The sequence below is a fragment of the Syzygium oleosum genome, unplaced genomic scaffold, assembly GCF_021117445.2.
Source record: "Syzygium oleosum isolate NSW1041296 unplaced genomic scaffold, Sole_v2.1 Sole_v2.02, whole genome shotgun sequence".
Lineage (NCBI taxonomy): Eukaryota > Viridiplantae > Streptophyta > Magnoliopsida > Myrtales > Myrtaceae > Syzygium > Syzygium oleosum.
Window position 1 is genome coordinate 13,801,909 of NW_026607486.1, and position 69,682 is coordinate 13,871,590.

The 69,682-nt window shown below is 41.1% G+C and overlaps 7 protein-coding genes and 1 long non-coding RNA gene across 11 annotated transcripts; 3 read left to right on the forward strand and 5 right to left on the reverse strand.

Annotated features, from left to right (window-relative positions):
- Nucleotides 1–358: 358 nt before the first annotated feature.
- LOC115681837 (potassium transporter 5-like) lies at nt 359–7,002 on the forward strand. Its single transcript, XM_030605919.2, has 9 exons — nt 359–737; nt 3,229–3,451; nt 3,657–3,905; nt 4,141–4,179; nt 4,315–4,575; nt 4,666–4,718; nt 5,070–5,184; nt 5,425–5,679; nt 5,860–7,002. Exons 1-9 carry the CDS (start codon nt 543–545, stop codon nt 6,750–6,752), a joined length of 2,283 nt encoding a protein of 760 aa, XP_030461779.1. The 5' UTR covers nt 359–542; the 3' UTR covers nt 6,753–7,002.
- A 45-nt stretch (nt 7,003–7,047) lies between these two features.
- LOC115681847 (gibberellin 2-beta-dioxygenase 6-like) lies at nt 7,048–8,594 on the reverse strand. Its single transcript, XM_030605934.2, has 3 exons — nt 8,311–8,594; nt 7,528–8,211; nt 7,048–7,364 (listed from the first exon to the last, which is right to left on the reverse strand). Exons 1-3 carry the CDS (start codon nt 8,578–8,580, stop codon nt 7,122–7,124), a joined length of 1,197 nt encoding a protein of 398 aa, XP_030461794.2. The 5' UTR covers nt 8,581–8,594; the 3' UTR covers nt 7,048–7,121.
- Nucleotides 8,595–12,993: 4,399 nt separating this feature from the next.
- On the reverse strand, nt 12,994–22,193 carry LOC115681838 (uncharacterized). Of its 2 annotated transcripts, XM_030605920.2 has the most exons (8): nt 21,787–22,192; nt 20,925–21,024; nt 16,942–16,998; nt 16,337–16,448; nt 15,322–15,404; nt 14,325–14,386; nt 14,127–14,223; nt 12,994–13,476 (listed from the first exon to the last, which is right to left on the reverse strand). In XM_030605920.2, exons 1-8 carry the CDS (start codon nt 22,104–22,106, stop codon nt 13,420–13,422), a joined length of 888 nt encoding a protein of 295 aa, XP_030461780.1. In that variant the 5' UTR covers nt 22,107–22,192; the 3' UTR covers nt 12,994–13,419. The 2 variants fall into 2 exon arrangements, with proteins under 2 accessions (XP_030461780.1, XP_056164837.1); XM_056308862.1 differs by lacking the exon at nt 14,325–14,386 and having other exon boundaries at nt 21,787–22,193.
- Nucleotides 22,194–24,833: 2,640 nt separating this feature from the next.
- Nucleotides 24,834–26,909, reverse strand: LOC115681822 (inactive leucine-rich repeat receptor-like serine/threonine-protein kinase At1g60630). Its single transcript, XM_030605896.2, has 2 exons — nt 25,523–26,909; nt 24,834–25,408 (listed from the first exon to the last, which is right to left on the reverse strand). Exons 1-2 carry the CDS (start codon nt 26,865–26,867, stop codon nt 24,834–24,836), a joined length of 1,920 nt encoding a protein of 639 aa, XP_030461756.1. The 5' UTR covers nt 26,868–26,909.
- A 2,867-nt stretch (nt 26,910–29,776) lies between these two features.
- On the forward strand, nt 29,777–35,255 carry LOC115681840 (uncharacterized). 2 transcript variants are annotated; one of them, XM_030605924.2, is made up of 6 exons: nt 29,777–29,882; nt 31,364–31,653; nt 32,484–32,618; nt 33,153–33,209; nt 33,371–33,505; nt 33,686–35,255. In XM_030605924.2, the coding sequence occupies exons 1-6, from the start codon at nt 29,858–29,860 to the stop codon at nt 33,749–33,751; spliced, it is 708 nt and encodes a 235-aa protein (XP_030461784.1). In that variant the 5' UTR covers nt 29,777–29,857; the 3' UTR covers nt 33,752–35,255. The 2 variants fall into 2 exon arrangements, with proteins under 2 accessions (XP_030461784.1, XP_056164838.1); XM_056308863.1 differs by lacking the exon at nt 29,777–29,882 and adding an exon at nt 29,933–30,574.
- Nucleotides 34,920–42,598, reverse strand: LOC115681839 (uncharacterized). 2 transcript variants are annotated; one of them, XM_030605923.2, is made up of 9 exons: nt 42,367–42,598; nt 41,216–41,427; nt 40,087–40,186; nt 38,975–39,040; nt 37,810–37,924; nt 36,901–36,983; nt 35,998–36,059; nt 35,422–35,473; nt 34,920–35,340 (listed from the first exon to the last, which is right to left on the reverse strand). In XM_030605923.2, the coding sequence occupies exons 2-9, from the start codon at nt 41,413–41,415 to the stop codon at nt 35,293–35,295; spliced, it is 726 nt and encodes a 241-aa protein (XP_030461783.1). In that variant the 5' UTR covers nt 41,416–41,427; nt 42,367–42,598; the 3' UTR covers nt 34,920–35,292. The 2 variants fall into 2 exon arrangements, with proteins under 2 accessions (XP_030461783.1, XP_030461781.1); XM_030605921.2 differs by having other exon boundaries at nt 34,920–35,473.
- Nucleotides 42,599–56,959: 14,361 nt separating this feature from the next.
- Nucleotides 56,960–58,877, forward strand: LOC130137406 (uncharacterized). The gene is made up of 2 exons (XR_008815850.1): nt 56,960–58,315; nt 58,459–58,877. It is a non-coding gene; the product is annotated as an uncharacterized LOC130137406 (long non-coding RNA).
- Nucleotides 58,878–66,136: 7,259 nt separating this feature from the next.
- LOC130137405 (uncharacterized) lies at nt 66,137–67,899 on the reverse strand. The gene has a single exon (XM_056308599.1). The coding sequence runs from the start codon at nt 67,866–67,868 to the stop codon at nt 66,657–66,659; it is 1,212 nt and encodes a 403-aa protein (XP_056164574.1). The 5' UTR covers nt 67,869–67,899; the 3' UTR covers nt 66,137–66,656.
- Nucleotides 67,900–69,682: the final 1,783 nt, after the last annotated feature.

Genomic DNA, 69,682 nt, shown 5'->3' on the forward strand with positions numbered 1-69,682 from the left:
AGGATTGTATTTTAAAATTTAATGACATGTTGTTCACTTGACATCGCCTCTCGACTAATTGAACTTTTTTCTCTAATGAAACCACAAATGAACAAGAAGATATTACAATGTGTGTGTGCAGGTGTGTGTATAGACCCTAAACCCTATATATGTGTGTGTGTGTGTGTGTGTGTGTGTGTGATTCAACCACTAAAAAAAATTGACAAAGAAAAGGAGGAAAGAAAAAAGAAATAGTTTGTTCAGGACACACCACGATTATTGGGGCCAGCACATAATTAATTAGTTAAGACAGGTGCTACACAGATAAAACTTGTAGAAAAGCGACAAAAGCGCGCGACTCACCAAACCGACCGATGAAGCTTAGTCCCGCGAACCAAACACGTCTTTCTAACATTGTGTGAAATCATCGAACATATGGCACGGTTTGTTCTGGCGGAATATTCAGTTTGAAACGTCTGGACTCTCTCGAGGCCCTGTAAAGAGCGGAGTCATCGCTTGACATTGAAGAAAGACACAGAAAGAAAGTTCAGCAAAGAGCATCAATGACGGAGGAGAAGTTGGCGGTGATGCATGAGGAAGAAGAAGAATCGGAGATCGCAGCGGAAGCGAAGGAGGCGGAGAACGATGCGAAGCGGAACATGAAGGAGCGAAATGTCTCATGGGCGAAACTGGGTCACTCCGACTCCCTCAACGTGGAGGCCGGTCGAGTCTCCATGTCCCACGCCCACTCATCCAAGGTGCGTATTGCATATTTTGCATGTAGCCGTATTTTTCGTCAGCTAAGTAATTCCTTTTCTTTGTTTGATATTCCTGGATTTCAAGAAAACATCGCGTTGCGTTCTTCCGTCCGTCTTTCTTGAAATATGAATGCCTGTGATTTCCTAGGATGCACCTTTGAATGGTCATTGAATCACGTTGATCGAAAATAGTAAAAAGACTGAGAGGACTCCCATAACATATGCGAGTCCCACATGTTTCTTGAGACTGCAACGAGTTCGATCACCTTTATATGTCCGTCATAGGTTGTGAAATAAGATAGAAGGTAACGAATATTGTAATTCAAGTCCAATGCAAGAAGAAAAATTATTGGAGAAATCAACAAGGAACGACGCAATGTAGTTAGGCTTAAGTGTTAGTACCTACTTCACGAGGGAAGCCAACCGCCAAGAAATTCATTATGAATCCGGCGAGTTGCAGAGCTTACACAATCCCTCGAGTGTTTCTTAGTGCTAGATTACACCAAACCAAAACACACTAATAAAATCTCTCAATCCAGCTCCAATGCGGAAACTATTTCAATAAGTCCTTACTTGTTCAAACAAAAAACCACAAGTCCTTTTTGGATTTGGAACTTCTACCTAGATGAGTTTCCTTCACGGACTTAAACTTGAGATATAATCTTAACACCCGTATCGACTCTCTCAATGTCTGGACGGGCTCTCAACCATTGCAGACATCTATCAAGCCCAAGCTGAGCTCGGACTTATTTAGAGGAATGAACTTAGTCCACACATCCTCAGAATTCTCCGTTACAAGAAGTTTCTTCAGTGTCATATCCTCTCCTGACATGTGATTTCTTATGCTGAAATATCGATCACCAATTAACTCAATTCTCCATTGATATCTCTAGCTTCCATAGACCACCACATCAATCCGATGTCCCACGCCAACATCGATAACTAAGTCATTTGACCGCACCACCTCTTCAGCTACTTTTATTATCACTGTGTTTTCAACCTCAATCGTCCCAAAATCGTCATTTCTCTCAATGACGTCTTCCAACTAACAACTTAACTATTAGAAGTAAAGGCATAATTGCTTGAAAATCGACCATCTTTCAAATTCCCTACATGACCCTGGAGTTCGCAAATTTAATTACTGCCACCCTACTTAAACTGCATCCTCTGAAACATACCCAACACTTGTTGTCTCCAACAAAATTAGTAGGATCCACTTTACAGCATCACAATATTCACCTAGACTAACTGTAAATATTCTCTTAATAGCACGTGAAAGATCAAGCCCATTACTATCCGTGACATGACTTACATAACTGATGGTAATAGCAGGTGAAGCATGGGATAAGTGGTCCACCTCCATCCAAGTACACAGTGACAATCTAAACAATTTATGATAGGTAGCACGTGTGGTACTTACATAATTTTCAATCGCATGTTGAAGCATATCAATGCTTTTTTGAAATAACTTTTACAAGTCGCTCGCAACATTTCAGCGCTCTTCACTCTCTACGTCTCCAAACTCGAAACTATATCTAGTGCACCCAAGTTTCTAAATCAGTATTTGTTTGCAACTAGCCCTCTATCTCATCCAACTTCGCTAACCACCTTGAAGCTTCATTAAGTGGGACCTCTAACTTTCGAAAGCAGCAACTTTGCAAACAATGTCACATCTACCGTACTCTAAACACCTCTAGGCTCTCTTTGAAGCTCCTCTTGTTTTTTAATATCATCCAAATCTTTCTCTACAATTAATCTCTCACTCCTCTTATGAAAATGAGCAAATTTGTCAAAGGTAACGTCTCTGTGAATATAAGCTCGGGTGATTCTTCCTCAATAAACCACAACCTATCTTCCTTCACCCTATGCAAATAACCAGGGAACATCAATCTCCTTACCATCGGATTCACCATCACTCACACAACATAAGCAGGGCAATCGAACACTCTGAGTTCAGTGTAATTAGCAAGCTTACCTGACCAAGTTTCCTCAAGAAATTTCCAATCAATTGATGATGATGGTGATTTATTCACTAACCAGCAAGAAGAATTCACTACTTCGGCCTAGAAATTTTTACCTAATCTAGCATTGAAGAGTAAAGAGTGAGCTCTCTTTCTTTTATCAAAATTTGGGTTGTTAACAGGGCACGCATCTTAATTCTTCACCACTCAAAGTTGTTCCTCCCGTTAAACTTCTCAATTTCAACTCTTGCTCTAGATATAATTGCAAACACAAGGTTTCCAAATAGAGACCAGATGTGCTAAACCTCTAAATCAACTCTGGAAACCCTAACTTTAAATCTGATTGCAATTGTTGAGAAATAACGCGTATACTAACAGATTTTGCAATTCAAGTCTTACGTGACGTGATCATCATATGCTACCCTTGATAAATTGAATCTACTTTTTACCGTTGACTTCAGGGATAATCCTTTTTCCCCCCGGAATAACCGAGCATTTTTCATTAAACCGATGAAATAATTGATTTACAGGTGAATTGGCAAAGGACATTGAGTTTGGCATTTCAGAGCATTGGAGTGGTGTATGGTGACATAGGGACGTCTCCACTCTACGTGTACTCGAGTACATTCACGGAGGGAATTAAGGACACTCACGACATTATCGGGGTTCTGTCGCTAATCATCTACACGATTGCCCTTGTCCCCTTGCTTAAGTACGTCTTCATCGTCCTCTTTGCCAATGACAATGGCGACGGTACGCATGTATACCTCTATTGTTCTTATTTTTTGTCGAACCTCTATTGTGCTTCACATAGTAGGATTATCAGGATACTGTAGGTGACTATTTTTTTGCAGGTTCACGTGCCAATCTCTTGCTATTAGCTTTTTCTTTTTTTATGGTGGCGACCAATGACATGATTTTCACAATTCTAACTCGGGTGCACCGTGCTTGCTTTCAGGAGGGACGTTCGCATTGTACACGCTGATATGTAGGTATGCAAAGGTGAGTCTGATACCGAATCACCAGCCCGAGGATCGAGAAGTTTCGAACTACGAGCTCGACACTCCATCAAAGCAGTTGCGACGAACTCAGAAGATCAAGCATATGCTGGAGAACAGCAAGACCGCCCAGATCGTGCTCTTTCTTGTCACCATCATGGGCACTTCCATGGTCATCGGCGACGGTGTTCTCACTCCATCCATTTCAGGTTAAAATCGCCCATCCTTTCTCGCTATTAATCTACTAGCCAGGAAACACCTCTATTATTCTTGAATTCCAAACCTGGGTGGACCTACAATGTCGCATCTCACTTAAGATGGTCTATCCTTCAATGCTTCATGCGACATCAAGATATCATCGAGTTAGAAATAGAAATACTTTTTGCATCTTGGAAGCTAAGAAGACCTCTCTGGTTCTTTTTTTTTCATGTTGGCTTCTGGCAGTTCTTTCAGCAGTGAGCGGGATCAAGTCACTGGGCAAAGGTAAGAATTCAATGCGTAATTATTAGCAAATTGATTAGACAAATATGCTTCAAAGATCCATTTATAACTCTTCTTTATTTCACACGTAAGTGCTAATTCTTTATTTCACGCGTATGTTTATGTATGGACATGCAGATGCGGTGGTGGTGATATCGGTGGTGATCCTGATACTCCTTTTCTTCGTCCAGAGGTTCGGGACGGACCGGGTTGGGTTCTCATTTGCGCCCATCATTTTTGTCTGGTTCACATTCATTATCGGGATCGGGGTCTTCAACCTGTTCAAGTACGACATCAGTGTGTTGCGTGCCTTCAACCCTAAGTACATCGTCGACTATTTCAACCGCAACGGCAAGCAAGCCTGGGTCTCGCTCGGCGGCATCTTCCTTTGCATTACAGGTCCGTGTGATCATGCTTGTGTGTGCTTTTTTGGTATACAAGTAGGTAAAAGTCTCAAGCACAATGATATGAACGTTTCAATTGAATCAGGAACTGAGGCCATGTTTGCTGATCTGGGTCATTTCAATGTTCGAGCAATCCAAGTAAGTAGATATATATCACCTAGTTTTTGTAATGAACAAAAGCGTGCGTGTTTCTAAATCTTGCGCACCGATTTCATGGTTCTGATCCAAACGCACAATATCTGTAAATCTCTCCTTACAAACCCGGCATATTTTCGAACTCTAAATATGCGTGGTGTGAACTACAGCTCCGTCCATAATTTTGCTGAGTTTTCTCTCTTTCATGGACCACATAACTCAAAGTTTCAACTGAACCTTTTCTTATATAGACGATTGTCGGGCGAAGTATTTACGTCCTATGGACTACTTACACGGCTAGTAACGTGTGTTCCCACTGTTGGGTTTATTTAATGGCGAGTACAATTGATGCAGATCAGCTTCTCTTGCCTCATATTTCCTGCACTTCTGATCGCATATAGTGGACAAGCAGCTTATCTCATGAAGCACCCTGGCAATGTTGCCAACACTTTCTATGACTCAATCCCTGGTATGTAAAATTAAAATAAAACACCTCATTTGAATTTCATAAAAGATAATCTAGCAAAGAAAATTAATTAGTATGATTGCCATAATCAAGACTTAGAAAATTAACCCGAATTAGGCTCCCAAAGGTAAATCGTCTGCGATGTATTGGATGAGCTCACGAAAGATTATGAGGCCTTAGGCCTGCAGTACAAATGAGGCTATGTTTGATAATGTTTCATGACTCCTATTGATCGATGAGCAGGACCATTGTACTGGCCGATGTTTGTGGTGGCTGTCGCCGCGGCGATCATTGCCAGCCAGGCAATGATCTCAGGGACGTTCGCCATCATCTCGCAGTCTCTGACCTTGGGCTGTTTCCCGAGGGTCAAGGTGGTTCACACGTCGGCCAAGTACGAGGGCCAGGTTTACATACCGGAGGTGAACTACATGCTCATGTTCGCCTGCGTAATGGTCACCGCCTGCTTCCAGACACCCACCAACATTGGCAACGCATACGGTAAGTCGAAATCATTAGACCTCATTGATGAATCAATTTGATTGCCTTCCCTTTCAAAACTTCGGATAACTTTATATCAATTTGGACCGGTCTAAAAATTTTGCGCCCTACAAAATTTCCAATTGGACCTAATTTGGTGGCTTTTATAATTTGATTTGTTTCCTGAAAGTTGGGTTACAGGAATTGCTGTGGTGAGCGTCATGGTGATCACAACTTGCATGGTCACTCTCATCATGGTTGTGATATGGAAGACGAGCATATGGTGGATAGTGCTCTTCTTCACCATCTTCGGCTCGATTGAATTGTTCTATCTCTCGTCAGTCTTCTACAAGTTCAGAGAGGGCGGTTTCCTGTCACTCGTGTTTGCAGCCGTCCTTATGACAGTCATGATAATATGGCAATACGTCCACAAGCAACGGTACATGTACGAGCTCAAGAACAAGGTCTCAACGGAGTTCATCAGAGATCTTGCCGCAAACCCAAGCATCAACCGGGTCCCCGGGATCGCCCTCCTCTACTCTGAGCTCGTGCAGGGCATTCCTCCTATACTGTCGCATTTTGTGGCTAATATATCGTCAATCCACTCTGTTCTAGTCGTTGTCTCAATCAAGAACCTCCCAATCAGCAAGGTTGAGCTGGAGGAGCGATTCTTGTTCAGGCAGGTCGAACCGAGGAGTATCAGGATGTTCCGCTGCGTCGTGCGGTACGGATACAAGGACAAGAGAGAGGAGCCACATGAGTTTGAGCGCCAATTGGTGGACAACTTGAAGGAATTCATCCGGCATGAGTATTTCTTCCTCGAGGCCAAGAGCCATGATGACAACCGCAAGGATGAGACAGCAATCCTAGAGGCAGAAGAGGAGATGCAAATCGTGCAGCAAGCAATGGAGATGGGCACAGTGTACCTCCTCGGGGAAGCCGAGGTGGTCGCCGAGCCGAACTCATCCTTGTGCAAGAAGATCATCATCGACTACGCCTACAGTTTTCTCAGGAAAAATTTCAGGCAAGGCGAGAAAATCATGGCGATCCCAAGGAATAAGCTTCTGAGGGTTGGCATGACATATGAGATATGAATGACAAGAGAACACTACTTGCGGTCAAATGAGAGAGAGAGAGAGAGTCAAAAAGGCTTGACATCAGTTAAGTACTAATGTTGTATGTCAAAAAGATCTTGTACAAAGGCCATATTGACTCATACATGATGTGTCTCTCCTTCTTCTTTCGCTGGTTTGAAGGCTGCAGAGTATGGATGGTATGCTATAGATTTACAGATACATCATAAGACACCTAAAAAGAATCTCCTCGTCTCTTTTCTTCTCTTCATTCTTCTCCTTCTTTTCTTTTTCAATAAACTAATATAATTTCTCAGAACTGTATTAGTATATAAACCATGGAGGTCCCCACAGGATGGCTTTCGTATATTTCAATTGAATGAACTGTGTTTATATACTCGTTTGTAGCCTGAAACGTGGGAGACCAGCTTTGTGGCCTGTTTTCTTGACGTCCTCTTGGACTTGCTTCCGGTATTCTCCAAAAGTGAACTTTCTGTAGACGGAGGGCTCTCTGCAACTCCCGATCAGAGAGTCGTACGAAGGGCAAAGGAAGTAGGCAACGGAGTATCTCTCCACCTTGTCGTTCGTTATCACCTTGTGCTCCACACTCTTGTACACGTCGTTGCTCCACGCCTGCCCAGAAAGATGACCGATTCATACTCGCGTTAATCATTGTCCTCGTTCAAGGCACGAAAGTCAGAGCATTTGAAGAATTGGACGAGGATTGATAGGATGAGCCCGGGACGCTATTGACTTGGGCAATTTGTTTTGACTTTGTGCTTTCTTTTTTTATTACCTGAAGAAGGTCTCCGATGTTGACGATGAGAGCGTCTCGGTTGGGCTTGACGGCGACCCACCGGGAGTCCTTGAGGAGCTGGAGGCCTCCCACCTGGTCCTGGTACAGAATGGTCAGGAAGTCGCTGTCCGTGTGGGGCACCAGCCCGAACATCTCCGGCGACAGCGGGCACACCGGGTAGCGGTTCAGCCGGAGGAAGCACGTGCTCTCGTGGCACATCTCGTCGAACGCGCCGCGGCCGCCCCGATGCCCGAGGTTCTCCGCCAGGACCCCCGCCAGCGTCCTGGCCAGCCTAGACATGGCGGTGGCAAACTCCATCATCACTCCCCTGAGAGAGATGAACTGGCCATAGCAAGAGGGGTCAGAGATCTTGGTGAGGGGTACATGGAAGGCCTCAGACCAGGAGAACTGGGCAGGGGAGGTGGCAGTGGGAGTGCCCCAGCGGTAGGAGTTGTTGAGGAGGGCGGAGTGGGCCTTGGTCTCGAAGGGCGTCTCGAACAACTTCACCTGCTCCCTCCTCATCTCCCCAAGCAGCTCGCTGCTGATCCCATGGTTCACCACCTGGAAGAATCCCCACTCCGCAGAGGCCCGGCATATGGCCTCCACGCACGACCTTCTCTCCGCCTCACATCCACTGCTCAGCCCGCTCAGGTCGATGACCGGGAGCTCACACTCCTGGGGCATCTATTGAAGTAACAAATCAAAAAAAACAAATAATCAGAATGGTTGCATTGCAGAATCTTCTACAAATCAGCATGAAGATAAACATATTAAGCAGAGTACCATGTTGACATTCTTGATTGGAGAGGAGGAGGGGTTGGTGTGGCATCTCCGGAGGAGTTGGGTGAAGTTGGTCAGAAGGGGCGGGTCTGAGATCGAGCCCATCGCTGCAACTGAGTGTGAGGAGAGAGTGTGGTTTGAGCGGTGGTCAGGCGTATTTATAAGGCGGAGGGAGGCGGACGGGGAGCGGAAGAGCACAAATAGAAGGGGACAAAAGCGGGGGGGACGGAGGGAATAAAGGGAGGAGCTCCGAGTAGCGACAGGTGGCAGCATGAGAGCAGTTCCCTCTCACCGTTGTCTCCAATCAGAGAGAGAAAGAAAGAGAGACTCGGTCTCCCCAAAAAACCAAGGTTGGGAAGTCAAGCCTCCTATGAAAAGTGAGGAGAAATCTTATTGCTTTTTCGCAGCCAAATTCTTGTCTGGACTCGGGTACCAATCCTTGGTGCGATGAATGAAATCAATCGCGCCCGAGAAGGTGCAGGTGAAGTTGGTGTCATGCTGTCACGTTGGACCAACTCGATCCATAAATCAACTTTCTCTTTTTGCATATGCACCAACTTTCACTCGGTGCGTTCTTTTTCTTTTTTCTCTTCCTCCATTTGAGTTTCATGGGTGAATCTAGCTGGTACTCTCAAAGACTTTAGGAGAGTGGCGGAGCTAGGTGGTAAAAGGAATGGATCCAAAAAACCCACATCAGATCTTTTTAACTCTTTACCAAAGGACATGAATTCGATGGTCTTCAGGGACCCGTTTCGTGCGTGGACGAATGGCAATTAAGTGCCAAAAGAGCTTTTCCCCCAATGGACTTTTTGCTTTGGACTTGGAACTCAACTGCACTCTGATTTGTTCTGTCCCTGTCGATCCCCTTTGTCCTCCACGAATATGTCTTTGATCTCCTTTTTGGCTTTTGGTACTTTCTAAGAAGCTAGGCAACACAACATGCACAGTGTTTTTTGGGCGCTTGGGAATTGACAGTAGATTTCATATTCGGAAAACTTCATAACGTCGGTTGAATTTATCAACTTAAACAAGTACACAGTCGTGTGATTAGGCACGGAAGCCAAGAAGGACCGACCGGATTCGGCCCGACTAAGATAGGATGAAATTATAAAAACTTGTCATATAGTTTCGTGATTACAGCGCCCATGACGCCACAAAGTGCGGTCGAAAAGGACTTTCAGGTCGTGCATTGTTACTCTCTAGTATCTGGCAGCACATGAATCACCCAACTATTAGCGATCCATTCGCGACGAATGTTTTCTTAATCGTTCGTCATTTTCTTAAGGGAGAAAAAAGGACATAGAACAAAGAGACAGTAGGCGTTTATTGTGACTTTTCTTTTTCCTGTTAAAAAGTCGCACACTTCCGAACCCACAAAGCAAAAAGGGTGTTTGGCTATGCCTTTTTTTTTTTTGCGTTAATGCAATGCGATTGTCTTCCTTCGCGAGAACAAAGAAACATTGAACATATGGCATCTCCTTTTCAAGGTTCCTATGTCTCCCCTCCACACATTTCTTATCAAATCAAATGTGGCACAAGGCAAAGTGTAACCCTATGTGGAAACTTACTAGAAAAGGCAATATGACCAAAAAAATCATATATATTTGCTAAACCCAGAAAAAAAAAAAAAGAAGGGGGAATTGCTTTTGGGCTAGAGCCCAGAAAATTATATATATAATATAGCAGCACAGTACAGTGTATACATCACATGCACATGTTTATACAGTGGAAAAAGGCATTGTGCTCCTCTTGGGGCACATGACATGACCCGAAATCATTGAAGACTCGATTCCACGACACGGTGCCGCGCAGCAGACTCTTCTGGTCTGTTTCTCATTTTTCCACGTTCTTCCTTCTTTTCAAAACATCCTTTAATTTTTTTTAAAAAAAATTTCAGACATTCACACCAGAATTTCTGGAAAGGTCCGTGGCCGCCCAAGCATTAGAATAAGACTGCAAAGCTCCGATTTGATTTTGCAAAACCCTGTTTCGGGAATCACGTGCCTTTGTTTGGAAACCTCCCTTTTTGTACTCCTTTTGGGTGTTTGACCGGCCGATCCCATATGATCGGCCTAACTTTGCTATTCCGTTCTTTACGGGGTGGAAACTTTAGCTTTGCTTTGTTCCTTTGGCCGAAGGACGAATTTAGGCCGGGCTTCATTTGTGCTTCATAGCACTATGAACTTCGTCCTCTAATTTAAACCCCGATCACAAGTTCATGGTCTTGAGCAACGCTTTTTGAAAAAAAACTGTTCATATGTGTATGTATAAGAACCAGAGAACTTTCTTGATCGATCTCCTTGTCCCTTACTCTTTGAAAATTCGAAAGATCCTTTTCAAGTTTGAATTTGTTCATGGAAAATCTAGGTTTCTCTGCTTCATTTTCTCATTGCTATTCTTGTTTTATTTATGTTTTTCATTCTCTTCCATCATTCCTTGAGCCCCATAAGTTTCAATCCGTCTACTCTAGACCCATTTTCTCATTGAGCGGAGGGTACCAAAGATTGATTTTTCGATATAATAAATGTTCCATTTCTTTTTTGTTTAGTTGGCCTTCCTCTATGAAGCCATTAAACCACGAATATTCGCTTCGTTAAGCACCAAAGAGACAAAATAAACTGTTAAATAATTAAGCTCAAACTGCTTCATCTATGAAACCGCATTGGAAGGATGCTAGATTGATAATATATTTGCAATCGCAACAAAAAAGCGACAAACTCAATCACAAAAGTCAAAGAATCCAAATTGACAACAAAACGCAAGACCTATTTGAAAATGTGATGCCGTCCGAGGACAGGGACAAAGTCCTCATCATCGATCGATCAGAAGAGTTCGTGCACCCGAGCGGACTAAACCATTTGTTTTTCAGTAACTTATGATATCGCGTTTGTTTTATTCCGACGCGAAGCTTTAAAATTAATCGAGATCGATTAGGCGGCTAATTAGACATAGATCGGATCCTCTTTGATTAAAATAAGCGCCGTGATCGAGCTGGAGATTTGACCGGAATGGATCGATTATTAAAGACATTCCGCATAATCTTCCAAATTCGATTAAGTTATAACATACAAGTATGTGCAATTTCTTTATATTATAAGTGGGTAGCTATGGCCATTTTCCGTTTGGAAGAGAGTGCCATTTCGATGGCCCCTTTTGAAGGGCAATTTGAGATGCCAAACCGAAGGTCCAATTCATCAGTAACAACCAAGGAGGCTAATTAACTACTCAACTGATTAATTTATTAATTAATTTAATAAACTAGCACATTCGGAATTAACGAAAAGACAAGGTATACGTTTTTTTTTTTTTGAGTTGGTTAGGGATGTTCTTTGTCTTTATCTTGAATCGAGAAAGGCAGCGAATTTTGGATTTTAGGCAGCCCCTTTCGTCAAATTTGATTTCAATTAGTTGAATGTGTCTTGCTCCAATTGGAAGCTTATGTCTACTAACAACTACCATAGAAAGCTTTATGTTTTTTTTTTTTCCTGTTTTATATTAGACGGGCTAACATCATTTTATCTAGGATCAATATCACGAAAAGCCCCAAATTAGTACAGATATGACAAATTTACCACAAACTTATTGTTTGACCATTAAAAAACTCCAAACTGGTACACTTGTGACAAATTTACCCTCCGTTAAATTTTACCATTAAATTGCTAAGTTGAATGACACGTGGCAATTGACAGGTATACCGGTTTGAAATTTTACCCTTTCTTTTGTCACAAGCTTACTAGTTTATGGTTTTTGGTGATACTAATGCAATTTAATGAAGAGTAAATTTGTCTTAAATATACCAATTTATGATTTTTTGTGGTCAAAAAATTAATTTTGATAAATTTGTCACAGGTGTACCAGTTTAGAGCTTTTCGATGTATTAACCCTTATCTATTGTTGTAGGAAGAGGGATTGCTTGTATGGATTGATTAGATAGAAATTTAGGGGGGAAACAGAGAATTAATATTTAAAGGCATGAAAAACCAATTTCTTCTGAAATTAGGAAATTAATGAAGTTAGTCTCTCCAAACAGGAATCTCATCCTACATTGTTGTCGAATTTTGCCACCTATGTCACAGACAACGGTGAGGAAGCCACGCGGGATGCAGATGGCGAAATCGCGTTCGACATGATGTACCTAGAGTTCAAGAGCGACTTGAAACGTCCGATATTTCGAAGGAAACAACTTGACTAATTGAACAAATCAGCCTCGATTAAACCGGTATTCTGGCCGGAAAAATTCATAATCTAACCAACACGATGATTTAGAACGTTTGGCATTTAGCTTCCTCTGGTATCTATGACCTTACCCAGATACTGAATATCAGAAAGTAACCAAGAAAGAAGGTTGGTCAGAGCACAGATGCTGATATCTTGCCCTTTACTCAGCTAAAAGGTTCTCATCAGCTGCCTTTTATCAAAGAAATGGATCGAAATTATGATAACTAAAGAAACCAACATCGAATGTTAATGTCACTGCAGAATGTTGTGGAAAACAGTTGGGGAATCATACAGAAGAATTTAGTTACAGAAGACATTAAAACAAGGACTCGCATCGCTGTCCCTCCGAAAGAATTTATTTTCCCGGAGCTCGGAGATTGTCAAAATGACTTTCGGTACATCATTACAAAGTGGAACGAGCTCTGACCGACCCAAACGAGAGTGATAAAAACACAAATGCTCCAAAAGTACATCGAAGAATCATAACATGGATGCTGACAATGTATAAGATCGGTGGCATAACCTGAGTATTGACTTAGATATAAGTTACAATCAGGCACTGAGACAGTAATACAAAGTAGATGTCTATGATTTATACACAATGCACTTAAACTAGAGCTTCACCGAGGAAAGGGAGTTTTGTCAAGAAACCTCCTTTTTCAAGATAAGTAGATAACGCATGTTCTGCGCTTCTATCGTCATGCTTATGATTTCACTATTTTGAGAGGTGGAGGTTCTAATTCCAAAAATGCGATCTCTGAACTTTTTGGCAATTGCTAGACGCTCAGCTCTACAGAAGGAAGAATGTTCAGCAACAGCATCTTGTGTTATACGGCAGAATTGTTCTGTACTTCACAAATCTTGTATATGCAATTGAATTTCAATCAGCCCCCCTTAGCACCTTGGCTCCTGCTTCAATGGGATCCTTCCATGCGAGCCAAACATGATTGACTGGAAGAAGAGCAAACAGGCAGGACAATATTAGGTAGTAATAACACAATTTTAGGCAGCATGGAGCTGATGCCAGGACCTATTAAAAAATATGCCAATTGCATGATAAAAGTGAAGCACCCGCCCGACATGGAACCAGTTCAGACTAACCTGACAGCACAATCAGTTCACTGACTGCCTAGACTCATTACTAATATATAGAGAAGCGGCTGAGCACTGCTACCCTTTTATCTCACAAATTCACAAAAGTCTTAGACTTGAATATGTCAAAAAACAAATTAAATTAGTCCCGAGAATCCACTACTCAGCAAGAGATTATACCAAAGATCTCCAATTTGTCAGTTTTGAAACCAAATCAAGTTTTTGACACTTCTGAGGAGAATACCCAAAGTATTTGCAAAGATGAATAGTTGACCTAGTTGACCTGATAAGTTAATTAAGTGCATATCTATAAAATGAAGCAGATGCAAGAAAATCTGGGATAGAGGAACTGGAATATACTGAACAGAGAAGAACACGAGACTTCAATTCAAACTGCATTCCAATAGATAAGTAATCATTTCCCCAAAAATAAAGTAGAGAGGAATCTATTCATAGGGTTAACATTTCAAATATGTATAAACTGCATAGAGAAATTGATTCTGTATTACCTGACTAATATTGGGCAATATAGTATTTGCAAGATCCTCATCAATGGATACAGGTAGTGGTGGCATCTGGCTCATTATACCAGGCGTATCTCTCATGCTGCACAATGCAATGGAAGTCACTGGAAGAAACCATTTACCCAATGTCGCCACTACCATCAATAAACTATTTAGAAGGAGAAACAATGAAGCTCAACATACTTTTCCAGGATAGAAGATATATTGTTCCTCGTACGATAGAAGAGGTCAAGGTTCTCCTGTAACTGTTACTCATAATCATTAGATGGAAAGTAAGCCAGTAGAATTCCTCCGCATACAATTTACCAAATTGCGCGATGAGGAAAGTTGAAATAAATTGTAATTCTTATGCCCAGTAAAGGGACCTGACCTATACATTGTGGATGAATATAAATATGTCTATGACTGATAGAACAGAAGAAATTATAGTAGAAACCATACAAAAGGACATCGAGTAGGCCCATCCATAGCAGTTCTCTCAGTTTTTATTCAAGATACAATGGATAGTCCTCTCTTCATAAGAAAAAATTAGCTCCATAGCGATGGAATCATTGGGTATGAATAATACCTCAAAAGGTGACTGCTTAACAGCCCTCGTTCATATACATAAGTTCACAATGTAGGGTATAAGTTATTAACCAGACAAGAATCACTAAACAACTGATGGAACAATACGCACTGCATTGTTGCCATTTAGAGAACTTATAGTTCGATATTATGAAGATCAACATAGAGACATCATGTGAACGGACAAACCCCCCGTGTTATCACAAAACAAATAAAGATGCTAAATGTTAGTTTTCCATTGATAAGATTCCCCATGCAATTTTCTCTTAACAATCGTCGTTCACACAAACTCGCGCATATGTGAGCATGTATCTGTGGATAGATCTGATTTCACACCACACATTAAGAGAGAGAGAGAGAGAGAGAGAGAGAGATACCAGAAAACTGATGGTTGAAGATAAATCAAACATATTGAAGAAAAGTAAGAGCATGAATGAAGATGTATTCTCCAACCTTACCAGCGAAATACCAACAAGTACAATAAAGAAAGCTGACTAAACCAAATATACAAACTTTATGTTCATAAAAGAAAAAACAGATAGTTTTGCAGCCACTTTCCTTCAGGTAGAATATGCAAAAATATTAAGCACAAAAAAGGCCTCTTGCACTGTACCTTGAGCATATGAAGATTCGTAGAGATTTGGTTGAATGCTTGTGCATTTTGCTTTAAGAGCTGCCTAGAAGTGCCATCAATCCCTGAGCAAGCAACTAAAGATAATTGGTATCTCATAAATTTCAAGACAAACGCATCCAAAGGATAATTGACTCATGGCCTCTTGTGAATTCTAATATAACCAGTCCATCTTGTCAAAGACGGGAAAAACAGTCTACTACAAGGTCAGGGAATAAGAAGCGTCTTTTTCGTATCACCATGACCACGAGCCACAAGACATTGAGGGATAATGTCATGGATGTTAAATGGAGTGCTCCATTTAATCTCCTATAGAATATGAGGGCACAAAAAAGATACACGTTGTGTACCCCTTTAGTTAGAAAGGGCTAAAAGGAAGTTGAGTGGAAAATGTAATGATGCAAAAGAGATTTAACAGAAACATTTATCTCCTTCTACACTAATAAAAAGAAATTCTGTCGATACACCAAAGATATAATTCACATGTTCAAACAAATTAGACATAGCAGAATTCGATGATTTATCCAATATCAGTCTTCTTTATGACCGTTGCAGCAGGCATGGCATAAAAAATAGACTGGTAAAGCTAAATAAACCGTTCAAAGTGTCATTGCAACGAGCAATGGCTTTCCCCAACTAATGAAATATTCATGCAGCTACAGAAAAATATGTGCAACAAACTTAACTTTCACCTACAACTGATGATATGCACTTTAAGACATTCATCTGCAAAATAAGTAGGAGACAAACTCATGTCATTTCATGCTTCCTACAACTAAAAAAAGGAAAAGGGTAAAGATGAAAGGACAAACGAAGAAATTTGATTTCAGTGGTATGATATGCTAAACAATAAAAAGTGCATCAGCAATTTATGAAAATTTGATATGACCTTTGATTTGCCATCATAGAAACAAAACAGGTGAATTTAACGTACAAAGTTGTGACGGAAAAAGGATTATCTGATTTTGTTCATGAAAATCAAACAAGAACTACTGACCCTCACAAGATAGAAGCTCATTCTGGTCCATATGCCGATTCATAGGAGTATAGGCAGCCATATTTTGTGGTAGACATGAAGAATTAGTTGCAGACAATTCCACCAGCTTATCCTGAAGAGGCATGGTCATGAAATTATCACATCCAAAATAACTTGGTTTCCAAAGGTGGTTAGTAAGGCAATCAACTTATATGCAAAAAATGTTTTGAATAATCAAACTTACACCAGTAGAACATGATATACACTCGTAAGAAAAAAGCACATGATACAAACTTCACAAAGTATGACTTTCATTTCTAGAATACCAGGACTGGTTTTAACTACAAAATTGTTTGCCGCAATTTTTATTGTAGTAGAAAGAAGAGGTTAACACCAAAAGGTTCCAAAGGTACAAACATACAGGGACACAAGGAAACCTACAGTTATCATGTAGTATCATATAAGGACACGGGGACCCCAAACAAGAAAAGAATAGCTGGCTATCGGTTGCCATCACCAGTAGGATTATCAGTTCTAGATAATGTTTCTTAGTTTAAATTTTAAAGAACTTAGAAGAATAGAAAAAAGACACTTTTCGGTAAACAAAAATGTAAAGGGGGACACACCTTTCGGCTGTTCACCTTTTTGCCTAGATTGTGTTCTTCAGGTTTCCTTCGCTTCCTCTGCAGCAATTCCACAGCATAAGTCAGATCAATGAATCATCTTATTAATCCTCATGAAAGGATATAAATATACAGTATCATAATTAGTATGATATAATCAAGGATGTTTCTGCATGTCAAAGGTCGTATTAACCACACATTCCATCAAATCAGTGTGTTCAAGGTGCAAAGCAAGTCACAAAGCCCAAAAGAACCAAGGTCTTGTAGCCCAAGCTTAACACGAGGAAGTATTTTCAAAAAAAATATTCCAAGTTGCAATTTTCCTTAGATCTAAGGACCATTACCTCCTCCAACAATCCCACGTTGTGGCCACCATTTCATTTATTATCAGCCAACTTTGTTTGGAAAAAGTTCAATGATGAAATAACATGTATAAAGTCTTGATTGGAAAAATCCCCAACCTTCCATTGATTTATCTCCTAAACTTTGATCGACTATGGAGAAAAATATATAAGTAATAAATAGACCTAGTTCTCAGCCCATATGTGCAACCTTCCCACCTACTCCAATACAATCAACTTACTTTCTAACAAGTGCACTTTCGAGCACAAGACCTCATAACATAAGAGGACATAGGAGGGAGTGTCAGTCAATTCAAACAATCAGAATAGTATAATACCACCAGCATAAGATGAAGTATAACAGTCTGTCTACTGCCCTAGTACTAACTGGAATCTCTCAAACTGTGTCATCAATTCGCTTTTTAACCTGTTAGGGGCTGTAAGAAACATCTCAGCTTGTGCCCATTGGAAAATTTGACATAGGGCCCCCCACCCCCACCCCCACCCCCACCCCTCTTTCTTTCCATGTTGGTCAATAAAAACAAAAGTAAATTTAAGTGGTACCCAGGGGGTGCACATCTTTATCCTCGTGTTGGTCAGTAACGTCAGTTCCAAACAAGATAGATATGAAAGTTTGGGATTATATAGACTTAAGAGTCTTTCGTAGATTCCTCTGGCAATTGATTCTTCTGTGCATGATTGACAACTGCTTAGGGCCCTCTGATTTATTATGTTGCCCGGAAAATACCTCTTTTTTAGGTGTACAGCACCAGTTTCCTATTTTTTTTTAGGATAGCTCACAACTGATTACTCTTTCAATTATAAACTTCGCCGATCATTGAAAGAAGTATCGATGTTTTTTAAATAAATTGATGCAACATATGACCGGAATAATTGTGGTACCAAACATTCAGAGCAAAAAAGTAAATTTAAGCAACTAATGATGTTACTCCCACAATCTTGAGAGAAGAAGATTTATACATCGACCAAACAAAAATTCCATAGGCTAATAATTGCCATATATATATAATAGTCATACACTGGGTAAATATATATACATGTTTAGAACTATTAAGAAAAGTCTATAGAAGCTTTAACTAGGAATATGCCATCTTAGATATGACAAAGTGAATACTCAAAATGTCAAAACGATTTGTAGGTTAATCAGTCAATAGAATCAATGCGAAAAAGAAGTCCATAACACTTAATTCTTTGCTTTGGCTGAAGTACGGAGAATAACGAAGCCTTCGAACATACTAACTTGGCCAAAAGAGGCTTGACATCTACCGACTGATACTCCAACAATGTGATAGAGCACCTGTAATTTGCAAAATATATCCTTCTAACACAACCTAGTCAGTTGTAGCTAGACGACAATGCCTAAAATTCTATTATTTGTTATGACATTGCATGCGAGCAGAGGTGGCAACAAGTTCATGAACATGTGGGACACAAACGTGGTTGTAAAGATGATTAAGTAGGAAAACTTTCACATTCTCTTAAATGAAAAGAGTTACTTTTCCTTCCTCATTTCCTTTTCTGGGTTCAACTTAAGCAGGAGAGAAGAAATAGAAGCTCCTGCAATAACCTTGAAAGAGTGACCATCCACCCTTATGCTTCAGTGGAGCATAAGCCATGTCACGGATTGCAGTTTCTATGGTTCTTCTATTATCTTGTAGCTAGTTAATTGATTTCATACACATGTTGCCTTGGTACCCTTTCTTAGTGTAACTTTCCTTCTGATAGAATGTTAAAAATGGCATGGACATATTTCAGGGAGCAAAACTGGTTTAGTAGCAAAAAAATGTACAACTGATGCTTTTTCTCGTAAAAACCCAACAATAAAATGCTGGAGCGACTATTCGAGTTTACATCTATTGCTCCAAAAATTGCAAATTTGCCCACAAGATGCTGCGGCTTCAAGATATCGAGAATGCCCAGTAAAGAAAAATAATTCTTAAGAAAGGAAAGGAGACAAAGTGAAGCTCATGTACTGAAAGCACCAGCATAATGAGGCAAAGCAATTTCCACCTGTTATGTTATCAAGATGAAGTTAGTCATGTTACACCAGAACAGTATGAGATTCCAGATGGCCTTAATTTTCAGAAACATTTTCTCCTAAACTACGGTGAGCTCTTCTATTGATTTGCATGTAACCAGAAGGTCGAGGAAAGAGATCATATTATTAAAGTAATGAGCAGAAAAAAAACCAATCAAACAGGAGGCTGCTCAAGTACCTTTTGGTATGAGAAGCGACCATGTTTACAATGCCCAATGAGCTATCAAGTCATCTCGACCTTTAACGATAGTTTTTAATGATTTCCTTTTTTCCATTTTAATAGATAAATCCAATAAATTTTAACAACGCCATACTACTTTCATTCATTCAGTATGAGAATAGGGACATATAAAGTTTGTCATCACAATCAATTTTAAACAAGGAATGACCATCAAGATAACAAGTAAGATGACCACAACTAGTTTCCAAATTTATCCCAACAAACATACACAAAGTTCATTATTATTGTAATGGACTCTTCTTGCATGTCACGTAGGATGAGATTACATCAGAAGCTAAGCCGCATTTGAATTAGCAGAAATATTTTATTGACTTCCCAGGGAAAGTTATCAAAGTTAGATAGAGGAGCACAAGTGGATTTACTCCTCAACCTAAGCAACTGACCTCGACTTCAGCCCAAGTTTTAATTGTCTTACTCCTTAATTGACTAACAACAACACCCATTAAATTGGACTTAACGAAGGCGAGATCATCACGTGACAGAAGTAACATATATATCTCGGTTACAATGACATGAGTACGAACTGAAAAGGGATTGTGGACTCCAAGGAGGCAATTCAAGAAACATTAATCTGCTGAGACAATCCAAGCCTCCAAGTGCATGCACAAGAACATCAAAACCAGCTGAATTCTGATCACTTGATTATGAAAGTCTGACTTGTTCTTAGGGAAAATTTTGGAAATGAGTGTGGTTTAGTTTCCAAACCTATCCCAATAAGCACGCACAAAGTTTATCATTATGGACTGTCCTCGCATATCGTGCAGGAGGAGATTAGATCAGAAGCTACGCCACGTATCAATTTGCAGAATATTTTATTGACTTCATATTATTGAAAGTCATCGCAGTTCGATAAAGAAGCATGATTGGATTCACTCCTCAACCCGACCAACTGATCTCAACATCGGGCCAAGTTTTATATGTCTAACTCCTTAGTTGACTAAAACAACACTCAATTGATTGGACATAAAGAAGGAGAGATCATCCCACGACAGAAGTTGCATGTATGTCCCAGTGACAGTAACAAAAGTAGGAAAAACAATTGTGGACTCTAAGGAGGTATTTGAAGAAACATTATGCGCTGAGACAATCCAAGCCTCCGAGTGCATGCACAAGAAGAACATAAAATCAGCTGAGTGGGGTTTAGGTGCACGACATAGGTTTGATTCCCCTCACATGAAATGCAAATAATCTAACATTTCAATTTGACAAGTATACAACTCCGTCAACAAGATTATACAAGCAAAGACACCAAGTCCAAACAACTGACAATGTCCAAACGCATCATAAGCAACTACTGAAGTTGAAAAGGTTATCTAGACTCAGAGGACATTCCAGATGAACTTACCGTCATCCATCTACATCTCAGAGCAACATCCCGCACAGTTTTGTCCTGCAGCGTGGCCGCTATTTTGATATACTTCATTATGTTAGGCTCATCAGCGTATCTACAATTGAAAGGAGAAAGGCACTCGTGATTTCCAAGGCAGAAAAGAAGATAATCTCATGATTGATGTAGAAAACGATTAAGATGTCACATCCACCAAGACTTCAGTTAAAGTACATATACCATAGAGTGGGAACATGAGTGCAAACAAAGGAAAAGAAGGATACACTTTGAGGTTGAACAAACAGGCACAACTTACACCTAGAATGGAAGTCTAGACAGCAGATCATTCACGAGATCCCACAAAAGCTTATCAAACTAATTATCAGCAACCGAAAAGAGTTATTGCGGACAAAATGTTTGGAAGCCGAAGAGCGGTAGCAGCTAAATCAGAAGTTCACCATATGTAGCCTAAACGAGAGTCTCTACCGAGCAGCTAAAGATGGGATTTCACCTAGCAAGGGAATTCAAATATCGGGGGGTTTAGAATGATTAGCGCCTGCGGAACAGAAAAGAGTTCATGTTCACTTCCTCATATTCGGTTCATAGCCAGAATAACAAGCTCGGGCACGACGTTCTTAGCTACAAGCCTACAACAAGGCAGCTCTATAATGACCGGCTGATACGTCTCTCCTCTTTCCTCTCTTTCGATTGCGTGGTAGAGGGAAAGACCTAAATGGGTAACAGGCCAAGCTCAAAGAACTTCCTGACCATTAAAACTCCAGCTGAAGACAAGTAAAGCAATGGAGAAAAATCACGTATGCCCGCCAACAGACGCCCGTTTAGACGTTTCAAAGATAGATGCAGCTCGAAATTTTTTTACCTCCTAAGGCCCTCGTTTAGTTTATCCTGTTCTTCAGCAGACCACTCCACAGCCAAATCCGCATCATGCTTGAGCCCCGGGACATAATCCAGGAGGAGGGAGCTCGACGAATTCCCCGCCTGAGCCAACCCCAAACTGTTGCCCAGGGTAGCGGAATTCCCAGCAGAAAAGACCATCCCCCCGCCCGTGCCGTTGACCCCGAAGTAACTGCCCCCCATCATCGGCACCATCTCCGACGTCGTGTTCAGCGCGCCGGCCTGGAAAGAAATCGCGTGCCTGCCCAGAGCCGACGAACTCGGCATGTTCGACTCCATCGCCATTCCCTCACCTTCCCCCCTTCCTCCCGGGCTCTAACAACGCCCCGAAGCCATCCACTTTATCGCCACCCAACAACCCACCCGCACCTCCCCAGCCCCACGCACACAAGAAAAAACAACACGCTTCCCCGCAGGACGAACCCCCCACCGCCACTCCCCACGGAGCTCGGGGCAGCAACGGGCTTAAGAATCGGCACGAAGTTCCTCGACTTCAGGCCGCGACAAGACTTCAGATTCCATTATCAACTCACCCACTGAAGCTTCCCGGAGAAACAGAGGAGGAAAGAATTCCCGTATACCCCTTCCTCGCGCGACCGAAACGGACCCAGAAACCCACCCAGCTCGATCGCGAATCCCGACGCCCGAAGAACCCCACGGCTGCCGCAGATTCCTCCGACCCGCCCCTCCCCTCCCCGCCCCCGGCTCGGCGAAGCTCGAAGCACCCAGAAGCGATTCCGCCGCCAAAATCAAGAATTGATCGGAGCAGCCGCCGCTCGCTCGGCGAGGGGAAAAATCGGAGCTTGCCCAATTGGGTCGGCTCCTCTTCACACCATCTTCGATCGAGAACGCGGAATTTGCGAGCAAAGCGAGCAGAAAAATCAGAGCGCACAGAATCAAGAGCGCAGGAGAGAGGAGAGAGAAAGGGGGAGCAATAAGAGAACGTTAAACTTTTTTGGGCCTCAACTTTCCGACAGAGCCCTAATTGGTTGCTCGTCCTTTTTTCTCTCGCTTAAAAAAAAGGAAAATTTTTTTTGAAATAAATATAATCAATCTCTCGTTTTCTCTTTTTTTTTTCGGGGGGTTGAGAAATAAATATGATCAGTTTGAAAAAAAAAACCGGCTCTTTTATCTCGCCTTCATGCGCAAGAAAATAAAAATAAGATCAATTTTATGCCCCGGATAACGTATTCCTCGTAGCTCCTCGTTCGATTCTACGGCACGGCATTGCCGTAGCAGGTCGCCCTCCCCCGACACCGGTTTAAATATATACATGTGACGATGAGAAGAAAGTTAGGGGAAAGCCAACCGAACTCTCGCGCGGCGTCGTCGTCACCGTATTTTGCTGCTGCTGCTGCTGCTTTTGGGGTGGTGCTGCCCAAGGGGATGGACATTTCTCTCTATTTCTTATTCCATTTTTTCCCTCCCCTTTTCCCTCGCCCGCGCTATTTTTCTCCCCTCCTCTTTATTGGAATATGCCTCGGATTTTTCGACGGATTAGATAAATCGGCGGTCGATGCCAAAATAGAAGAAGAGGAGAGAGACAGAGAGGGAGAGAATTTCTTTCGGTTTTTTTCTTCTTTTTGCGCAAATTTTGTGGATAAGTTATTCGATTTTGGGAGCAAAAGAGAACTAATATATAATTGGAGGAGGAGGGAGTGAGTGGCTCCTCTCCTCTCCTCTCCTCTCCTCTCTCATCTTGGAATTCAGCAACAGTGCGAATCCCCCACGAGGGGAAAGAGGGAAGAGAGGGCATTTGATGCCCGATCATTGTGGACTCTCCACCTTGGGTTTCCTTTTCTGTCACCTTTCTTTCTCTTTTCCCCCCGCCACCCATTTGGTGTGTTCCTTTCTTTGGTTGATGCCACACCCCCCCCTCCCTCCTTTTGTTTTTTTTTCTTTTTTGTTAAACTTCCCCTATTGTTGGATTCATGCCGTGCATGCACCCAAGCTCAGGGTGCTGTGGTTTGAAAAATAAGGTCTGTGATTCCTTTTTCGGGGAGGATTTCGGATAAGGGCCCGAAGTGGCCAGGTTGCCTCGCGTAAGGACCTGAGGTGGACCTTGTTTCGAATAAGGGCACGAAGCTGGCCAGATTGTCCAAAATATAGACTTTTGGCCACTCGGCCGGCCAACAGCCAACATGTGACTATTTTGGCCGTCGGAGAATGGGTATTTTAGTCCAAAAAAAATTCTAAATATATATTTTTGATTTTTTTGATTTTTTTTTTTACTTTCCTTATCTTTTTTTCTTTTCTCCCTCTTCACTCCCCCCGGCCATCGCCGCGTCTCGTCGATGGCCGGCGGAGATTGCCGGTCACAAGCAAGGGCCGCCTTCGCCGGCGTTGGGCAAGGGTCTCCCTTGCCTCGACGGGCGAGAGCCGCCCTCGCCGACGCCGAGCGAAGGTCGCCTCGCCTGGGTTGGGCGAGCAAGGGCGACACTTGCCAGATCTGGCGAGGGTAACTCTTGCCCTCACCTGAGTCCAATCGACGAGGCCCGGTAATGGCTAGCGGAGGGAACAAGGAGAAAGAAAAAGAAAGAAACAGAATAAGGAAAAAAGAAAAGAAAAAAAAAAGTAAAGGACGAAATGCCATTTGGCCGCACGAGGTCGGATTCTTATTTGAGACTGATATAGTCACTTTATGCTCAATTTCAGATCATGATTTGGAATTTTCCTTTTTTATTTTGTACAATTTTACATGTAGAACATAGAGGCAATCTAGAGTTTTTGTGAGAATTTAATTGGAAATGCGAAAATTATGTATTTGTAAGTTTGAGAATTTGGCTTTTCGGAAGCAAGAACGCCCCCGATTGATCAAAAGATGCTTTGCTAGCTATAGCATGTCGCGCGATGTAATTCTGAGCGTGCAATCTCGGCGGCTAAATTCGATTACATTGAAGTTGCCATCTTGTAAATTCTTCGCAATGGAGTACCGAGCGAGCTGCGTAAGCAAGAACCGCATCTTCACGAAAGTATTTCGGTCGATTGACGAAGCATGTCGGAAATGCTAGCCTACGGCTGGTCGCTGCGGCCGGAGGACGCTTCGGATCCCGTCCTCGAGTCTCGGATCATCTTCAGGACTTCCCCCATCGAAGGCCGGTTGTTGGGAGCGGGGGAGAGGCAAGCCATCACGATGCTCAAGAGCGTCTCGAGCTTTTCCTCGTACACGCCCCTGCCTAGATTGGAATCGCCCGTGTTCTCCATTTCTTCTTCACCGATCGACCGAACCCACCCCGGCAAATCGGACCCGTGTTCCTGGAACGGCGTTTTGCCCGTCAGGAGCTCCAGCAGCAGGATGCCAAAGCTGTAGACGTCCGCTTCCTGTGTGATTGGGTTGCGTATGTCTCGGCATTCGGGAGCTCTGTAGAATAGTGAAACGGTGCTCGGCTCTTCAGGAGAATTCGGATCCTGGAATGAGGAGAGACCATAATCCGCCAGGCATGCCTCGAAGTCGGGACCGAGCAACACATTGGAAGATTTCAAGTTTCCATGGGTTATACCGTGGTCCTGGTGGATGTAGAGAAGCGCGGTGGCCACGTCTTCGGCTATTTTGAGGCACGCCGTCCAGTGAAGAGGCTTTTCACCTCCTGAAGTCCCCGATGATCCTGCAGAGAATAGGATGGATGCTCAAGTAGATGCATTGCATACGAATCTAGTCGCTGTTTTATCTACCAGAACCAGGACGAGAAAATGAGAGAAACCGAGCGTACCGCGAATCAGCGCGAAGAGGCTGCCGTAAGGATAATAATCGTAGACGAGAAGGCGTTCCTCTTTGGCCTGGAAATAGGCCCGCAGCGGCACCAAGTTCGGGTGCCTGAGTCGCCCGAGCACGTCCATTCTTCTCCTGAAGTCGTCCATGCTCGGATAGTTAGCGTTCTTCAGCCTCTTGACGGCTGCTGTATACTCCGAGTTGATCTCCACCCTGAAAGTAGTCCCCACCGTGCTTCTTCCAAGCATGTCCGCCGATGCGTCCAACAAGTCCTTTATGCTGTAGCTCATCCTCTGATCACCTGCTCCTAAGAACACCAGACCCCCGGCCTCCAGCTCTTCGCCTCCCAACGCAGGCCCGCCTTGTATCCCACCATTAGTGCCTCTGTTTCTACTCGGCTCTTCCTCGCTTTCTGCTGCTTCACTCACGCCCTCTTTGCCTCTTGCCTCCCCCAAAGCTTTGCTCTCGCCACGACTTTTCGAGACCATCCATGAGCCGAAAATGATTATGAGCAGCACTAGTCCACCTACCGTCCCTAAAACGATCTTCATTGGCTTTGCTCTTCTACCCGACCCATTAGAGCTCGGCGCAATAGGAGGGTACGCAGGACTAATTGAAGGCCCCAGTAACACGCTGCTGTTGCACGCCACATGGACTTGTTCACCGCAGAGATTTATATTGCCCGAGAACGATGAAGCATTGAATCTCATCAGGGTAGGAGTCGCGGGAATTGAACCGGATAGTCGATTGTTAGACACGTTAAAGAACGCGAGACCGGCTTGGTAGAATGGAGGGATGGTCCCAGTAAATAAGTTGTCCTGCAAATAGAGAGTGTGGAGCCGACCCAATCGGAGAAAAGACTCCAGTATAGTCCCGGAAAGTCGATTACCGGCCAAGACTATCACTTTCAAGAGGTTCAGCTCCGAAAGGGAGCTCGGGATCTCGCCGGTGAAACTGTTATCGTTGAGATAGAGAGATCTGAGATTGACGAGGCCAGAGAGACCGGGGATTCGGCCTGATATGGAGTTGCCTTTGAAGCTAAGCACGCGCAATTGGCCTAACTGGTTGAGGATGTCGTCATTTAAAGTGCCGCTCAAATCCAAATGCTCAAGCACAAGCTTGGTGACTCTCCCATTGATGCACTCTTTGACTCCTTGCCATTGGCACACCCCACTTCCTTGCCAATTCAAGGAATTCAGCGGATCAATCTCTGATTTGAGAGCAAGAAGCGGTTCTGCATCGCCTGATCTAACCAGATTAACCCGTGAAATGAAGAGAACTGATAGCACTAGAAGGAAGCGCCTTGAAACCACATACCCTCCCGAATTCAACGACATCTCGAAAGCAACCGAGCAGAGATCACGGTCACATTTGCATCAGCCAACTGCACTCATTTAGGATCAAATACAAGTCCTAAGATTATTGTGGTGCCACCCTCTAATTTGCGGCTGTGCGGAGCGCAACATTATGGCCAGTTTCATGCAGAATGACGTAAATGAAGCTACATGAGTCGCCTTCATTACCCTTTTTGCAGACTCGACCCCACCATGATGAAAAACCCAAAAGCAGATTCGAGACAGTTAAGCACCTCTTTGAATTCACCAGCAGACCAGCACTTCACAACTATGGATCTCGGGAAGAACTCTTGAAGCAAAACAGTGAAGTCGAAAGCAGACAAAATTGCAAAGCCATGGCATTTGATTAGAATGCAGTTACGGAGAACGAAAATTCTGTACCGGTGGGAGAAGATTTTTTCCTCTCCTCCTCCACGTCTTGCATATCCCTGAAGCTGTGCACTACCTTCTCATTACCAAGAATAGATCGGGCGAGAGATAACGGGGAGGCCGGGCATCAGGAGGATGACATATGAACACAGGTTGCAGTCCTGTAGCAACTAGGAATGCCATGCCTGTCATCAAATCCATATCTAGCCGAGTTATTAGCCTAACATAAACATGGAGTATGGTAACCTAACTTGATACACTTTCCTTAGAAGTCGAATCTTTTGACTTTCGTTGTTGCAAATCTGCTTAACCTGGGAATGTAATCAAATGTTTGCCATCATGAGCCCTTCAAATTAGTGTCCTTCCGTCCTACATACATGCCACCACTTGGGGAATCAACTGAGGTGTGTTGACATGTATAGAATACATGGATTGAGCTCGGTCATATCAATAGAATTTCTTTTAAAAAAAAAAAAAGCAAACTTCTCGAGTGAGCGAGCGAGAGACAGAGGTTCTAAACATACTGAGTCGTGACACCAACTCAGATTTAATATGGCAACGAAAGACAGAATCAGCTGTAGAGCGATCACACCATCATCCCATCACATCCGTCGAGAAGCGAACCGATCGTTTCGTTCTCTGCATTCGGCGCGCGGTGTCGGTTTTTCGACGAGAATCTCCGGAAACAGGAAGCTGAGGGGAAACTGACGGGCGCCCACGAACGAACTGAAGTTGGTGGGCAGTCTCTTCACCCTCCGTCTTCCTCCTCGCACCCCCCATGGCCGGCGTGATGATAATGGAGGTTGACCAGCACACGTTCGGTGGGAGTCAAAGGCAGTGTGCACCCACGACTTCTTTCTCTTCCCTTTTCGGCCGGCCGGAGAGATTTTTGCGGGCCGTGTCACGTCTTCTCCGCCGCCTCCAAGCGAGGATACCGGTGGCGACCGCCGTGGCGGGCGGGCGGCCGGCCGAGGGGGTCGCCTCCCCTCTTGAATGATTCGTATCTACCTATGTATACTCTTCACATCATCATATATTTGGGGGGGTGAAAAATTGTTTCATTATCTCTTAATATAGTATTGTCAATGTTCATCTTCTAAATCCGCTTTTGCTCCTTGCTTTTTTACTTTAGAACTCAACCAACCTTCGCATCTTGCATATTTTTCTTGAGTGGCCTAAGGAAATGTACTTTTATTTAGTTTGGTGCTCGCTATGGCTTTAATTTTGATGTTAAAATACTGAGGGTAGAGATCTGAGTTCCGAGCTCACGAAATACCTTGCGAGCCTCGTGAATTGTAAATTAGTGATTGATAGTTCTTTATATTCTTTTATTCGAAAGTTTGTGTATCTTCTCTAATTTTGAAATAGTGTTTGGTTCTTTAAAAATTGCCATTTTTTTTCGGAGTTTGATGCTTGAGCGTAAAATTTCTAGAAATAACAAAGTTCTTCTACGAAAAAAGCGTTACTCCAAAAACCCTGATCCTACACTCGAATTTAAAAAGTCAGCTCGTCTATAAAATCGTCTTATTGAGTGCAGTGCTAGACTACAAATGAGTATACAACTAGATAGATCGTATTCGATATCTAATAGCAGTCCGCCACGTTAATTAACAAATTAATTTTATAGACCGATCATAGTAAAATGGTATTTCTCTTCTTGAGTTATTTCAAAGACTAAAAATAAAGAACAAGAAAAGAAGAAAAGTTAATATCACAAAAACGCTTTAAATTATGTTCAATTGACACAATTATCCGAACTTTCTTTTGTATCATTAAAAATTTTAAACTTGTCTATTCTGACACAAATATCCTAAACTTTTTGGTGTGTCATAAAAAAACCCCAAACTTATACCAGTGTGACAAATACCCCCGGATAAAACTGAAATATAGGGTATATATATCACACATGTATAAGTTTGGATTTTCAGGTATTTAAATCACAGCGTGCAAGTTTAGAGTAAAATTTAAGGTATTTGTGTTTAGCATAGCTTGAAATTTCTTGTGGTATTTGTCCGAAACTGAAATAAAGAGTATATATGTCACGTATGTATAAGTTTGGATTTTCGGGTTTTTATGTCGCGGTGAGTGAGATTAGAGTTTAAAATTTTAAGGTATTTGTGTTTAGGGATGGTTTGAAATTTTCCGTGGTATTTATTCGAAGAAAGGAAAAAGGGGAGAAGGGATAAAGAGGAGCTGAAATGCCCGAAACGCACTAGCCACGCAAGAAAGAACTCACAAGTGGCCAAGAAAACCGTATATACCGCTAAATAAACATACAGGAGAATTGTTGCTCTGTCTCTCTGTCTCTGTCTCTGTCTCTGTGGACTCTGGAGTATCCACTTGCAGAGAAGAAACTGCTCCACACATCTCCCCTTCTCTCCCTTCCACGTCTCCCTCTCTCTCTCTGGGCTTCTTCCCAAGCAGAAGCTTCAGAAAGCTATCAGTGGCCAACCACTACCCAGCTGACTCTTCACGGACGATACCCACTTCGTAAACTCTCTCTCTCTCTCTGTCTCTCTTTCTTTCGAGCATCTTTTCTGAACTGGGGTCGTTAGAATTCGATCGTGCAAGTTGGAGAAATTGGAAAGGTTGTTGACAAGCGGATGCCCGAGTGGGAATATCTTTGTGGTACAATGACGTCGTCCTCTGTTTTTTTTTATTCCTATTCCTCTGTGGAGACTCTGAAGTAAACAGAGAGTGCTTTTGGGGGGCCTCCGTTTCAACCCGAATAGCGATTTTTAGATTATGAAATGAATACGTGAAAGTTGAAGGGAAGAGAAAGTGGAACGTTGAGCTTGCTTTTGAGTTAATGAGACTTGGTACCTGGCATGGCTAATTGGCTAAGAAAGCAAGTTTCCAGCACTTAAACCCATATGGATCGGAAGCTTCATAGTTTATGTGCTTGCTCAACCGCTTTGCTAGTGCAAAAATACATCCATGTCGGTTGGATCAGTCGCCGAGTGTATACCCACTGTTGGGAAGTGTATGTCCATGCCTTCTCGATTTAGTTTACCCTGATTGCGGAGGGCTGTCTTTGAGTTGGCCTTTTTGCTATTCGAAGTGACCTATTGCAGTTCTATAAGTACGCAAGTAATCTTGGCTGTGTTCATCTTTGATCACTTCGTTCTGCTGTAGTAATCTATTTGGCCAATGACCACAGTTGGTCATCGTCCTTTCATGATGCTTGGTTTTACTTTTTTTGACATGACTGGTAAAGAGGACGGAATTTCACCATAGGACAGCACACGTTATTATCATCTTGGATGCAATTCTGAAGTATAAAGCTCACATACATATGGCCAGTAACAAGATCTGTTGGGGTAATTCTTAGCTAAGAAAGAAGGGAGAGAGGAGTTTGTACTAAGCTCACATGCATGTTTCTGAAAGAAAGAAGATTCTAGGATAATAGGAACAAACTGTACTTAAGTAAGAAAGCTTCAGTAATGTGGTTCCAGAGTTTCTGGCAATCAAAGGAAATCTACAACCGTTTAAAACTCAAGGTTGTGTTTTATCCATCCAAAGGAGCATGCCATTGGAGTATTTGACAATAGTACTGAGCTCTAATGCAGGTTTATGCCCCAGTGGGATAAATAGTTTACAGTTTTACATCTTATCTTCGTTGAGTGATATCAGGATTCTAGGGTTTTTAGTCTTTTTTTTTGTCATGTTCAATTTGTTTAGACATTTGCCTCTTTTTAGAAAAGTACAGGCTTTGAGAGTTTTTGTCTGCAACACTTTGTGTGTGTCGCATCGGTCTGGTTGTGTTCTAGTTCTACTTCTCTTAGTCCATTGCAGCTGCATCAACTTCAGGAGAGATGGCCAACGAAGAAAATATGTCAACTTCAGTAGACTATGCAAATGCATCTACCTAGCAGGATTTTGTTTCCCTCTTCATTTTGTATGTTGAAAAGTTGGTTTATCGATTCTAAACTCTTAGTTCAGATTCTTCACAATATCTCCAAAGCACTTGATTAAATTTTTTCCTCTTGAAAAACATTAGATATGATTTGTTGATTTGTGAAATTATCGTTACATAAAATAAAGAAAAAAGGAAATAGTCATTCCGTTAGCTACGTGGTAATTTTTAATCCATGTTTTTTGTGATATAGAGGATATGACAAGTCTCTTGCCATGCCATCATTGTAATTGGTCTCAGAGGATCCCAGAGTTCTCTTTTAAAGGAAAATGCAAGAAGGTTCCGCGTTTAGGGTATTCTGGCTCATATTTTTCCCCAAATGGAAGCATGTTTTTCCTTGCTCAACAGCCTTCAGTAGAACCCAGTCCATGCTCGAGAAGACATGGGCCAGTCTATTCCAGTTCAGTGGGTGATGGGATGGACTCAGAGAACTCTGAAGATGAACCTAACGGTGAAAGTTCTACCAATGATGACCAAGGAGAGGTAATCTTATTTTCCTGTACTTAACTATGTATGTTTCATCAATTGCCAGACCATCCTTTAGCCAGTGATGCTAGTTTTCCAATTCAATATTTTGGTTGTTACTGGTTTTAGTAAAAAAATATACAATATTAATTATCAAGGATTTAGTACTCTGGGGATTCAACATTTTATGAGACTTTGAGTATTGCAAAAGAAACATCAAGTGCAGCAATTTTCACCCATTTTAGTAATATTTGGCTACTGACAGAGGAATGAAAGATGAAAGAGCAATTAGTTTGTCTTTGTCTCTTGTTTTGGACTTTCGGCTTAGTCAGCTGTTTTGTTTCCTGTGTTCTGCATCTTCAAGGACTGCAAGTCTACATTTTGAAAATTGCTAAAATCATCATTAATTTAATTATGATTCATTATCTATGGAGTGAACTGGCAAGCAAAAGAAATTGACTGCGCTTACTGACAAGCAAAAGAAGTTGATTCCTTCATCTTCAATTATGAGCCTTTCATGCTCCTCATCTGTTTCTTGGATGGCATCGATAACATGAAGATAAATCTTAATTATGTTTAAGATTTCACTTCTCTCTCCATCACGTCCTTTCACTCTAAGAGCCTGCTATTAGAGACTGTTGGCTCTCAAGTAGGGAAAGAACATCTCATCTCCTCTTTTTCTTTTGTCCACTTTTCCTGGATTTTTTCTATTGCCTTTTCGAATATAGGAGAAAGGTTCATTTGCCAAGTATGACTTGGTATAATTTCAATTCTTAACCCTGTAAATGTAGGGTTGTGCTGCAAGAATCTTATGGTTAGCATCTGTGCTACTGTTTTTGATATTTCAGGTAAGTGATGAATCGCTCAGAGAGGAGCTTGAAAGGATTGTTGGCATGGATGATTCCACCTTTAGCGGCATAGATCTTGCCACACTTATTAGAAACAAATATGGGAGGTCATACGACATTCAGCTTATAAAGAAGGTATATTCTTGTGCTCGAGTTGCTCTATTATTCCAATTTCGGTGTCCTTTGACTCAACAAAACTTTTTAGGCCTTTTGTGTTCATGCCTTTCTGAGCGGTTCAGAATGGAAGACCTTTGTGTTTAACTGTAGAGCTTCAAACATAAGGTAGAATCCATATGAGACTATTATCTATCATGCTTAAGGTTTCCACTCTTTTGTTTTGACTCCGATAAGCAGTCAATTACACGGTTGATTCACCTCTCGACTTCTTAGAGATTATATCTTGCTTCTCTTACTTGATTCTGAACACCCATCTCTTTCAAGAGCTTTGGTAGTCCGGAAGACTGGTATTTCTGAGCTTTTTCTTAGAAAAGAATCTGGCACAGAATCACTGTTTATATGTCTGAGAATGTGTCAACTGAAAGTCTAATCTGCTGGCACATTTTCTTTAGGTACTCTCGTCTAGCAATTTCTCTTTGCACTGGATTAACTGGGTTGTCTATACTGATCTTCCGGCACTTCAGTTATGATTATAAATGCTATACATTACAGGAATTTATGGGAAGAAATCTTCTGGCACTCAATGTCATGTGGAAGTACCTTGAACAGGTCAGTGGATGGTTGACCCGCATTTTTCGGTTTCCTGGTAGTATCCAGTTACGCTTTTAGAAAGAAATGATGAAATTTAAGGATATTGCTATATCAGTTTTGGGATGAAAATCCTTTCTGAACCTTCTGTTCGATGTGCCTTTCTGCTTTTTTCCCCCAAGAGATCCTTTCCGCTAACTGAAGAGGAGTATATACTGAGGCTCGATGACGTGGCGAACACATTAAGATGCTGGGGAGCTGTCTCACACATTAGAAACAGCCTAGCAAAGTCAAAAGAGCGTCCAAGAATAGGAAAGGTAAAGATACGATCCAGCACTTGGCAAAATGTCCACAGAAGTTGTCATTTGCCAACTTGCATGCACTTGATGGAATGTTCTTTCAATTAATTTTTGCTTTGAGGCATAGAGAGGGTACGGTATGATTAGGACTGTTGAATGTATATTGATTGATTGCAACAAATGATGCTTTTGTCGCAGGCAGTTAGCATTTTCATAGATATGGACGAGTCTGGTGGCCGTGCCAATGAATGGATATACAAGTAGGTTGTAATTGAGTAGTGCAATCAGTCGAAGAGAAGAGGAAATAGATTGTGATGGGGAAGTAAGGATTTATCACCATGGTCAATGTGCCCCAACATATGAGAAGACACGAGGCCTTTCAATGCGGAGCAGGGCATACCCTTTTGTTGTTTTGATGTGCATAATGCTCTGTTCAGGTGGTATTTCTGTAGGTAGTCTCTCGTGGACGACAATGGCTTCCAATTGTCCCGTCTCTCTCTCTCTCGTGCGCGTGCACACGTATTCTTTTGTTCACTTGTCATAAATGCACATACATACCTGACACTACTTTTGGATTGTAGCTAGTTGTTTGTTTACTTTGAGGTTCATTTTGACAAATGGTAACTATAAGATGGTGAGTCCCATATTAGTTGAGACTAGTCTGCTTGCATTCTGAGTTGTTTTACACTACCATATCGAAAGGCGCAAGTTCTATTAAGCATAGAGGACACGTCTTCAGAATTTCGGAAGGCGTATTTCGATTTCCTATTTAAAGGGCCAAATTTCAGCACATTATCAGTGCAAAACATGAGCTTGTGCGGAAGGCTAGCCAACGCGACAGTTCTCAACTCTTCAAATCTAACAATAGAGAGACAACATTGCGCTGATCTAGCTTTGCAATGCCGATACCGTTGCAGAATACCAAATTAGGGCCTGTTTTGTAGCTTGTCTACTTTGGTGACAGAATCTACGATACCTTCGGTTCCTTCTGTGCGGCCGAGGTATACCGAGAAATCAAGAAAGTTACCGTGCCTCTTTCAGTTGATCTTATGCAACAGTACGGATATTAGGGCAATATAATATTGTGTGGCTGCAATTGATTAATCCCAATTTCAGAAGATTTGCCGAGAATTTTCAGATTGCTTCCCAAGGCCTTAGGGTATACGATGTTGGATTGGGCGCAGGCAAGCCCCTTCACCAGGCTGCATTAAGGCTTAACTCCAATACGGCATAGCCAATACATAAAACTTTGCACTCGGGAGGTTACTTGGGAAAGGAGTGACTCGACCTCGCCTGCTTGGGCTAAGCACAGTGCTGCTAAATCACCAGCAGATGGTGAAGCCTGAGGTAGCGATAATGGCAATGAAGATGCCTGCCGCTCTCCCTGATCATGCCTCAGAAAGCCTTCAAGGGGAGATCCAAAGGGAGATCATAGAAAGAACTATCAATCGAAATTTATTCAATTCCTGTAGTCCTACATACGACGAAAAGAGTTGGACTTTACCACCTACCCAAAGCGACTGTGACAACGAGAATTCTAGAGAGTACTAGATTGTTTCAAAGACAAATTCCCGAAATCCAAAACCAAAAGTAACTAACGAACTGCTTATTGTTCCAGCCATTCCCTAAACCTTAAACCACCTCTATTTTGACATGTACAGCATCAACTATCCAATAAAAAAGAAGGAAAAAAAAAACGACTCTGCACAAACTGAAGCAATGGAGTTACTAATGACATCTATCAATTTGGGAAAGACGGCTCCACTTAGTTGACAATTTGCCTCCTCCCAGATGGTTGATATCGATTAACGAATCAACCCTTGAAGTAGGAATCTCTCGGCACCGTTCCAAAGCTATAAGAGGCAAACAAAGGATCAGGACTGCGGTGGAAGTGCTGTTCGGGGTAGAATCGTATTAGCTAGCTCTTCATTCACCTTAACAGGGAGTGGTGGCATCTGCTTCATTATGTCCAGCTGGTTACTCAAACTGCAATTCATAAAATACAAGATCCATCAATTTTAACAGGGGCTAAAAATATACAAATGATATGTCATACTTTCTTTTACCTTGTTAGGCTCTATGATTGAAACATATAATGTAGGTGGTCTCGCATGAACGAGACATGTAAGCAAAATTACAGCATCTGCCTAGAAATGGACATAATATGCTGTAGTCCATGATTCTATAGCTTTAGATTACTTCCTTCAGGAATGAATTAAAATGAGAGTTGTGAATGAAGTGACATCATATAGAGATCATCTCAAAGTGAAAAGGAAAAGAAAAGCACAATTTGTCTACAAATTAATGCTGTCAAATAATGTGAAATTTATCGACATCATACTGATTAATCAACAATAATTTCACAGCATCATGTAAGGCACCATCACTGACATATGCTGGTGATAGCCATAGCTATTTATATTGCCACTTGATATCTGTCAATAGACGATGCCTCAAGTGCCACAAAAGAACAGATAAAACAATCAAAACCTATAATATACACAACTCACTCGTTCATGACTTTGTCTATGTTTTCACGAGCTTGGCAAAAAAGACCAATGTTGTCATGAATCTGAAAGAAAAGAATTCCAAGAGTTAGTTCAACGTTCCACTGATTCCTTGATTAAAGAGAACAGCATAAGAAAAGCAATAATTGCAGACCAGAGCAACATCTTACGTGCTCTCTATATAATATTAAGCACTTCAATTTTGCATTACGTCTAACAACCATTATAAAATGTAGTCAATTGGAAATGGTGCTAGAAGATAATGCAGAATAAAAGTTGTAAAACATTAAGTGACAGCACAGAGCTGATGCAAGATTGCTTTTTCAGATAAAAAAAGCGAGATCCATGCATCACTGATCCTCCCCAATATACTGTGTATGACTATGAAGTGACACGAGTGATTCATGGTAAGTTAATTTATTCTTTTCCTGTAGCTCAAGAATAAATGAGACATCTCTAAACATCACGAACCAGCTCATGTAAGTATTTCTGATACAAAAAACAAAGTAAAAGAGCATTAGGAAACAATTTGCTTTAATTCAACCAGAATCTGGGTATCGCACAGTTGTCAATTGGAACTGGACATGAACCATCTGGTTACTCAACTGTGTTCACACATGCACACAGAAGAAAGGAAAAAGAGAGGAATATTAAATGGCCATGAATGCACATCATCCATAGGCTTAGAAATAAAATGCATGCTAAACACTGCCAAAAATGACACCGAATATTCAATACAGGCACCAAGTGAAAATATCAAAATCTAAATCAAGAGTGTTTACTAAGCCAAAGCTGAAAATAGAAACAAAACTGCAAATGGGAGTGTAGCTATGAAGTTTGGTCCACACTGTTATACACTTTCATATCCAAAAATTGTCTGAACCAATAATGACAAAAGTGCTTCACCTTTAATGTTGCGAAATTTGCAGATATCTGATTAAAGGCTTGTACATTCTGCTCAAGAAGGTCTGCAGTAGGACCAGCAATTGCTGCACAGCATGTGACAATTTTTCAGCATAAAAATTGCATCATTAACACAAAATTAACAGATAAAAGTTTCTTCAATTCAATGACTGCACATAGAATGAAACAATTTTGTAGTTGACACAATCATAAAGACAAATGAAGAAAATTCATTAGCACGTACCAAACAACTAAATGCACACAGCATAATAAAATAATGCATTTTGAAGCTGGATAATTTCCAGACAAGTAAGGTGCATTGTCAAGCTTGCAAAAAGCAGCAGCCAACAAAGGCCCTTTTTCAATTTAGGGAAAAAAATCATGTGGAGATGTCAGTTGGTAATTAAATTTATTTCATACTTCAAATTCAACCTACAATGGAAACAGATGGGAGGTGAAACTTCAATAGCTAAAGATGCTTCCTGGACAGTTATTCGACATCGAGTGAACTTCTGACACTGCTTTGTTTTGTGTACTAACCGAAAGGTATACATAATCTCTGCTATGTCATGGTACTCAAAGCCAAAACTCCCTAAGCTCAAGTACTTTGCAAACTCTGGAAAAAGCTGAAAACTATAAAATGTCCCATTCATCTTAGATGTATCAGGTAAATGACATTAAAGTTTGTCAAGAAATTCTACCAGTCAAAACACACTTTTCAGATCAAGAAGCTAAATCAGATTAGTCCTAGCAAAAACATCAAGTTATTTCAATAAAGAAAGACCCAAAACCTCTCTATCACAGATCATGAAATCCGCAGAGGACTGTCGATATACATTCAAGTTTGGCAAATGCCAAAAACCTAAGCTTCAAAATATAACTTCAGACTTCTTCAAGCCAAAAGTCACTAACCTTTATATGGAATGCCATCATCATTGTCCATAGGAATCACTGGTGGCATATATGGAGCAACATTAGGCCGGGCAGCAAACTGAGAAGACTTTGATGAAGGATCGGCTACCCTTTCCTGTGGAGAAAATCAACATGATATTCCAGAGAAGTTTGTCAATAAGGTGGTGTAAAACTACAGCAGACACAACAATATCAATTGAAAGTAACGATGCACAAGAAACATATTAGCCTACAACTCAAGAGATAGATAAGAATGTACAACTCCAGGAAACAGTTTCACATCTTCAGAGCTGCCCTAAACAAACAAAAATGTCACATCAAAGAAGTTTCCGAGTGTAGATGTAAGTACCATATTCTATTAAAGTCCTTAAACCATAATTGGATTCACCAAAAAAAGAAGAAAAGCATTTAGCCTAAATTCTTTCCAAAACTTCGTTTGTCTGCAGGCAAAAGGTTGAAGTACAGTTCATGCAACCAAGTATAAAATACTTTGGTCTATAAGCCCCCCTACACGGAAGTTCAATTCAACAATAGAAGGGTCAAGTGTGCAAGTGCTCATCAACGTTTCTATGGAGCACTTGCACACTTGACCCTTCTACATGTATGTACTTGGAACAATGAGTACATAAGTGTGGTAACTATGAGCTACTAGCACAACCGAGTTCCTCAGCATAAAAATATCAAAGTTCACAAGAATTTCTGTTTCAAGACCATCAATCACTATAGAGTACATGAAATGTCTGATCCGAATTCAAAAACTGAGAACAAAGATTTCACAGTGCAGATTACAGCTATCACATAATCTTACAACAACTAATCATGATTGAACTTGTGCCATTGTAGGAGACAGATGAACAGATTCTAATCTTCCTGTCATGTTTCAAAGGACAGCTTTACACTTTCCCAACATTTTCAAAGTCAAAAGCACAAGCCAATCAACGAAGGTCGGGCTCAGGCTTCTGATTTGGGCCCTTACCATTTATGGGCAACCCTCCAGCCAGCCACAGAGCGACTTGGTATAATTTCTAGTGGAAAATACAGAGACCAGGGGGGATGGAAAATACAAAACTACACCACCTTGCAAAATCGTACCTTAGGAAAAGGTCTTACATATTATCAAAACTAAAACATCAAACTGGAAATGAGATAATGCAATGAAACAAACCTTTTTATCCTTGCTTTTCCTATTTAGGTTATGCTCCTCTTTCCGTCTCTTGCTGCTCTCCTTTTTCTAGACAGAAAAAAAAAAAACAAAGAGAGTATAGGACACATGACAAAAGATAAAACATAGTAAGAGCAAAAGTGCTGTCCAAGCCGCTATCAGCAAATCTCAAAACCCTTGTACTATCCAACTTATTATTTCAATAATCCAGTTTACTGCATGCTCTCTTGAAATCAGAACAATAGAGACAAATAAAATGTGCTCAACCATACACTAAAGGCCAAAATCAGCCATGGATTTTGTCTGAGACATAGCGTAATATAACTTAACAATTTATCTGAGAGTCACAACACATTCACCAGCAAGACAAAATAAACTGTCACCTCACAACCCGAAACATCATATCACGATAAAAGTAGGTCTCTGTACAAAAACGGATGTACTTAAGTCTAGTTTCCAACTCTTCATACTTTAATTTGTAACAGAAAGAAGCACAACTTAAATAAGCACATCAAATTTAACCTGCTTTACCTTTCCGCTGAGAAGACCATTGAAAAATCCGACCCCGTAATGAAATTCTTTAAATAATTTTTATGTTCCAGTGAACTAATTACCTTGCAAATTTGATCTGCAAATATACCTTGGAACCTAAAGAAGACAAATTATTGGGAGAGAAAACCTTTAACTGAAACATGGTTCATATCTGATCGAATTGTCTGGTAAAATCAAAAAGTTTAATTCTGTACTGCAAGTAGATATGCCAACAGAGATGACAATAAAACCAGAGAAGCAATGGTCCACCCGAGTCAGATTCTCAAGGCTTTTCTAAAGAAAAGGGTAAGACATTATGTCATCCTTTTCACATTTAGGCAAAGAAAAAAGCATGGACAAATAGGAAGAATTGACCTAAGGACAGGTTTTTCATTTTTATTTAAATCACAAAAGCATATTATGGCCTTCACTATGCCAGTTTTATGCAATATTGCAGCTATGCGTGAAAGAAAGGATAGAAGAAATAACTAAGTTTTGTTGTTGGCCTCAAGATAACTACTAATAGGAGGAGCATTACCCTATGGAAAAGAACGGCTGCAGAAGCAAAGGACATGAAAGCTTACCGACATCCATCGGCAACGCAATGCCACATCCCTAACTGTTTTATTTTGCAGCTGTAGAGCTATCTTTGCATAGCAAATCACCTTATTTTCCGAGCCAAATCTGCAGACATGACACCACATTGCTAATGTTATTCATGCATGAAAAGGAATATAACAGTTGAACAAATGAAATTGTCATTATCACGATAATAGGGTAAACATTCCTCATATGCTTGTGGCAAGGGTAAGGTTCCCCACAGAAAGATTAGAATTACAGGCTTTACGGCTGAATTTGATGTCACTATGACTTAACTCGGCTAGATCAAAACAACATGAAGTAACTTGGTATCAAGAGCTTCTAAGTCTCCTGAAGCTTCATTTAATTTTCTTCTTAAGATAGGTAACTATAATTTAAAACACATGAAATTTTCTAAGCTGTCTGTCACCCACTTGTTTTCTATGGAGAACGCAATGCAGATGAGAGATATGATGGCTCACTTAATGCAGAAATAACACTTCTTAATTCTAAAGACTCCTTGCCTGATAAATATATGCTGTTTCTGTCTCTTTATCTAGTCTAAGGAATGAACTGAACAAGTGGCTTATTCAAGCCTGCAGCCACAGTTTTTCTTGGGGATTTATCTCCCCTTTCTCCTCCCTATCGCCTCTCTCTCTCTCTCTCTCAAAATTAGTAAATCTGTTATATCTGGTAAACAATCAGCAAAAAGTACTTAAACGGGTACAAATTGGGTAATAACAAATTTAAACAGATCATCAAGTCCCAAAAAACTTTTTAGAAACATCAATGAGGTAGATGTCCCGATGGAAAAATGAAAAAAGCTATAGACCAAACTTGGAAAGTATCATCAGTCTTTCTATTACCCATGCGACCCTAAATGAACCTATTTTTGTTTGCTCAAAAAATGGGGCAGGAGAAGCGAACAATGTGACAACTTCCTTTAAATGCTATAATGAGGGTCTCACAACTACTGCACGATGTTGGTATTATATGAACTTGCTACATTATATAACTCCCCCTGCTGGTAGAAGTCAAATTCCATAGTATGAATGCATCTGTCTATAACCTGAAATGAAGTCACACAAACATCACCTAACCAAAGGAAAAGAGATATAAAAAATAGGGTCTTACTGAGCAAGGCCTTCTTCAAGTGCAGCCTGCTCATCTGTGGTCCAGTCCATGGAGATTCCAGGATTGTGCTTCATTGCAGTTGTCGTGCCTGAACTCTCCGGCGCCGCCGTCACTGCCGCCGCCGCTGCGATATTCCCGTTGCCATTGAAATTCGACGAAGCATGGGCTGGTTCTTGATGGTTCCCTTGCGGGTTCGCCATCAATTTCACGATCTAATTCAACACAAGATACAACTCAATCAAAGATACGGCTTAATTAATATCCATCGCAGAGATAAGGAAAGGAGATAACTCTAGCAAGGCACAATCCGAGTGATTGATGCTTAATCCGCCTCAAGTTTACTTTTTTCCTGCGTCCAAGACCGTCTTTTTTTATCTGGAAATATCGGCATCTTTTTGGTAAACACAAGATACATCACAATCAAAGCTAAGGTTTAATTAATATCCATCGCGCAGATACGGAAAGGAGATAACTCTAGCAAGGCACAATTCGCGCGATTCACGCTTAATCCGCCTCGAATTTACTTTTTTTCCCACTGTCCAAGACCATCTCTTATTGTCTGGAAATATCGGCACCGTTTTTGGTCAACACAAAAATACATTAAAATCAAAGAAAAGGCTTAATTTATATTCATCGCGAGCTATGGAAAGGAGATAACTCCAGCAAGGCATAATCCGAGAGATTGACACTTCCGCCTCAAGTTTACCTTTTTCGCGGCATCCAAGACCATCTTTTTTGGTCCGGAGACATCAGCATCTTTTTTTTTAATCAACACAAGACACATCTCAATCAAAGCTAAGGCGTAATTCACATCCATCGCAGAGCCAAGGAAAGGACACGACTCTAGCAAAGGCACAACCCGCGGGATTGACGCTCAATCCGCCCCCAAAGTTTACTCTTTTCCCGGCGTCCAAGACCCATCTTTCTCAATCACAACCAATCGGCGTCAAGAACTTAGGCTCATGGGGACGGCCGCGCCCGCCGCGACCCAGAATCGCCCGCCCCAATCCCGACCCCCCACCTCCGCGGCGCGGAACCCCGCACCCCCCACCCCCGCCGCTGCCGGCTCCGCCCGTTCGCGATTCCCGCCGACCACAAAACAAGAACGGCGGAACTCGGGGAAAAGAAAAAAACCCGGCCGAGCACAGTACCTGAGGAGCGCCGGGCGAGCAGCCGGAATCCGGAAACCGCCAATGCGCAAGCGGGAGCGGGAGCGCGATCGAGATCGAACGGGCGCTCCGATCGGGAGGAAGCCCCGCTCTCTCCGATCGATGGGAACGAAATCGGAACGACCCTCTCGGGAGGAAACCCTAAAGTAGCAAATCGAAGCCTTGGATTCCTTCTTCTTCGAGGACGGAATAATGGAATATCGCGGGTACCTGTTTTCTTTTTCCTTTTTTTCCCCTTTTATACTTTTTCGCCAAAAATATATTTAATATCCCTTAAAAAAAATCCCTCCAAACAGTAGAAAGAGCCCTACGAATAGATCCAGTAGTAGTACTCTTTATGTATAAATAATTGCATAAATACCCAGTTCCGCAAATCTAAGGTCAGAGATAGATTCGTTTGTTTGGCGAAAAATTAATAATCTAAGCTCAAATGCATAAAATGTTATTTATTATCGTCGGTAATTAATGTTTACATGATTTTGTTGGTAACGGGAGTACCGGCCCTTAACTAATTTTTCTATCCGACACGGGTGATTATTTTTTTAATTAATTTTTTTGGCGAAATAAATAGGCCCCTTTTTTTCGGGGCTAAAAAAAAAAGAAGTAGGCCCCTTTGGTTGTCTAAAAGAAATAACTTTTGGTAGGTGCGGTCCGTTGTAAAAGCTACCGAGCATCAATAATTCGATGGGCTACAAGATTCTCAACCAATTAATTAACAAGTAGCTCCTTTTGCTCGCAAATTCTCTAGGATAAATTACGTTTTGGTCTATGTGGTATTGGAGGAACTCGACTTTGGTCTTATGCTTTATCTGGGGTACAAATTGGAATTTAATGCTGCTCTGCCGCGACAATTTAAGTGCTTCTGTCGAATTTCCGTTCGGAGTTCGCCGGGAAGTGCTGGGTCGACGCACCGCCTGTATCGACATGTGGGCCCTGCGTGTTATGAACCTCTGCGTGACAAATTTCGGCTGTGGTTTTCGTACTTTTACGATCCATCAATTTTAGTCCATGTACTTTACATGCTTAATACCGTGAAAAATCCCAAGCTAGTATACATGTGATAAATTTATCCCAAACTATTTTTTTGATCACCAAAAACCCTAAACTTGTACATTTATGACAAATTTGTCCATGTGATCTTGGAGGAACTCGGCTTCGATCTTATTTTATTTGGTTGCAAATTGGAATCTAATATTACTCTAACACGATAATTTAAGTGCTATCGTCGAATTTCCGTTCGAAATTCGCCGAAGAGTGCTGAGTCGACACCACCTATATTGACATGTGGGCCCTACGTGTATGAACCTTTATCACAAATTGCAATTGTGGTTTTCGTACCTTTAGCGGTCCATCAATTTTAGTCCATGTACTTTATTTTACCGACAAGACTAATCCCCAGTTTATTTTTTGGGATAATAATACAAACAGCCCCTGAACTTAGATTAATGTATAATGTGGTCCCTGAACTTTAGCCTAATGTTCAATGTGATCGTTGAACTTTTAATTTGTTCAAAACAGTTCCTGAACTTTTGCTACGTGTTCAATTTAGTCCCTGATATTGAATTAATAGAAGGACTGCAATGAATATTTTCACATAGTTCAGAAATCAAATTGAACATGTATAAAAAATTCATGGACCATATTTCACAAATTAAAAGTTCATGAACCTCATTACATATTGGGTTGAAGTTCAATGATCACATTGCGTATTTGGCCAAAGTTCAGAGATTATTCGTGTCATTTTTCCTTTATTTTTCCAATGAGAACTTAATTATTTTCCTCACGTTTTCCATCCAAAACCATATGAAACGTGGCGGTCAATTAGTGGTTCCTAGGTTTGCAAGTATACCCGATTAGACTAACAGCCCATACTTCACTATGCATAACAACCACATCCTGATTTTCAATCCACAGTCGTATTGACATACTTAGGGCTAGTTTCATAAAAACATGCCAAACTTTTAAATCTTCTAATCACAATTCTAACTCACTATCCAATAGGCGAATTGGTATGGATAGTTTATTAAAATAGTCATGTTTTTTCTACTACAATTTATATCATTCCATCAAATTTTCTATCAGAAATTTGTCGGGAATTGCTGAGGGCAGCACCGGTTTTCGACACGTGGCTCCTACACGTACAAGCGTCTAAATAAAAGTTACAATTAATCCGCACACATTTTGTAATGCTCAAATTTTAGTCCTGTATTCTTTTTATAACGATTTTAGTCCCCACAGCTCTATTGATGATATTTGAAATATCACTCTTACATTTCCATGACAAGTAACCCATGATACATATGTGCATATATCTTTAAAATTAATACCGGTACCTTCATTAGTAACACATGAATGAACTTTTTCTTAAACCACTTAATAATCTAGAGTTGAGATCAATACTTGATATTAATAGCCTCCCCGATACACGAATAAGCTTATTATTATCGAGATCCAAAGTGAATTCCCCCAATAATTACAGGACAGAAAATGTAATTGCCCCAACTTTTTAGGCTTCATTTGTTTCGCGGAAAATGAATATTTTGAAAAATATTTTTCTAAAAATCATTGCTTGTATCTCTTAAAATAATTAGTCATGAAAAATGTTTTCACTATCGACAAAAATTTATGTCTATATATTTTTTGTGAAAGATGAAAATATTTTCCGTTTATTCATGGTGTGAGCGATGCAAGTAATCATTTTTAAGAAAATGATTTTAAATTATTCATTTTTCATGAAACAAACTTGACCTTAATTAGACACAAAATGGGGCAAGCCCTTAAATTACTCAATAATTGTTCGCAGTACACTAGTACTTATTGGATCTCTTATAGGGAAAGGGACTAAAAATATCCTCCAAAGTCAATTTTTACAAAGGTCATTGCCCTAGTCTAATCAAAGTTTAGTCATTCCATAGCAACATTAAGAATCTCTGGTGATTTTTTTTTTACCAATTCAATTGGGTACATTGATTATAAGTCAAACGTGTAATTTCACACTTTCTAGAGCTCAAAGTTCGCGTCAAAATCTCGGGAGAATTATCTAAAATTGGCCAGACGGATTAAATTGGCAAATCATCAAAAGTTTACGACTAAGTTGGCCAAATTCAAAAATCTATGATTGAATTAACCTCCATATAATAGATTTAAGATTTTTTTGGATAATTATCCTTTACCAATAGTATAGCGATGGTTCATTGAAAAGGAATCATTTTAATATCACAATATTCATTTCTTGAAGACTCTAATTTAACAAGGTTGTCATTTTCAACGCAAAGGTATTTCGGTCAAGAATTAGCCTTGCTTGGATTAGCCGCATAAAACTGTATTGTTGCCGCATGGATCGTGCAAAAAAGGAGCTCTGAACACACAAGTGATTTTGTGTCGTGAGTTCTACATCCGAATCGAGTTGTTTTTCTTTGTAGATACCGTGGTTTGGGTGTAATTTATGGCTGAGAAATGCTCGAGTGTGTGAGCGATGTAATTCTTCGATTTATTAGTGGACTAATTACGATCGACTCTCTCCTAAGAGTAGATACCGACCCTCGGACCAAGACACGTAAATCTCACGTGTTCTTTATTATCCCTCGTTTATTTCTTCGGTGATTAAGTGTTGATTTATCGAACAATCACGAGGCTCGAAATCATATAGCCATGGAGACGAGTCCTTGGCACAACAAAAGCTGTTCAGGAGGTGACTCATTGCAAGAGTTGGTCAAGTGTTCAAATCTTATAGTAATATCGTCCATTCTCCTCCATCAAGAGCCAGATTTGGCTCACTGTTGTGCTTATCCATCCGTGAATAGGAGAATTTTCCGGTGACAGAGTCGTCCTGCGTCCGGTGAGGGTACAAACAGATCAATTATGTACACTCCCATATGGACATATGCTCTCACGGGCTGGATCTCATGATGTGCGTTCACTCCAATCAGGCAAACTTCTCTATCAAGATGATCTGTAAGTAAATAAGATATGCAGAGAAAGTTGCAATTTCTTTCTTATTCTTCATCGCATACGCGCTATGGCACGTATGCTATGGCGAGGCATGACAGAGTTAAAGGTTCAGAGAGGTAAAAACGAAGGAACAATAATCTGCAGCCAAGAAAGGAATAGTAGATTTTCATGACTATTCTCTGCTAGAACTTCAGGACATGTATAGAGTAATGAGCTTCCTGTCAAGATATCTGTTTTTCTTCATTCTAAGAACTATTTTACTAAAAAGTTCCACATGTAATTACAAGAATATGGATTACTTGTAGATTGTAAGACCATACAATTTTCACACACACTTTATCTAGGACAATGAAGTGAGGATTCATTTCTTCTTGCCTCTTCCTTTCTTATTGTGCTTACCTTTGGACTTGCAATTGCGCTTGTTCTTGTTCCTGTTCCTGTTTTCCACACCACCAGTCTGGGAAAAAGAAGAAGATGAAGCCTGCTCGTCCTTCTTCACTTCACTGGATTTTTGAGCTTCCACAACTTCGCCCTTCTCTTCCTCATTCGCTAAGCCCATTGCTCGTCCCGGCAATGACGACGTGTTTGCACCATCCAAATGCACAACTGGTGCTGCACCCTTGGCAGATGAAGAGGAATCCTTGGAAACTTCGGTCACATCTTGCAACTTGCAAGAGCTCACAGCGCTTCCATCTTTGGGGAATAAAACTTTCATAATGTCTTCCTTGCATTTGTTCGACTTCATGTCCAAAATGATGGCATGGGGACAAAAGAAATTTGAATGAGCTGCAGTAGAATTGATAATTACAAGGGGATCAACTTTTTTGAATGCTTCAGCGAAAACACCGACTGAAATTCTCTGTAAGTTCCGCTTCTGCCAATGTGAAAGAATACGATGGAAATCTGGAGGTAATTGCCCAGAAATCCAACTATTACCCAGCAAAACAATGGGAAAATCTGGACTGATGCCAAAATTCAAGTGAAGCGAACAAACCAACAGAACCAACTTCAAGACCAACAGCGGGTAGTACATCGTCACATTTAGGTTCGATCTTTTGATCCAGTCTATGGTTTCACCTTTGTTGCAAAGAAGCTGCTGGATAGTGCTAGTAACAAACCCCAATGATGGGCTCCAAGCAATTTTCCAGGTTGAAAGTAAAGCTAGGCTTTGCTAAACCTTCATAGCAGATAAGCCATTCAACTAGAGAAGACTTGGTTGCGTAAAACTGCCCTTTGGAGCAAGATAATAAATTCAAAAGTCGTTCCAAGAGATACAGGAAGCAAACCGGAGTGATGTAGTCTCTTTCAATCCTCCAATTGTGTTGAGAGGAAAAACTGAACTGAATGCTTGATTAGGTCTACGTGACCCCAAGCTATCTATTTATAATAAAGCCAAAACGGCCAAAATTACAATATTACCCTTATTGCTGCAATATATAGAATAATAAAGGAAATAGACAAATATGCCCCTATTAGCCAAGTACTCTCAACACTCCCCCTCAAGTTGGAGCATAGATATCACACATGCCCAACTTGACTAAAACAAGATGAAATGATTTACTCCCCAATCCTTTAGTCAGCACATCAGCAAGTTGATCACCAGACTGAACAAAGGGCATACAAATTAAATCACTCTCCAACTTCTCTTTGATAAAGTGCCTGTCAATCTTCACATGTTTTGTACGGTCATGCTGATGGATCTTATGTGGGCCGCCCATGTTGGGAAAGATCGGTCCATGATCTATCATGCCGGCCCATCATCCATTGAGGGATTACTTGCGGATAAGGCGGTTACGGATAAAGTAGTAACTGCTAAGGGCAGTTTAAATTGAACTGGGAGATATTCAGAAGAGATGTGATTGTGTATCTGAAAATCTTCTCTGTAGAACGTAGTTCTAAAAAGTCTCCCAAAGTGCAAACAAAGTTCCGCTTCGCAGAGGAATCCGCCAAGAACTCTGAAGCCTGCAAGTGGTGCATTTAATCTGTGGCAAAAGAGGTATGTTCGTTCATGTAATATACTTCAAACGATCGGTGATTCAAGTATGAAAATGGGCACGTTTTTCCGCAAATTTTGTATTATGTTTAGGAATTCCCCAGGACAAAGAAGAAGGGGCTTTGTTCAACAATTCAAGTATTGTTCTCTTTCTCGAGGCTGTGATAAGTGCATTTAATCTGTGGTAAAAGAGGTATGTTCATTTCACGTAATATACTTCGAACGATCGGTGATTCAAGCGTAGAATGGGCACGTTTTTCCGCAATTTTTGTATTATGTTTTAGGAATCTGTTTCCTTCATTGGTATCAGAGCATGTGTTCTTGTTTCCTGATCGTTGCTAGTGTGCATAACACGGAATATTGGCCGGAATTCGTGAAACGGCGCCGACGAACGCTCGGGTACGAAAAACCGACACCCGGCCGTACTGTTCGAGGTCGTTTCTCGATTTCCGTGAGTCAAAATTATTTTTTGAAGGCGTAGGTTCGTAGTACTCGTCGAAACGAGCATTTTGATGGGTGGCACGCCGCCGGGAGGAGCCGCACGCGCCCACACGCGCCGCCGCAAGTGGCGGTCTCGCCGGCACGTGCCTGGCACGTGCGTGGCGGTTCCTCCCCGCGCGCGTGCACCGCACGCGCCATGAGGGCGTGTGCGGCGTGGCTGACGTCACGCTGACATCAGCCACGCGGTTGCCCAACCCGGTTGATTTGGACTCGGCCCGGAAGCCCGATCCGACCCGTGACCCGACCCATGTGACCCGTTGACTTGACCCGGTCATCCGTTTTACCGTTGACCTGCGTTGACCTTCGTTGACCGGTGTTGACCGGCGTTGACTTCGTTGACCATCGTTGACCGGAGTTGACCGTCGTTGACCGGCGTTGACCACAAAAAAAAAAATTTGCGTGGAAGCTTGAATTGGAGCGTTTTTTCGGTGGCAATATGTGCATATTGGAATGTCTATTGTGATGTTCAATGGATTATATGTTAATCCTTTATTGTTCTGCATTTGTTGCAGGAACAAAGGCGTACCATTGACACACACCGATAGTCGTGAGGATGGATGAACAAATGAATACTCTTGCGAAATTAAAAGCTGATTTAGCTGCCTATCGGTGGGATGGATGTCACATGGATATGCACATTATGAAGGTTAACAAGATAATACGGGATATCATCTCGAATGGATACCATATGTTGGATTCAGAAAAGATTGATGCCCTAAGAACCACTCTTCCGTATGAGTGGAAAATGCTGATTGATGATTTGTGGAAGGGTCCGGAGATAATATTTTTTGAGGATGGTGGATGGGATGACGGGGGTGATCCATGGATTCCAGAATACAAATAGTTTGCTGTGGATTTTCTAAAGGAATTCATAAGGATTGGGGCGAAGAAGACGTCAACTCTTGGGATGAACTCATCCTGGCGCAAAATAAATGCGCCATGGGGAAAACCCAAGGGATTTCCGATGGTCTTTTCATGGCTAACCGATACGACCATCGATCTTTCAAAGGGTTTTGACAATGAAGTTTTTCTTAAGTCTTTTCCTAATTCTTACGATAGTTAGGAATCGTTGACTCCTATGTTATTTTAGTTCGGTTTAAGATATCCTAGGTGGATATTTCTGTTCACGTTGATGTTCATGTTTCTTTTCTATGCTAGTTTCTTTCCTAATGTAAATAGTACTTAGTGATTGAATGTTGATGGATATTTATTATTGTGAATAGTTTATGGTACTATTTTATTATAATATTTGTCTTATTAATATTATCTGGTAGAGTGGGAGTTCTAAAAGTTTTAGTAACTTTAAAGAACGTAATTTTACTTTAATGATTACATTAACGGTAATTTCACATTAGGATTTTTGATGATGATTGGGAACATAGTGAACTTTCGAATCTAAAGCCTATGTGAAATTATCCATTAATATAATCAGTTTTTGTAAAATTGATGCATAAATGAATGGCATTAATAATTCGTGCGTATATATCTGAAATGTTCAGATACCATGACTTCAGCATCAAAGAATATAGTTGCTGAACTGAACAAAGGAGAGAAGCTTAACGGTGATAATTATGAAATTTGGCATATGAAAATCCAATATGTCTTTGGAAGAGCAAGAGGCTCTTGAAGCTCTTAACCTGGTTATGGTAGAGCCTGAAGACGGAAACACTGCACAACATAAGAGAGATAAGGATGCATTTGCTGTATGGAAAAGGAAGAACTCCTTTGCTCACATCACATTGCTGAGTAGCATGGAGAATGATATCATGCGAGAGTTCAGGCGTTTTGAGAATGCCAAGGAGATGTGGGAAGCATTAGCAGCGAGATTTGGTCATACATCGGTGACCAAGCTGAGACAGCTCACTATAAGGTTTGACTCGTATAAGAAGTCTCATGGTCAGTCCATGAAACAACACCTGAGAAAGATGTCGAACATGATCGCTGAGTTGAAAGATGCTGGACACATTCTGACTGATGAACAGCAAGTGCAAGCAGTGATCCGTTCCTTGCCTCAAAGCTGGGAGCACATGAAGGTGCACCTGACCCATAATGAGAATATCAAGATCTTTGAAGATGCCATGCGCCATCTTGAGTTAGAAGAGGATCGCCTCTTGGCGGCGAAACCAGAAACCGACATCTATTATGCTGGTTCTAGCTCACATGGGGCTTCGAGCTCCAAGCGCAAGCGCGTTGAAAGGTTTATGAAGTGGAAAGGCAAGGGAGCAAGTTCTTCGGGTAAGAAACCAAAATTTAATCAACATGACAAAGGAAAACGTTCTTTTGTTAAGAAGATGTCGAGGGTGAAATGCTACAACTGTAGCAAGAAGGGCCACTTCGCTCGCGATTGCAGCGAGCCAAAGAAGGTAAACTCTCCTTGCATTCTTGAGAACTTTGTCTATGTGTCAAGTTCTGTATTTTTAACTGAGTCTAATCCTTTGTGGACCGTAGATTCGGGAGCAACAGACCATGTAACGAAGGACAGAGATGCCTTCGTGGAGTTCCGACGGATTCCGACCGGAACGAAATGGATCTATGTAGGGAACAACTCCAGAGCTGAGGTTAAAGGAATTGGCACCTGCCAGTTAATTATGCGTGGTGGACGCACTTTGTTCCTACATGATGTATTATATGCTCCGGAAATTCGTCGGAACTTAGTGTCTGTTTTAGTGTTGATTAAGCTTGGTTTTAATTTGAACTTCCATAACAATGGTGTTGACTTGTATTTAGGTACGAGTTATTATGGTTGTGGTTATTTTCTAGATGGTTTTATTGTACTGGATGTTGATTCAGTAAATGTTAATGTTTGTTATTCCCACTTCACGTCTTCTACTTCGTGTGATAATGATGTGAACGTATGGCATGCTAGGCTTGGCCATATAGGCCAACAACGAATGCAAAGATTAGCTAAAGAGGGCTTATTAGGCAATATTGAAAAAGTTGATTTGCCTATTTGCGAGCATTGCCTAGCCGGGAAAACAACAAGGAAACCATTCGGAAAGGGTACAAGAGCTAAATTTCCTTTGCAGTTAATCCATTCTGACATTTGTGGTCCAATGAATGTGAGGGCTAGACATGGGGCTGTTTATTTTATCACATTTATTGATGATTATACTCGATTCGGATATGTCTATTTGATTTCTCATAAATCTGAGGCTTTTAGTTGCTTCAAGATATTTATGAACTTGGTGGAAAATCAATTAGATAAGAAAATAAAAGCATTGAGATCCGATCGAGGTCGAGAATATCTATCTGATGAGTTCAGAAATTTGTGTGATGAAAAGGGAATAGAAAGACAGTTGTCTATTCCCTATACTCCTCAACAAAATGGTGTTGCGGAAAGGAGAAACAGAACCCTACTAGAAATGGTTAGGTCCATGATGGCGCAGGCTAACTTATCAATCACCTTTTGGGATGACGCTTTATTAACTGCTGCCTACATACTTAACCGTGTGCCTTCTAAATCGGTTATTTCCACTCCGTATGAATTATGGACAAGTAGAAAACCCGTTTTGAGTTTTCTGAAACCTTGGGGTTGTGCCGCTTATACACATGAATCTTCTCATAAGTATGGGAAATTAGGTCCTAGAGGTAAGAAGAGTATCTTCATAAGGTATTCGGAAACCTCAAAAGGATATGTATTTATAGGTGAGCAAGAAAGTGGGAGTATAACTGAATTTGAATCACGAGATGTCATATTCTTAGAGAATGAGTTTCCTAAGAAGGGCGAAATAGGTGAGAACTACTCACTATTTGAAACCTTGGATCCTGATAGTGAAATCGATAAAGTTCGTCCAAGTGGAAGCAATGTGAGAAGTGAGGAATTGAATTCGACTCAATCTCAATTGCAACCTTTTGATGAGACGATTCCGTCATTATCTAATCCAAGTGGGAGCATAATGGAGAATGATATACCACGTGTACAATCTCCCATACGGCGAACAAGTCGCAAAAGTATTCCCCGACGACGTTTTGACATTGAAGGGGAAACTTTCATGATCGCTCCACAAAATGAAGACGAGCCAAGGAATGTAAATGAGGCTCTAAATTGCCTTAAGAAAGAAAAATGGATGATTGCAATGAAAGAAGAAATGGAGTCAATGAAGTCAAACCATGTTTGGGAACTGGTTGATCTTCCAGAAGGACGCAAAGCTATTGGGAATAAATGGGTTCTCAAAATAAAACGCAAATCCGATGGCTCAATAGAAAGATATAAGGCTCGCCTAGTGGCGAAAGGGTATAATCAACAGGAAGGAATTGATTATGAAGAAACTTTCTCTCCTGTAGTGAGATTTACCTCAATTCGCCTTATTCTGGCAATAGTGACAAGCATGGATCTTGAATTACATCAAATGGATGTAAAGACTGCTTTTCTAAATGGAGAATTAGAAGAAGAAATTTACATGGAGCAACCAGTTGGCTTCGTTGTGGAAGGCCAAGAACAAAAAGTATGTCGACTTCTAAGATCGATATATGGCCTTAAGCAGTCTTCGAGACAATGGTATATACGTTTTCATAATGCCATAGTGGCGTTTGATTTTACAATGATTGATGAAGATCATTGCGTGTATATCAAAAGATCCAAAGATCAATTTGTGATTTTATCATTATATGTTGATGACATACTGATTACCGAAAGCAATATGGAGTTGGTTAATACTATTAAGAGTTGGTTATCGTCCAATTTTGAGATGAAAGATATGGGTGAGGCTGCATATATTCTTGGAGTTAAGATTTCAAGAGATCGTTCCAAGAGATTATTGTCTCTTTCGCAAGAGACTTATATAAATAAAGTTCTTGAACGATTTTGTATGCAAGACTGTAAACCCATGGATACTCCTATTGCAAAAGGTGAAGGATTGAGCCATAGGTTGTGTCCTAAGACTCCACAAGAGAAGGAACAAATGAAACGTGTTCCTTATGCTAGTGCTATTGGAAGTTTAATGTACGCTATGATGTGTACAAGACCTGACATATGTTTTGCAGTTGGGATGGTAAGTAGGTACCAATCCAATCCAGGTCAAGCACATTGGAAAGCCGTAAAAAGAATCATGAGGTATCTAAAGGGTATGCTAATTATTCACCGAGTTATCAAGGCAAGGATCTCGCGACTTGAAGGCTACTCAGATGCTGATTGGGGAGGAGATTTAGATGAAAGGAAATCTACCTCTGGTTTTGTTTACTTACTGAATAATGGCGCCATATCTTGGAGCAGTAAGAAACAAACATGTATAGCATTGTCCACGATGGAAGCTGAGTTCGTGGCGTTGTCAGGAGCAGTACAAGAAGGTGTTTGGCTTAAGAGATTTTTGGATCATTTAGGTGTTGCTAAGAGTCCTGAAAACTCATTGTTAGTCAATAGTGATAGTCAAGCAGCAATAGCATACACCAAGGATCCGAAATATCATGGCAAGACCAAACATATAGATACCAAGTATAACTTTGTCAAGGATATGGTAGCACGAAAGGATGTGAACTTGCAGTACATATCTACGCATAGAATGATAGCAGATCCTATGACGAAGCCAATTCCTAGAGATGTTTTCAATGGTCATGTAAAATCTCTAGGATTGCGTAGATGCTGATGTACTGAATATTGTAATTTCCCTGAATGTTCACATTTAAATGAAATTGTTATATCATTATTAATGCCTATGAATTTATTTAATATTTATGCATCTTAATGCTTAGTGCATTATATCGAGAAAGTATGTCTGACAGATGAGATTAGCCCACTTATACGGGTAATCGCCTCTATTTACTGTGCGATAAATAGAGATGAGACAATTTTTAGGCTTATTATCTAGGTGATAATCGAGAGCTCAAGCTTAAAATAAAAAATGTTGCCTTAGCTAAGTGCCAAGATGAGGACATAACATTTACTATGTCCGAAAGTAAAATAACCCACATATTTTACTTTATCTGTCTTTGATGCCAGATGTGAGTTCTAATGGATTCTTTAGAGGAGTAGATACGTGAACTCAAGTTTAGACATTAGGTATGTCTGAACTATCATCTGTACGGTATTGAATGTAAAGACATACGCTCCACGGGAAAGGAGTTAATACCGTAATACGTATTTCATACTACGTATGCATAAGACGACCGATAAGAGTGGCAAAAGTTTTTGATCTCAACTTTATGCCATGTGAGACTCTTGAGAATATGAGTTCCTCATTTAGTGCCCTTACGACTCTAACTTATTCTCAAAGTTTCTATTCAGTGTTCGCTATCTTAGGATGTTGCCAATGGTCATGAATGATTCGATCTAATGGGGCATTTCTAGAAAAGCGAGCTGGACTGAAATAGAGAGATTGAAGGAAAGGGGAAGATCAATTTATTATGATGTCACATTCTATGTTTGTATTCACAGGTCGACCAATTATGATTTTAAGTAAATCATAGTTGTGAATACAATATACGAGATACTAAAAGAGATCAAAGGGGATATAAATGTGACTGATTGATCTAGGGGACTACATACTATATCTACTCGGAAAACGTTGTACCCAATTTTGAGCTGCTATATATTCCTAACAGATGCATCGCAACGAGCTCTCGAAGTATGCTGGTCGCACGGATTATTTGCTAGTATGAATATTACAAAGAAGAGAGAGTTAATGTTTAGCCCACCATGTGAGAGTGGGAGATGATTGATTTTCTTTGTGAAGATGGGCCGCCCATGATGGGCTAACCCAGCCCATGAAAGAAAATAACTGCACTTGGCAGTTATTGTCTAGAAACAAATAAGGTGAGAACACACGTAAGAATGCGTGTGCAAGTTGCATTTTCATCATCAGAAAACTCATTCTCACTAAAGGACAAAGAAGAAGGGGCTTTGTTCAACAATTCAAGTATTGTTCTCTTTCTCGAGGCTGTGATAAGTGCATTTAATCTGTGGTAAAAGAGGTATGTTCATTTCACGTAATATACTTCGAACGATCGGTGATTCAAGCGTAGAATGGGCACGTTTTTCCGCAATTTTTGTATTATGTTTTAGGAATCTGTTTCCTTCACATGCTATACAGGATTGTGAGCAATACTAATGGCGGCATTATTATCACAATATAGCATCATAGGAATAGGAACAGATACACCAAGATCTTCAAGTAATCCTTTAAGCCATAACAGTTCACAAACTCCATGTGCCATTGCACGAAATTCTGCTTTAGCACTAGATCGAGCAATCACATTCTGCTTTTTGCTACGCCAAGTCACAAGATTCCCTCCTAAGAAAGTACAATACCCAGAAATAGACTTTCGGTCAGGAGATCCAGCCCAATCAGCATCTGTATAGGCTTATGTTGAGTTTATTATTTATTATAGTGTTAACAAGTTGGGGGCATTTTTTTTTTTGTAACTGTGCTAGGCTTAAGGTTAAGCCTATATATACCTTTTTGTATCTTCTTTTGACACTAACAAAAATAGAAGAGAGAGAAAGCCACCTTTTTTCCACATGGTATCAGAGCATTGGCTCTCTTTTCTCTCTCTCTCTTCGTTGTCTCCTCCAGCTCGTGCCCTACCTGTGCGAGCTCTCCTTCCTCGCCTCCCGGCTGGTGCGACTAAGGTCGCTCCACTGGTGCGACTGCTCCGACTCACTTGGCTGGAGAAGTGAGCCCGGTTGAAGTTTCGGGTCGCGCTTATTTCTTGCCTCCAGCTTGTGCGACTGAGCCGCCACCCTCTCCTGTTCGCCGCGTGCTCAAGGCCGATCGTGGTCCTCAACTTCGTGTGGAACCTGGTCTTCGCGGTGGTCGTGCTCCTGTCCGCCTTCAAGGAGACTACATCCTTATCAGGCTCTTTCGTATCAAAGCTTGCTTCCTCTGTCTGCACTTTTTTAGGTCTATTTTCTTTCTCTTCCACAAGAGACATTGAAGTTGATGTCAGGAGCTCAAGTGTTGATTCTCGAGGGATACTCTGATCAGTTGGATTTTCAACAACAGTAATCTCTCGTTCTGCGCTCTTAGAATCACTTTATGAAGATTTAGGCAGCAAGTTGGTGTAGGTTTGATAACACTCTGTGCCATCAGTCTCTTCACATTGTTTACTGTGGTCAGTTTCTGTTCTTTCTGGAGACCCCATGTCTGAGCAAATACCAGATGCCTCGTTGGGTCTGTCATCTAGCTAGTCCCTTTTTTTTTTTGAGGTGATCAATCTATGTTGGTGATAGTAGTAGTTGGCTAAGGGACGTGTGATCACTAGACATTGGTTCTTTATTTGGAAGTGGTGTTGAAGACAGATTTTGTTGGGGGTTTTCGATTAGTCAAATTTGTGGATATGTCTACGGATCCAGCAAACTCTCCGTCTAATGTTTCAGGGGTGATCCCTCCTAATGCTACTTCTAGTTCAGGGTCTTTTGGTACCTATAAGAGTGGTACTCATGGTATGACAGGCTTACACACTACCTTGGTTAAGTTGGATGGTACCAATTATCCTACTTGGTCAATGGCTCTTTCTACTTTTATTTATGCTAATCGTCAGTCTAGATGGCTTGAAGAGGAACCACCTACAGATCCAACTAGTCAAGAAGAATGGAAGGTCACTGATGCTGCATTGCGTACTCTTTTATGGGGGAGTATGGTTGAATTTGTCCGCCATCTTTTCATGGATTGTACGATAGCCCGTGAGATATGGACAAAATGTGCTCTACTCTATTCTGGACAGAATAATATGAGTCGAGTTTGTGATATGTGTGAAGCTTTATTTGAAGCTAAAATTGGTGATGTCGGGTTGGGAGAGTATTATGCTCGTTTTTCATCTTTGTGTCAACGTCTCAAATCCTACCTTCCACCGGCTACCACGGTTACTCAAATGCAACAACGAGAAGCGAATATGGTGGTAGTCCTCTTCCTCCGAGGTCTTGGTCCAGGTCACAATGCCCTTCGGCAATAGATTACTTCTTTGGACTCTCTACCTTCCATAGAAGAAGTATACTCTCGAGCTGCTCGTTATACTTCGAGTCCCCAAACTTTAGTTATATCACACAGTAGTGCTATGGTGGCTTGTGTGGTCAAGGAGCTCGTGATCGCGGTCGTGGTCGTGGTGTTTAGGGCCGAGGTGCCTCTCGTGGTGGTGGTAGTAGCGGTTCTAAAGGAGCTAGTGGGGGTCGTTTTTGTACTCATTGTCAGCATACAGGACATACTGCTAATTGTTGCTACGACCTCCATTCTGAGCTACGGGGTCTACATGTTTCAGCTCCTTCATCTAGACCACCGTCTGGACAGAATATGGTACATTTGACTCGTATAGAATATGATGAGCTGATTAGGGCACGACAGCTTGATGTTCATTCAGGTCCAGTTGCTACCTTGGCACATAGCAATGATCCTACTTGTCTCTTGTCCACTACAGCGACCCCTCGTCCTTGGGTTATTGATTCGGGTGCCACTCATCATATGACTGCTGATCAACATCTTCTTACCTCAACCTCATCAGCTTCGTCCACGTTAGTCACTTTGGCAGATGGTTCTCAGTCCAAAGTGACAGGTTCAGGTTGTGTATCATTGAGTTCGTCTTTGTCCTTACCATTTGTTTACCATATTCCAAACTTTCTTCATAATCTACTATCTGTCAGTTCTCTTACTTGTGAACTTGACTGTGATATTATCTTTTCTTCTTCTTCGTGTGTTTTTCAGGATCGGAAGACTGGACGCCAAATAGGTGGTGGGCGTGAGGCTGGTGGATTGTATTTTTTGGATCCCGAGATTTTTGCTGCTGCCACTACTGTTCAAAAGAAGGCTGTAGATGACTCCTATCGATTACATTGTCGCCTTGGTCACCCCTCAGCAGACGTACTTCGCCTTTTTCCTTTTATGTCTGGTTCTAGTCTTCAGTTTGATTGTGAAACATGTCAGATGGGGAAACATCATCGTTTGTCTTTTCCCACTCGTGTTTTGAGTCGTGCGTCTCAGCCATTCGAGCTAGTCCACTCCGATGTTTGGGGTCCTAGTCGGGAGTCTTCTTTTGGTTTCCGCTATTTTGTAACCTTTATTGATGATTGTACTCGTATAACTTGGTTATATTTAATCAAAGATCGTACCGAAGTGTTTTCTTCTTTTTGCTATTTTATAATGAAGTTCGTACTCAATATGGCTATCCTGTTAAGTGCTTGCGCACTGACAATGCTCGTGAATATTTTTTTTCTTCTACCTTTATTCCATTTCTCGCGTCGCATGGTATTTTACATCAAAGTTATTGTGCTCACACTCCGCAACAAAATGGGGTTGCTGAACGAAAGAATCGTCATTTGTTGGATGTTGCTCGTTGTCTACTTCTCCATACCCATATGCCTAAGTCATTTTGGAGCTATGCTCTTCTTACAACATGTCATCTTATTAATCGTCTTCCGTCCTCTGTGTTGAAGGGAGCTATCCCTTATGCTCTTCTTCATCCCGATCGTCCTTTGTGGTCTATTTGTCCTCGTATTTTTGGGTGTGTCTGTTTCGTTCATTCTTTGTCTCCTGGATCGGATAAATTATCACCTCGTGCTGAAAAATATATATTTGTCGGTTACTCTCGTACTCAAAAAGGATATGTCTGTTATAGTCCTACTCGCCATCGGGAGTATGTTTCTACTGATGTAACTTTCTTCGAGGATCAGGCATATTTTGGCAATGTTTCTCTTCAGGCGCCATTAACGATGGATCTTCTGCCACCTTCCGGACCTTATCAATCATTGCCGCGTACTCCGATTGCTTCTCAACCGGAGAAACATCCTGTTCCTTCTACTGATGCTCCGCCTGATTCAGGATTACCTAGACCAACTCCACTTCAAGTCTATAGACGTGGTCCTCGCCCTATTTGGGGTCGTGCCTCTCCACCAGCAAACGTCCCACCACCACCTCTGGCACCAGCTTCTGATCCTGTTCCACCAACTCCTGCCGATTCTCCTATTGCTCACCGTACCCGATCTCGGTATCCTCTTTCTCATTATGTGTCTTATCATAATGTAACCCCTCAGATGTCTCTCTTTGTATCATCTCTTGCGTCTGTATCTGTGCCCAGTAGTGTGCAGGAGGCTCTGGCCCATCCAGGTTGGGCTAGTGCTATGGAGGAGGAGTTGGCTGCATTGCATCATAATAAGACCTGGGAGTTGGTCTCTTTGCCTCCTGACAAACAATTGGTGGGTTGTCGCTGGGTCTTTGTCATCAAACACCGTCCCGATGGTTCAATTGAGCGTTTGAAGGCGCGTCTTGTTGCGAAGGGTTATACTCAAACTTATGGTATTGACTATGATGAGACCTTTTCTTCGGTGGCCAAAATTTCTTCCATTCGTATCATTATTTCTTTGGTTGCCCGGTTTAAGTGGACTCTTTATCAGCTTGATGTCGAAAATGCATTTCTTCATGTTGATCTTCACGAGGAGGTTTATATGGAGTAACCACCCGAGTTTGTTGCTCAGGGGGAGAAGGTGTGCCGGCTGCGAAAAGCCCTTTATGGACTTAAGCAATCTCCTCGTGCTTGGTTTGGCCGCTTTAGTGATGCGGTTATTACTTTTGGCATGCATCGGTGCAGTGTGGATCACTCTGTGTTTAGTATGTCATCTTCAAAGGGGTGTGTTATTCTTCTTGTTTACGTTGATGATATTATTGTTACTGGGAATGACATGGAAGGTATACAGTGCCTCAAGCAGTTTCTGCAGAAAGAGTTTAATACTAAAAACTTGGGTCATCTTCAATATTTCCTTGGCATAGAGGTTGCATATACTAATGACAGTATCGCTCTCTCTCAGCGAAAGTATAATCTTGACATTCTTAAGGAGGCGGGCTTGCATGACGCTAGACCTAGTGACACACCTATGGACCCCGGGGTGAGACTTGATAATGAACATGGAGAGCTTCTTCATGATCCCGAGAAGTATCGTTGGTTAGTAGGAAAGTTAAATTATCTCACTATTACTCGTCCAGATATTTCCTTCGCTGTTAGTGTGATGAGTCAATTCATGAGCTCTCCCCGTACCACTCACTGGCAAGCCATTCTACACATTGTTCGCTATTGGAAGGGGGCTCCGGGTCAAGGACTTGTGTTCCATAATCGGGGTCATCTTCATATAGCTGGTTATTCTGACCCTAAATTTTTGGAGGTGACAGCATACTCTGATGCAGACTGGGCCGGTTGCCCTGTGGATCGTCGGTCTACTTCTGGATACTGTGTCTTTGTTGGTGGCAATCTTGTGTCATGGAAAAGTAAGAAACAATATGTTGTTTCTCGATCTAGTGCAGAGGCCGAGTATCGTGCTATGGCTAATGTTACGAGTGAACTCCAATGGGTTCGTATGTTGTTGACTGAGATTGGACTACCTATGACTGGATCATCTACTCTTCATTGTGATAATCAATCAGCTGTTCACATTGCTAGCAATCCAGTGTTTCATGAACGAACAAAGCATATAGAGATTGATTGTCACTTTGTTCGGGAAAAGGTGAATTGTGGTGATATACGGTTGGTGCACACACGGTCTGAAGAACAGCTAGCAGACATTTTCACCAAACCTTTTCGACGTGGACGAGTTTCGTACATTTGCAACAAGTTAGGCCTTTTTGATATGTACTCCCCAACTTGAGGGGGAGTGTTGGGTTTATTATTTATTATAGTGTTAACAAGTTGGGGGCATTTTTTTTTAATTGTGCTAGGCTTAAGGTTAAGCCTATATATACCTTTTTGTATCTTCTTTTGACACTAACAAAAATAGAAGAGAGAGAAAGCCACCTTTTTTCCACAGCTTCAACTTTCAAGCCATCACGAGGAGATAAAAGAATTCCTTTTCCGGGAGCAGACTTCAAATATCGAAGGATTCGAAGAACAGCATCCATATGAGTAGAGTATGGATCATGCATAAACTGACTCACTAGGCTCACAGCAAAAGCAATATCAGGTCTGGTGTGTGATAAATAAATCAACTTGCCCACTAACCGTTGATAACGATCCTTATCTACGGGATCACCATCCTTTTCTCGAAGACGAGTATTGACCTCAATATGTGTATCAAAGGGACGACATCCTAATAACCTAACTTCTGTTAAAAGATCAAGGACATACTTCCTTTGGGATAGAAAGATACCTTTTGAAGATCTGGCAACTTCAATCCCAAGAAAGTATCGGAGCTTTCCAAGATCCTTTATTTCAAATTCTTGTCCAAGAAAATTCTTCAACCGGCTTATCTCATCAATATCATTTCCTGTGACAATAATGTCGTCTACATAGACAATAAGAATAGTGACTTTAGCACCTGATCTCTTCACAAACAAAGTATGACCAGTATTACTTTGTTTATACCCAACAAAGATCATAGCTTTCTGAAACCTACCAAACCAAGCTCGAGATGATTGCTTTAAACCATAAAGTGCACGTTTCAGCTTACACACTTTACCTTGAGTTTTGTCACAAGAAAAACCTGGAGGAATCTCCATATATACCTCATCTTCTAACTCTCTATGAAGAAAGGCATTCTTCACATCTAACTGCTGAAGATCCCATCCCTGGTTTACAGCATATGAAAGGAACACTCGAACAGTATTCAACTTGGCAACAGGAGCAAAGGTTTCTTGATAGTCAATCCTATAAGTCTGAGTAAATCCCTTCGCCACCAACCGTGCTTTATATCTGTCCACAGTACCATCCATCTTCTGTTTGACTACAAACACCCACTTACATCCTACCGGTTGTTTCCCAGGAGGAAGAACAACAAGATCCCACGTGTCATTTTTCTTCAAAGCATGCATTTCCTCCACCATTGCTGTCTTCCACTTCTCATCTGCAAAAGCTTCTTGCCAATTCCGTGGAATAGAAACAGAAGATAGAGAAGATACAAAAGTACGATAGGAGCTAGACAAAGAGTCATATGAAACAACATTGGATATAGGGTGTTGAGTACAAGTTCTAATACCCTTTCGGAGTGTGATAGGAAGATCATAAGGAGAAACCTCATCAGAAGGAGTAGTAGAATCTAGATCCGGAGATGATGACTGAATAGGCAATGTATCAGTGGTCTTAACCTGCGTGTTGGTAGTGGAATTCCTACAACGATATGTCTTCAATGTTTCTCCACTATTAATCCGCCTTTGAAAGATACCCATACTTTGCTTAACAGGTGTGGTCTCCCCCTGAATCTCTGATATCTCCCCCCGAAGTATTGCATTATTCTCTACTTGCGTTGCATCGTTCTCCTCTTGAGAAGGAGAAGGAGAACGATCAGAGACTATTGGAGGAGGAGGAGGAGAAGGAGAAGAGTAAGTAATATCCATAGGAACATCTAGAATTGGCAACACCTCTACACTAGGATACTCCCCCTGAAGAGGTGGAGCAGAATAATAAGAAGTAGACTCATGAAAAATCACATCCATAGATATAATACTGCGCATAGAAGGAGGATGATAACACTTATAACCCTTTTGAGTAGCTGAATACCCAAGAAATATGCAGCGAAGACCGCGGGGTTCCAACTTACTCTTAGAGGTAGTGTTACGAGTATAACAAACACAACCAAAAATTTTTGGAGGAAGAATAAAAGTTGATGATCCCTGTAAAACATCTTAGGTGTGCGAAAATCAAGAATTCTATTCGGCATCCGATTGATTAAATAGGCAGCGGTTAAAATAGCATCACTCCAATACCGAGAGGGGACATGACGTGCAAACATAAGAGACCTGGCGACCTCTAACAAATGTCGGTTCTTTCTTTCGGCAACACCATTCTGTGCTGGGGTATCAACACAACTGGTCTGATGAATAATGCCATGATCAAAGAGATACCGTTGAAACTGACCTTCAATGTACTCAGTACCATTGTCACTGCGAAGAATTTTCACAGTGGTGTTGAATTGAGTTTGAATCATTTTGTGAAAAATTTGAAAATAACGAAAAACGTCACTCTTATGCTTCAACAAATAAACCCAAGTTGCACGAGAATGACAATCGATAAAAGTAACAAACCATCGATGACCAGAAATAGAAGTACGTTGGGAAGGACCCTACACATCAATATGAATCACATGAAAAGGGAAACGACTTTTATTATTTGAAGATGAATATGTAGAACGAGTTTGTTTAGCAAAGACACAAGCTTCACAAAAAAACTCATCTTTATTACAAGCTGAAATGAGACTCGGGAAAACTTTTTCTAAAGTTCCTAAAGGGGGATGACCTAATCTGCAGTGCCACTGATGGAGATCTGTCAATGCTGAATTAACTTGATGGGGCGTAGTAGACGACATAGAAGTAGAAACCCCACTACCCTCGAGCAGATAAAGACCACCATCCAATCTACCATATCCAATCTCCTTCTCCGTTACCAGATCCTGGAAAATACAGTAAGAAGGGAAAAAAGTTACTTTACAATTTAAGTCTCGAGTCAAACTACTAATAAAAAGGAGATTAGTAGAGAATGATGGAATATGTAAAACAGAAGACAAGGGAAGAGTGGAGGAACAATTGATAGACCCTTTTCCAGCGATGGAAGAGAGGGTTCCATCAGCTAGGGGTATATTGATGAAAGAGACTAGAAGAACCTGTCATATGATCTGTAGCCCCTGTATCAATGATCCATGGGCTGGAAACAACAGATGTATTAAACCCCCCAAAGAAGATACCTGAAGTGGCTAGATTTGAAGCAAAATGGGAAGACGAATTGGCAACTATGGAGGAAGCAGCAGTAGTAGAAGCTTTCAGTAGACGTCAAAATGCCTGAAGTTCTTCCTGGGATAAACCGATATCAGTAATAGGTGTAGCAGTAACAGTTTCAGTATGGTTTGCTTTGTTTTTTTGTCTTTCTCTGTGCTTTTTTTTTCTCAAAATCTGCAGGTTTTCCATGTAACTTCCAGCAGGTAGCCTTAGTATGATAAGGCCTATGACAATATTCACACTTCACAACTTCCTTAGGGGTATCATTAAATCGAGAGAACGAACCAGATTTAGTACTAGTGCCAGCACTAATTTGTAGAGCAGATCGATCAATAGTAGAGGACTGGAGTATTGTTGTCCTACGGCTTTCTTCTGAGTGAACTAGGGCATAGGACTGTTCAAGAGTGGGGAATGGAGACCGGCTAAGGACTTGAACACGTATCTGATCATATTCAATATTCAATCCTGCCAAGAAATCATAAACTCTGATCTTGTCCACATGGTTCTTGTAGGCAGCAATATCTGTAGCATTAGTTGGTTGATAATCGGTATAATGATCTAGCTCTTGCCATAAACTCCGAAGCTCAGCATAATATTGAGATATAGTCATCTCCTTCTGAAAAGTGTCATGAACCCTTTTTCGAAGTTCATACACCTGTGCATCATTCCCGATTTGACCATAAGTATCCCTAGCAGCTGACCAAATTTGCGCCGCAGAATCAAGAAGCAAATATCCTTTTGCAATATGTGGCTGCATCGAGTTAAGCAAAAAAGACATTACCAAAGAGTCATTCGAGATCCACTTGTCTTGAGTAGCACCCGATGTTTCCGGCTTCACAGAAGTGACGTTGATATGACCTGTAAGCCCACGGCCTGCAATGGTCAAGAATACAGATCGAGAGCATATCAAATAATTTGTGCTGTCGAGCTTCACAGAGATTGTAGCGAAAGTAATATAATCTGTACGACCATCTCCTGTAGGTGGAGGATTCTCAACTGAACCGTTAGACATTGTGTCACTGGTAGTAGGCTAAAAATATCCTCCAAAAAATCAGCAAGATCAGATCAAGGGAAGAAAAATATCGATTTTTTCAAGATTTTGAAAACTTGAAAAAAATCGATAATTCTAATTTATCCCAAAGAATCTGAAAAAATATGGTGGTCCACGAACTGCAGTGCTTTGGTCTTCACACACGAGAGAATTGTAGGCCAGCGGCAAGGCAGAAACAATTCCAGACAAGAAGATCCAAAAAATCGCAGAAAAAGTTGAACCACCTATCGCGAACTGCAAAGAAGTTTTAGTTATGTCATAGAGGTGAAGTTTAGGGCAGACACTAGATTCAAAGAATCACCTCATTAGTGCTGCCCTACACTATGAAAGAGAGCAAAAGAGAAGATGAGAAGGAACTGCGATGGGAGAGAGTGAAGGCGTGAAGAGAGGAAAAAGAAAGGTTGCGCAGAGGAGAGATTAGGGTTAGGGTTTCAGTTCAGATCTGGCTCTGATACCATGTTGAGAGGAAAAACTGAACTGAATGCTTGATTAGGTTTATGTGACCCCAAGCTATCTATTTATAATAAAGCTAAAAAGGCCAAAATTACAATATTACCCTTATTGCTGCAATATATAAAATAATAAAGGAAATAGACAAATATGCCCCTATTAGCCAAGTACTCTCAACAAATTGGCCTCCTAAGTATCTGCCAAAGCTCCATAAAGGTTCCAAGCCAAAGAGAACTCGACGGCTTATTATCATCGCTGGCCTGAGGAAGGTCTGCTAGTACATCCCGATACACACATTCCATGAATGCCTTCCATGATGTATTTCTCTCAAAAGATTCTGCAATTTTTCTGTACAATTCATCGTTGAGCATTCCAGACCCAAGAAACAAAGTCGCAAGCTCACCCATCTTCCCATGTGAAAAACGCTTCTTGAAAATTATCATGTTCATCGTTTCTGTCAGTAGATGACGAGCAGCCTCACTGCCTCTTAGAGATATCATATTCTGTCGATGATACTCTCCAGTCAAGAGGAAATATGTGACCAATGTACCTCCTGCTGGATGTTTCAATGAAACCCTCCAGTGCCCTACCATGCCGGAAGGAGTCATTCAGACAATTGAGTTCTCGAAGGAACTTTGCAACCTCATGTAAGAGAGCAAGACATCTGCTTTGACAGAAGTTCGACAGAGAACTCCTCAGTGAAAAATGATAAAGTTCATCCAGTTTGTGCAGGAGGATCATACCAACAGAAGTTCCAATACTTTTGAGCTGCAGAGACAAATTGTTGAATCTCCAAAGCAACCAATTGTCCATTTCTTCGAAGAAATCTTTTATCTATGTTGCTGACCCAATCAGCATCTGGGTTTACAAGGTGATAAGTTCCTTGCATGTTGTTCCGTTGCTCCAGAACACCAAAGTTATTCAAACAGAACTCCCAACAGCACCTATTTTCCTTTTCCTCCAGCATCTCCGCACATCCTACACATTTTATAATTCTAACAATCTTTTCTCTCCAAAGATTCCAAAAGCAGACCAATGAGTCAACGGAAATCTGGGAAATCTGATTCCTCAAGATCTGTTTTTCAGAATACTCTATTGGGTCGACAAGCCAATCATATTCCCAACAAAAATTTGAGATATTTCGATGAAGATGGAAGTCCAGAATGTTTCGAGCGCACAGTATTTCACCTCTGACACTTCCATTTCTCCTGGAAGCACTCAAACGTTCTTTCATTTCAGCCAAACTGCTCTGTTTATTTAACAGAATGTTTGATTCTACGGAAACATATTCATAGAAGGCAATAGGCTCGGGCTTTGCGAGATGTTTCGCTTTTGCTACCAGCTCCTCCTTTTGTGCAAACTGCTTCAAGGGCCACCCTTTGCTTCCAGGAGCCCAAAGGGAATAGAATAACAAGTACCACAGGATATTCATCGACGCTTCTTTGTTTTGTCCGCTCTTTACAAGTAGATCAACCTCCGAAAGGATGTCACCTTTCATCCTTGCAATCTTTGCCGCCTCCGAAAAGTTACCATAGTCTTCCTCCAGATTGATAAGTTCATCAAGGCATCCCAGCCTCTTGAGTAAGTTTCGCATTGAGTCGATGCAGTGAAAAGCATTCACATACTTCATCATGGCCCTGTAGTCTCTGAGGTCATAGTAATGAAGGGCACAACTCTCTAAAAAGTCTCGTTCCAATTTCTCTATTTCTTTACTTTTCTTTACTACTCCGTTATTCTCATTTCCCTGACTTTTCCAATCCTCAATGTATTGCAGACCCACTTCAAAGAGTTTTCCTTTGGCACAAATGGACAAGCACTTTGAGAAAATATTTCCCCTTGCATACGCCTCCGCTGCAAGACTGTACTGCCCAGATAGAGAAAAGCACTCTCCAGCTTTCTCCAAAGCAGATTCTCCACATTTTTCCATGTATATTCTACCTGTTGATGCGTAAACAAATTTAATGTCAGTCTCATTCATAGTGCCATGATGTTCGCGTAAGATTTAATAACTTCACGATGTTATAGCAAATGGACATTTGGAAGCTGCCAGAAATGCTCTTGCACAGCTCAACTATATTGTTTCATGTCAAGATACGAATCAAGATCAACGTCCATAGGTGGCTACAATACCAAGAAGCTGTTGATAAACCATAGTCAACATGCAGTATATTCAACTTTGATACCTACAAACATGTGTGCGCGCGCGCGCGCGCACGCGCGCACACACACACACACACATATATATATATAAACACCATCAATTACGTACTGACCCATTGCTAGATAATAAGTTAAATAAATTCTATCCACAAGATGTTGATTATTATAGAAGGTACAGGAAAAATGGGAAATAAGTTCACATGTTTTTGGAAAATAGATTTAAACAATGCATATTTTTTTCAAATGCTTCGGTTGGAAAAAAGAAAACAAAAGAAAGGCCATCTGCGATGAGATTGTAGAACCCCAAAAAAGAAAATTTAGTATCAAGATTGAAATCAAGAGCAGGAGAAATCTGTGAATACCTTAATTTTGAGAGTTGACAGTCCAATTGAGTCTTGGATTGTAGACTGAGGTGCATCGTTTCACTCTACTTTGTGTAGAGAATTAATGCACAAATTTGTTGTTGGAAAGTTTGGAAAGATTTATCTTGTTGATGATGAACCTTTGGATATTATAGGGAAGTGTAATGTTCACATAAAGACTATTACTATTATTGGGTTTCAATTGGAAGTTGCAAAATGTCAGATTTGTTCTTGGCCTTAGGACAAGACTATTTTTTGGGACTACTTTTGGGGACTACTCTTGGAAAATTGTTAAAGGTGCTATGATTCTAACATGAGGAATAAAGTCAGGAACACTTACCTGACTGAAAACAGTAGAGAAACAGCAACATGACTGAAAGCAGTAGAGAAACAACGGCAGTTGCTGAGTCAGAAGCTGATTCCAAATTGTGGCACCGTAGACTTGAACAGATGAGCGGAGAGGGGATGAAGGTGTTAGCATCAATGGGAAAATTGCCTCATTTGAAGTTTATAGATATTGGTTTGTGTGTGGATTGTGTTATGGGTAAACAAAAATGTGTTAGTTTTTCGAAGATTGGAAGATAACTAAATAAAGAAAAATTAGAGTTGGTGCATACATATGTCTGGGGCCAACCCATGTACATTCCCTTGGAGGTTTGCGCTACTATGTCAAGTTCATTGATGAATCTACTAGGAAGGTATGAGTTTATTTTCTGAAAAATAAATCTAATATGTTTGCTACTTTAAGAGATGGAAAGTTGAAGTGAGAATGAGGTTGGCTTCAAGATTAAATGTCAAAGGCCCGATAATGGCGGTGAGTATGATAACAAGGAGTTTAAATAGTTTTGTGCAAAAAAATGAAATCATGATGACAAGAACAATTCTCGATAAACCACAGCAAAACGGAGTTTCTAAAGGGAAGAACATAACCCTAAATTAGCGTGCAAGAAGTATGATGATGCATGTTAGATTACCCAACAGGTTTTGAGCGGACATTCAGTTTCACTTGATTTCAAGCTACCGGAAGAAGAATGGATTGTAAAGAATGTGACTCTCTCACATCTGAAAGTTTTCGATTGTGTTTTATATATCCACATAAAATATGAAAATAGAGATAAGCTTGATGCAAAAGCTAAAACATGTTTTCTCAATGGAAATGATTCTAATTATTTTGGCTATTGGTTTTGGGATGAAAAACAGAAAAATAAGAACTGTTGAT

Bases quoted from the DNA above. Each gene is read 5' to 3' on its own strand.
- LOC115681837 (XM_030605919.2), top strand. From the start codon at position 543: ATGACGGAGGAGAAGTTGGCGGTGATGCATGAGGAAGAAGAAGAATCG. The intron at 3,906-4,140 runs GTTAAAATCGCC...GGCTTCTGGCAG, and splicing joins TCTCACTCCATCCATTTCAG to TTCTTTCAGCAGTGAGCGGG. The intron at 5,680-5,859 runs GTAAGTCGAAAT...GTTGGGTTACAG, and splicing joins CAACATTGGCAACGCATACG to GAATTGCTGTGGTGAGCGTC.
- LOC115681847 (XM_030605934.2), bottom strand. From the start codon at position 8,580: ATGCTGCCACCTGTCGCTACTCGGAGCTCCTCCCTTTATTCCCTCCGT. The intron at 8,212-8,310 runs GTACTCTGCTTA...TTACTTCAATAG, and splicing joins CAATCAAGAATGTCAACATG to ATGCCCCAGGAGTGTGAGCT. The intron at 7,365-7,527 runs GTAATAAAAAAA...CTTTCTGGGCAG, and splicing joins ACATCGGAGACCTTCTTCAG to GCGTGGAGCAACGACGTGTA.
- LOC115681838 (XM_030605920.2), bottom strand. From the start codon at position 22,106: ATGGCGATGGAGTCGAACATGCCGAGTTCGTCGGCTCTGGGCAGGCAC. The intron at 21,025-21,786 runs GTAAAAAAATTT...TTTCAATTGTAG, and splicing joins CTAAACGAGGGCCTTAGGAG to ATACGCTGATGAGCCTAACA. The intron at 14,224-14,324 runs GTATGTTGAGCT...TGCATTGTGCAG, and splicing joins ATATCTTCTATCCTGGAAAA to CATGAGAGATACGCCTGGTA.
- LOC115681822 (XM_030605896.2), bottom strand. From the start codon at position 26,867: ATGTCGTTGAATTCGGGAGGGTATGTGGTTTCAAGGCGCTTCCTTCTA. The intron at 25,409-25,522 runs GTTTCTCTCATT...CGGGGACTTCAG, and splicing joins GCTGATTCGCGGTACGCTCG to GAGGTGAAAAGCCTCTTCAC.
- LOC115681840 (XM_030605924.2), top strand. From the start codon at position 29,858: ATGCCCGAGTGGGAATATCTTTGTG. The intron at 32,619-33,152 runs GTATATTCTTGT...TATACATTACAG, and splicing joins ACATTCAGCTTATAAAGAAG to GAATTTATGGGAAGAAATCT. The intron at 33,210-33,370 runs GTCAGTGGATGG...TTTTCCCCCAAG, and splicing joins TGTGGAAGTACCTTGAACAG to AGATCCTTTCCGCTAACTGA.
- LOC115681839 (XM_030605921.2), bottom strand. From the start codon at position 41,415: ATGGCGAACCCGCAAGGGAACCATCAAGAACCAGCCCATGCTTCGTCG. The intron at 36,060-36,900 runs GTGAAGCACTTT...CTTTTCTTTCAG, and splicing joins CAAATTTCGCAACATTAAAG to ATTCATGACAACATTGGTCT. The intron at 35,474-35,997 runs GTGAGTTGTGTA...TATGAATTGCAG, and splicing joins ATAGACAAAGTCATGAACGA to TTTGAGTAACCAGCTGGACA.
- LOC130137405 (XM_056308599.1), bottom strand. From the start codon at position 67,868: ATGGAAAAATGTGGAGAATCTGCTTTGGAGAAAGCTGGAGAGTGCTTT.